The 62,222-nt window shown below is 42.4% G+C and overlaps 5 protein-coding genes across 7 annotated transcripts; all 5 read left to right on the top strand.

The window, feature by feature from the left end:
- Nucleotides 1–14,245: 14,245 nt before the first annotated feature.
- Nucleotides 14,246–18,574, top strand: LOC115177807 (gastrula zinc finger protein XlCGF17.1-like). The gene is made up of 2 exons (XM_029738780.1): nucleotides 14,246–14,821; nucleotides 17,734–18,574. Exons 1-2 carry the CDS (start codon nucleotides 14,518–14,520, stop codon nucleotides 18,306–18,308), a joined length of 879 nt encoding a protein of 292 aa, XP_029594640.1. The 5' UTR covers nucleotides 14,246–14,517; the 3' UTR covers nucleotides 18,309–18,574.
- An 8,582-nt stretch (nucleotides 18,575–27,156) lies between these two features.
- LOC115178601 (golgin subfamily A member 6-like protein 6) lies at nucleotides 27,157–29,937 on the top strand. The gene is made up of 2 exons (XM_029739855.1): nucleotides 27,157–27,962; nucleotides 29,928–29,937. The coding sequence occupies exons 1-2, from the start codon at nucleotides 27,496–27,498 to the stop codon at nucleotides 29,935–29,937; spliced, it is 477 nt and encodes a 158-aa protein (XP_029595715.1). The 5' UTR covers nucleotides 27,157–27,495.
- Nucleotides 29,938–30,114: 177 nt separating this feature from the next.
- LOC115178602 (zinc finger protein 239-like) lies at nucleotides 30,115–31,332 on the top strand (the record flags this gene model as incomplete). Its single annotated transcript, XM_029739856.1, has 1 exon — nucleotides 30,115–31,332. A coding segment is annotated over one exon (834 nt), but the record flags the coding sequence as incomplete, so codon positions are not given.
- A 2,144-nt stretch (nucleotides 31,333–33,476) lies between these two features.
- LOC115177805 (zinc finger protein 501) lies at nucleotides 33,477–42,666 on the top strand. 2 transcript variants are annotated; one of them, XM_029738776.1, is made up of 2 exons: nucleotides 33,477–34,160; nucleotides 41,558–42,666. In XM_029738776.1, exons 1-2 carry the CDS (start codon nucleotides 33,866–33,868, stop codon nucleotides 42,553–42,555), a joined length of 1,293 nt encoding a protein of 430 aa, XP_029594636.1. In that variant the 5' UTR covers nucleotides 33,477–33,865; the 3' UTR covers nucleotides 42,556–42,666. The 2 variants fall into 2 exon arrangements, with proteins under 2 accessions (XP_029594636.1, XP_029594638.1); XM_029738778.1 differs by lacking the exon at nucleotides 41,558–42,666 and adding an exon at nucleotides 39,310–41,165 and having other exon boundaries at nucleotides 33,486–34,160.
- Nucleotides 42,667–49,372: 6,706 nt separating this feature from the next.
- LOC115177808 (gastrula zinc finger protein XlCGF17.1-like) lies at nucleotides 49,373–55,475 on the top strand. Of its 2 annotated transcripts, XM_029738782.1 has the most exons (3): nucleotides 49,373–50,483; nucleotides 51,151–51,223; nucleotides 54,284–55,475. In XM_029738782.1, the coding sequence occupies exons 1-3, from the start codon at nucleotides 50,213–50,215 to the stop codon at nucleotides 54,306–54,308; spliced, it is 369 nt and encodes a 122-aa protein (XP_029594642.1). In that variant the 5' UTR covers nucleotides 49,373–50,212; the 3' UTR covers nucleotides 54,309–55,475. The 2 variants fall into 2 exon arrangements, with proteins under 2 accessions (XP_029594642.1, XP_029594641.1); XM_029738781.1 differs by lacking the exon at nucleotides 51,151–51,223 and having other exon boundaries at nucleotides 49,747–50,483.
- The last annotated feature ends 6,747 nt before the right edge of the window (nucleotides 55,476–62,222 follow it).

Consider the following 62,222-nt stretch of genomic DNA (forward strand, 5'->3'; position numbering starts at 1 on the left):
GCTCCCTACCCAACCGCGGACCCCTTGCACCACCCTAAAGGCATTTAAAAGCCTTCTAAAAAATTACTCCTGGTAACCCATTTCGGGTCACCATGTGCACTGATGCGCATTTGCAATATGATTCAATGGGCCTCAACATCACGAATTTGGCATGCTCAAAAACACTAAAGATATGCAAAATTAACTGTCCTGATGAACTGGTGATGGCCGGGCAGCGACTGTGGTTCCTCTCCATGGCTTGATGGTGACATGAGAGAAGTGGGATTGCCATTTTTTAGAGATTTTTTTAAAAAATGTCCAAAATGACTAGGGGCGCCCCATACTGGATAGGCACTGATGGAAGGTGCTCCCTACCCAACCGTGGACCCCTTGCACCACCCTAAAGGCATTTAAAAGCCTTCTAAAAAATTACTCCTGGTAACCCATTTCGGGTCACCATGTGCACTGATGCGCATTTGCAATATGATTCAATGGGCCTCAACATCACGAATTTGGCATGCTCAAAAACACTAAAGATATGCAAAATTGACTGTCCCGATGAACTGGGGATGGCCGGGCAGTGACTGTGGTTCCTCTCCATGGCTTGATGGTGACATGAGAGAAGTGGGATTGTTGTTTTTTAGCAATTTTTTTGAAAAATGTCCAAAATGACTAGGGGCGCCCCATACTGGATGGGCACTGATGGAAGGTGCTCCCTACCCAACCGTGCACCCCTTGCACCCTCTAAAGGCATTTAAAACCTTTTTAAAAAATTACTCCTGGTAACCCATTTCGGGTCACCATGTGCACTGATGCGCATTTGCAATATGATTCAATGGGCATCAACATCACGAATTTGGCATGCTCAAAAACACTAAAGATATGCAAAATTAACTGTCCCGATGAACTGGTGATGGCCGGGCAGTGACTGTGGTTCCTCTCCATGGCTTGATGGTGACATGAGAGAAGTGGGATTGTCGTTTTTTAGCAATTTTTTTGAAAAATTTCCAAAATGACTAGGGGCGCCCCATACTGGATGGGCACTGATGGAAGGTGCTCCCTACCCAACCGTGGACCCCTTGCACCACCCTAAAGGCATTTAAAAGCCTTCTAAAAAATTACTCCTGGTAACCCATTTCGGGTCACCATGTGCACTGATGCGCATTTGCAATATGATTCAATGGGCCTCAACATCACGAATTTGGCATGCTCAAAAACACTAAAGATAAGCAAAATTGACTGTCCCGATGAACTGGGGATGGCCGGGCAGTGACTGTGGTTCCTCTCAATGGCTTGATGGTGACATGAGAGAAGTGGGATTGTCGTTTTTTAGCAATTTTTTTGAAAAATGTCCAAAATGACTAGGGGCGCCCCATACTGGATGGGCACTGATGGAAGGTGCTCCCTACCCAACCGTGGACCCCTTGCACCACCCTAAAGGCATTTAAAAGCCTTCTAAAAAATTACTCCTGGTAACCCATTTCGGGTCACCATGTGCACTGATGCGCATTTGCAATATGATTCAATGGGCCTCAACATCACGAATTTGGCATGCTCAAAAACACTAAAGATATGCATAATCTACTGTCCCGATGAACTGGGGATGGCCGGGCAGTGACTGTGGTTCCTCTCTATCGCTCATTGTGTTGATTTCATCATGTCAACTTTGGTGATCTTTTTTGCTGTTGAGTCATATTGCAAACGCACGTTACGTTTGCAATATAGCGCGTTACGTTTGCAATATGATTTAATGGGCATTTAGCATCACAAATTTAGGCATGCTCAAAAATACTGCAGAAATGCATTATTGACTGGCCCGATGAACTCGGGATGGCCGGGCAGTGACTGTGGTTCCTCTCCATTGCTCGTCACACAGCAGTCAGCGTCCATCGGTCAATTAGATGTCATTCTGACACCAAACTGATAGCATCTGACACCAAATCCACTTTTTCCAACTCGTATAGAAGCCAACTATCACATATGTCAGAGAAGGCCCATAATTCACAGTGCTTTCAATTTTAACCATAAAAAAACATAAAACACATAGTTACGTTATAGCTGCGGGTCCAGTTCTGACATTATGTGTAGGCCTATGTGAGGCGACCCCGAATCCCAAGTTTCGGCTCGATAGGTCATTTGGTGCCCGAGCAATGGCCTTAATTGGTGCTGAAAATCCACTTTTTCAGGGCGTTACTACGGGGTCCCTGAATGAGCTATCGGACAGAGACATTGGGGTCCGTCTCTACGGGCCGAGGCGGTTTCAATGCACCTAGTCTTGCGACTCTGGGACATTTCTAAATGTCGCCATGTCCGTGATATTGAAAATGAATTGAAAATATTGCAAATGTACGAGGCGGTTTCTCGGTCAGAGAACCTTCTAGAGCCCCATAAATCACCATGCACTATCGACTTGAGCTCAAGAACAGGTTTCTAAAATTTCGGAGCTCTAGGTCTGACGGTTCTTGAATCGTTTGAACGAAAGTAACTATTGAAGGCGGTATAAGCCTCTAAGCCCCACACTATGTCCCTATGGCCAAACTGTGTTTGTGTGTTTTTGTTTTTTTTGCAAAAAGAATAGACACACGTTGTCTTTGGGGTAGGCATATACAGAATCCTCAATATGAAGTCTCTACCTAAAGAATTGGCTGGATGACATAGGGTTGAGTTGAGTGATTTTCACTATATGCAGGTTGACCATATGACAATAGCTCTTTGCTGTTTTTAACCACTTCCGGTTGTCACAGGAAGCTCTTACTCAACACACGTTGTCTTTGGGTTAGACATAAACAGAATCCTGAATATGAAGTCTCTACCTTAAGAATTGACTGAATAACAGATGGTTGAGTTGCGTGATTTTCACTATATGCAGGTTGACCATATGACAATAGCTCTTGGCTGTTTTTAACAACTTCCGGTTGTCACAGGAAGCTCTTACTTCACACACGTTGTCTTTGGGGTAGACATAAACAGAATCCTGAATATGAAGTCTCTACCTTAAGAATTGACTGAATGACAGATGGTTGAGTTGCGTGATTTTCACTATCTGCAGGTTGCTTATATGACAATAGCTCTAGGGTGATTTTAACATTTTCCGGTTGCTCCAGGAACCTTAGAATCGACACAGGTAGACCTCACAGTAGCCTGATGGATTGTTATAGAAGACAGGTTCATAAGGCATTCATAACCCACATAGACTTCAGGTTGAATTTAGGAGAATTGTCAATGTATTCCTATGGGGAGAGAAGTCATTGCACACAGTTTGATCTAAACACCTGCTTTTTACTGTGAAGGGTTAATGCCACAGGGTCAAGGTTAGGCTTGCACAGATCGGGAGGACCTCAGGAACGCTCCTGAGGTTGAATTGTGCTTCTAACCCTAATGGTTCTCTCACTGTCACCCATAAGCCCTTGACATATTGGTGCAGGCCTCATTTTGGGCCTAGTTTTCTCACGGTCACTGCGCTCATACCGAGCAAGCTACGGTCAAGCGGGGCGTCTCATTGAACTCGTCTCAGCCTAGAGATAATGGTAATGCCATTGCAGGCTCTTTGTGTCTTTAAGCACCGCACTGTGTCACTCCGTCCTTGCTGTGTGTGTGTTTGAGAGAGCTTTTCTTTGACATCTGATGGGATAAATGACTGATTTACAGTTCATGAGGGTTGCCTAGTCACACATATGAAGTTGTGGAAAGATCTGACCTTTTTAACCCTTCAAAGCAGCCCCTATGACACCATTATAAGGCATTTCTGGTTGACACAGGAATCTGAACGTTAGGCTCTTATAGAATATTGAGTTTTAAGTGTTTCTGTTAAGAACTGACTTATTTACAGAGGGTTGAACAAGTGTGTGTTGTTTCAGAAAATCACAGAAAATCACAGAAATCTCGCAGAGCTCCGAAACCTGCCTTAACGGACTCATCTGAACACGCTGCAACTGGATATGTAACTTTTTTGAAAAAAAAACTCTTGTTGTTGAATATCACCAATGTGTCATTGTACAATTTCTCTGAAATGAACATTGGTAAATGCATGGTTCCTTTTCTCCTGACACCGTAGGCTCATGTAGTTTGATGTGAAGTGGTCAAATCAGCACTCTATTTTCCTGTTTGACTTTCAATCCCAGAAAAATAGCCTTAACTCGAAAAGCGTCGAGGCCTCGACTCCATCCTGTTCGGGGCCAACTGCCCATTATGCCAAACCCACGCAGACCGAGTGTCGTCTTCGAATTATCTTCGGTTTAGGAGAAAAAGCCGTGTCGCATTTGGTGATATATGTTACATTTGCAATATGATTCCATACGCCCTCTCGTGGAATAATCCGGGACTGCAAGAAAATGACCAAAATTTGAAAATTTAATTAAACGGAAACCGAAGGTCCGAGAGACTTCGTTCGATGACTTCCTGGAAGATCCGGCCCCCGTGATCGGCCCGACGCCGTCCGCGGATTTATCGGACGTGGTCGGACGTCTAGTAAGGGAGGGTACATTTGCAACATGGACTTTCTCACTAACCATACGGATTGTGCACGCGATGTCCCTTCATGTATGGAATAACATTTCGAGGGTCTATTTGCTGGTAATTGGAAACAGGTCCCTTTGGAATTTCGTCCCCCATTCCTAAACACATCCATCCTATAGTGTAGGTTTTGAAGATTCATAATCTCTGATTGTAGTCATCAGAAGAAGATTGAGGAACGGTTGATAGGTCCAAGAAGTACAAGCCCCCACACCGTTCTCCAACCTCTGAAATGTTGTCTGTGATGCGTGCATTTTGATGGACCCCTTAACAATTTGACTCTGTCTGTACGGTAGAGTAGTGGTTATGGTGGATGCTCCCCATACTAGAGTTTGAGAGTTCAAATCCAAAAAGAGCATTTTTTAGAGAGCCATTTTTGTTGTTGCCTTTTGTTGGCATGAAAGAGCAAACTTCAGGTGTGTAGGGGCTCGTTCCCATGAAATAAAAGGAATGAAGTGACACTTTGTGTAGAATGTCCTTTTAATAGAGTTGTGATAACATATTATGTCGTGGAGTAACAATACAATCCTTGTCTGCAAAAGGCAACTTTTACCTGGGGGGCATGCTTTGTAGACCCTTCAAAGGCGTTCCGATACGTGGTCCCCAAGAAAAAACCCACATGGTATGATAGCTTATAGACAGTAGTAGGCAAATGAAGGGAAAAAGTGACAATATTAAGATCATGGAATAACATTTCGAGGGTCTATTTGCTGGTAATTGGAAACAGGTCCCTTTGGAATTTCGTCCCCCGTTCCTAAACACATCCATCCTATAGTGTAGGTTTTGAAGATTCATAATCTCTGATTGTAGTCATCAGAAGAAGATTGAGGAACGGTTGATAGGTCCAAGAAGTACAAGCCCCCACAGCGTTCTCCAACCTCTGAAATGTTGTCTTTGATGAGTGCATTTTGATGGAACCCTTAAATTTTTGATTCTGTCTGTACGGTAGGGTAGTGGTTATGATGGTTGCACCCCAAACCAGAGATTGAGAGTTCAAATCCAAGAAGAGTATTTTTTAGAGAGCCATTTTTGATGTTGCCTTTTGTTGGCATGAAAGAGCTAACTTGAGGTGTGGAGGGCGGTAGGGGCTAGTTCCCATCAAATAGAAGGAATGAGGTGACGCCTTGTGTGGAATGTCCTTTTAATAGAGTTGTGATAACATATTATGTCGTGGAGTAACAATACAATCCTTGTCTGCAAAAGGCAACTTTTACCTGGGGGGCATGCTTTGTAGACCCTTCAAAGGCGTTCCGATACGTGGTCCCCAAGAAAAAACCCACATGGTATGATAGCTTATAGACAGTAGTAGGCAAATGAAGGGAAAAAGTGACAATATTAAGATCATGGAATAACATTTCGAGGGTCTATTTGCTGGTAATTGGAAACAGGTCCCTTTGGAATTTCGTCCCCCGTTCCTAAACACATCCATCCTATAGTGTAGGTTTTGAAGATTCATAATCTCTGATTGTAGTCATCAGAAGAAGATTGAGGAACGGTTGATAGGTCCAAGAAGTACAAGCCCCCACAGCGTTCTCCAACCTCTGAAATGTTGTCTTTGATGAGTGCATTTTGATGGAACCCTTAAACTTTTTATTCTGTCTGTACGGTAGGGTAGTGGTTATGATGGTTGCACCCCAAACCAGAGATTGAGAGTTCAAATCCAAGAAGAGTATTTTTTAGAGAGCCATTTTTGATGTTGCCTTTTGTTGGCATGAAAGAGCTAACTTGAGGTGTGGAGGGCGGTAGGGGCTAGTTCCCATCAAATAGAAGGAATGAGGTGACGCCTTGTGTGGAATGTCCTTTTAATAGAGTTGTGATAACATATTATGTCGTGGAGTAACAATACAATCCTTGTCTGCAAAAGGCAACTTTTACCTGGGGGGCATGCTTTGTAGACCCTTCAAAGGCGTTCCGATACCTGGTCCCCAAGAAAAAACCCACATGGTATGATAGCTTATAGACAGTAGTAAGCAAATGAAGGGAAAAAGTGACAATATTAAGATCATGGAATTACATTTCGAGGGTCTATTTGCTGGTAATTGGAAACAGGTCCCTTTGGAAATTCGTCCCCCGTTCCTAAACACATCCATCCTATAGTGTAGGTTTTGAAGATTCATAATCTCTGATTGTAGTCATCAGAAGAAGATTGAGGAACGGTTGATAGGTCCAAGAAGTACAAGCCCCCCACACCGTTCTCCAACCTCTGAAATGTTGTCTTTGATGCGTGCATTTTGATGGACCACTTAACATTTGGACTCTGTCTGTACGGCAGAGTAGTGGTTATGGTGGATGCTCCCCAAACTAGAGTTTGAGAGTTCAAATCCAAAAAAGAGAATTTTTCAGAGAGCCATTTTTGATGTTGCCTTTTGTTGGCATGAAAGAGCAAACTTGAGGTGTGTAGGGGCTCGTTCCCATGAAATAAAAGGAATGAAGTGACACTTTGTGTAGAATGTCCTTTTAATAGAGTTGTGATAACATATTATGTCGTGGAGTAACAATACAATCCTTGTCTGCAAAAGGCAACTTTTACCTGGGGGGCATGCTTTGTAGACCCTTCAAAGGCGTTCCGATACCTGGTCCCCAAGAAAAAACCCACATGGTATGATAGCTTATAGACAGTAGTAGGCAAATGAAGGGAAAAAGTGACAATATTAAGATGATGACGTTAATATAAAATGACTCAAGTAAAAGTGAAAGTCACCCAGTAAAATGCTAATTAAACGTCATTGCTAAAATATACTTAAGTATCAGTGGTAAAAGTATAAATGATTTGACCTTCCATATATTAAGCAAACCAGACAGCACGATTCTCTTGTTATTTTATTTAAGAAATAACCAGGGGAACACTCCAACAATCAGACATCATTTACAAATGAAACATGTGTTTAGTGAGTCCGCTAGATCTGAGGCAGTAGGGATGACCAAGGATGTTCTCTTGATAAGTGTGTGAATTGAACCATTTTCATGTCCGGCTCAGCATTTGAAATGAAACAAGTACTTTTGTGAGCCAGGGAAACTGTATAGAGTAAAAAATACATTATTTTATTTAGAAATGTAGTGAAGTAAAATTTCAAGTTGTAAAGAAACAGAAAGAGTAAAAGTACAGATACAAAATAAACAGATATATAAACGAAATGTAGTGGAGTAGTTTAAATACATTTTTTGTTAAGTAATTTACACCACTGGAATTGAAAGGAACACCTCAATTACCTCGACAAACCGGTACCTATGTATATAGCCTCGCTATTTAGATTTTACTACTGCTCTTTAATTATTAGTTAATTTTATTTCTTATTTTTTACTTAACACATCTTTTTCTTAAAACGAAATTGTTGGTTAAGGGCTTGTCAGTCAGCATTTCACTGTAAGGTTGCACATGAATACATGTTGTGACCCTGGTGTGACATTATTGAAGCTGTGATGACACCTAGTGGACATCAAGAGGAACTACACCACACACATACACACTATAACCTTAAAACAGATGGGATGCTTTACATACGTTGCCCTTTTTTAAGACACTAATATATATGTCCAATAAACAGACGTTGAAAAATCGTAATGTAAAGCACAAACGATTGGAAAGTTCTTCAAAAGCAACTATAGTGAATCAAGCATCTTTAGGTTACCTGAAATAGGTCAAAGCATATTGTATACGTTTATTTTATTTAATATTTATTTAACTAGGCAAGTTGAACTAAACAACATCGACACAGACACAAGTTAGCTGATATTTGGGAAACAGGATTAACACAGAGAGAACTTGGCAAAATACAATGTATGTTTCTGTAATACGAGTAGGCTGGTATATACAGTATCATCGGTAACAATTGTGTACAATCCACCTAGCTAATAAAATACTGGGGCTGGCAGTCATTAGTTGCATTTCAACCATAGCGATTCCCTAATTGAGGCGCAACAGAGTTCACCGGCGAATGCAGGAACACCGGAAATAATAACTAAACCAACGAACGAGGAATGGTGGAGGCTACCAGAACGAAGAGACATTTTTCGGGATAAACGTGGTGAGTGAAAAACGTTATTACATTGCTCACTCCCTACCCGGTATCTCATTCTACCGTTATACGACTTTGTATGCGTTGTTGGTTGGCAACCTTGACATTTACGGAGCTTTTGGAACGGATTCCTGTTGGAACGTTCCACAAATTATACCCACCCCCAAATGCTGCCAGTGACGGACTTCTCCGTCACAGTAGCCTTGCACAAGCCTTTGTATTTATTATGGATCCCCACTACTCTTCCTGGGGTCCAGCAAAATTAAGGCAGTTATATATTTTTAAAACATTACAATACATTCATAACAGATTTCATAACATTAAGTGTGTGCCCTCAGGCCCCTACTCCACTACCACATATGTATAACACAAAATCCATGTGTACGTGTGTATAGTGTATGTTATTGTGTGTTTGTATGCATGTGTCTATGTTTGTGTTGCTTCACAGTCCCCGCTGTTTCATAAGGTGTTTTTTTATCTGTTTTTTAATCTAATTTTACTGACTGCATCAGTTACCTGATGTGGAATGGAGTTTCATGTAGTCATGGCTCTATGTAGTACTGTGTGCCTCCCATAGTCTGTTCTGGACTTGGGGACTGTGAAGAGACCTCTGGTGTCATGTCTTGTGCATTGGTGTTTAGTCACCTCAACCTGCTCACTTTCAACATTATTCATTACAAGGTTTAGTTGAGGTTTATGGATTAGTGAATGATTTGTCCCAAATAAAATGCTTTTAGTTTTTGACATATTTAGGACTGTCACGTCCTGACCAGCAGAGGGAGTAATTGTATTAGTTGGTCAGGACGTGGCAGAGGGTTTGTGTGTTGTATGTATTTCTACGTTCTGTCTAGTTTAATTTTTCTATGTTTAGGTTTGGGTGTTGGACTCTCAATTGGAGGCAGGTGTTTCTAGTTGCCTCTGATTGAGAGTCCTATATATAGGTGTGTTTGGTTTGGGTTTTTGTGGGTAGTTGTATTTGCACTGCTGTTTGTTTAGCCTGCAAATCTGTTAGCTGTCGTTCTGTTTCTTGTTTTTTCCCGTTACTCACTTTAAATAATAATATTAAAGTATGAGTATTCAGGTACCCGCTGCGCCTTGGTCTCATCTCTTCGACAGCCGTTACAAGGACTAACTTGTTCTTTGCCACCCATTCTGAAACTAACTGCAGCTCTTTAAGTGTTGCTGTAGTAGCTGACATGTATAGTGTTGAGTCATCCGCATACATAGACACTGACTTTACTCAAAGCCATAAAAATGTTTTTCCAGCAACAGACTATGATCGATAATGTCAAAATCCGTACTGAAGTCTAACAAAACAGCCCCCCTGTCACAGTATCCACAGAAGGTGGCGCCCCTCCCAGGTCGGGCGGCGCTCGGCGGTCGTCGTCGCCGGCCTACTAGCTGCCACCGATCCATGTTTCTGTGATGTTTGGTTTTGTCTGTCTAGGTCTGCACCTGTTCCTTGTTTGTAATTAGTGTGGGGGTATTTAGTTTGTCCTTTTTGTTCAGGGTTTCGTGCGGGATTGTTCTGTGTCTTTACGAAGGGCTGTTCGTATTTACGCTGCCTGTTAGTTCAGCGTTTTGGTGGAGCTGTCTATTTATTATTGCCGGGTTGCGCCCCCTTCACTTTATTGTTTTGGAGCTGTGCTCCTGACGGGTGTTTAGGCGCACCCGGTATTGCGGCGGCCTATTTTTCCATACGGTGTGAATAAACATCTGTGTTTTGGACCTCCGTCTCCTGCCCTTGACTCTGACCCTTCCTGCTACACTGATAGCCATGACACCACCCCAATCTTTTTATCATCAATTTCTCTCAGCCAATCATCAGTCATTTGTGTAAATGCTGTGCTTGTTGAATGTCCTTCCCTATAAACGTGCAGAAAGTCTGTTGTCTATTTGTTTACTGTAAAATAGCATTGTATCTGGTCAAACAACAATTTTTTCCAAAATTTTACTAAGGGTTGGTAACAGGCTGATTGGTTGGCTATTTCAGGGGGCTTTAATATTCTTAGGTAGGGTAATAACGTTTGCTTCCCTCCAGGCCTCAGAGAACACACTTTCTAGTAGGCTTAAATTGAAGACAAGACAAATAGGAGTGGCAATATCGTCCGCTATTATCCTCAGTAATGCCCTGGCTTGTCTGACCCAGAACGGCTCATAGGAGCAGAAGCCTATCTCCTGTTTCTGTAGTGTGAGGCAGCTGGATGTACAAGTACTTCCCCTGGACAGGATGCGAGTCTATAAACTTATTATATAGATTCATCAAATTTATCCTTTGAGTCTTACCTTAACCTCTTTCTAGGGAGTTTTTCCTAGCCACCGTGCTAGGAACATCTGCGTTGCTTGCTGTTTGGGGATTTAGGCTGGAATTCCGTATAACACTTTGTGACATCGGCTGACGTAAAAAGGGCTTTATAAATAAATGTGATTGATTGATTGAATTGTATTTTGTAAATGATTTGGATATTGGGAAATGAATTTGATTACATTTGATTGGATACCCTCATTTGCATATTGCTAATTTCATTTGATTACGTGATTTGAATATTGCTAATTGAATTTGACTACATAATTTGAATATTGCTAATTTGATTACATGATTTGAATATTGCTAATTTAATTTGATTACGTGATTTGAATATTGCTAATTTGATTACATTATTTGAATCTTGTTAATTGAATTTGACTACATGATTTGGATATTGCTAATTGAATTTGACTACCTAATTTGAATATTACTAAATGTGAATGATTAAATAGATGAATAGTAGCATTTCTTGATTCTAAGCTTAATGTCTCTATTTGTTCCCTCAACATGGTGGGATCGTCTGTTTCTGTCTCTCTAGTCTACCCTCTTCTGTTGCTGTCTCTGTGTTGTCTGTTTCTGTCTCTATCCATCTACCTTCTTCTGTTTCTGTCTCTCTAGTCTACCCTCTTCTGTTGCTGTCTCTGTGTTGTCTGTTTCTGTCTCTATCCATCTACCTTCTTCTGTTGCTGTCTCTGTGTTGTCTGTTTCTGTCTCTATCCATCTACCTTCTTCTGTTGCTGTCTCTGTCTTGTCTGTTTCTGTCTCTCTCCATCTACCCTTTTCTGTTGCTGTCGCTGATCAACCCACCTCTTTTCTCTCTCCATCTACCCTCTCTCTGCACTTTGCTCCGTTCATCTTTCCCTCGATCCTGACTAGTCTCCCAGTCCCTGCCGCTGAAAACATCCCCTCGGCATGATGCTGCCACCACCATGCTTCACTGTAGGGATCGTATTGGCCAGGTGATGAGCGGTGCCTGGTTTTCTCCAGACGTGACACTTGGCATTCAGGCCACAGAGTTCAATCTTGGTTTAATCAGAACCAGAGAATCTTGTTTCTCATGTTCTGAGAGTCCTTTTGGAGCCTTTTGGCAATCTGCAAGTGGGCTGTCATGTGCCTTTTACTGAGGATTGGCTTCCGTCTGGCCACTACCATAAAGGCCTGATTATTGGAGTGCTGCAGAGATGGTTGTCCTTCTGGAAGGTTCTCCCATCTCCACAGAGGAACTCTGGAGCTCTGTCAGAGTGACCATCAGGTTCTTGGCCACCTCCCTGACCAAGGCCCTTCTCCCCCATTGCTCAGTTTGGCCGGGCAGCCAGCTCTAGGAAGACTTGGTGGTTCCAAACTTCTTCCATTTAAGAGGGATGGAAGCCACTGTGTTCTTGGGGACTTTCAATGCTGCAGAAAGGTTTTTGTACCTTCCCCAGATCTGTGCCTCTACATAATCCTGTCTCTGGGCTCTATGGACAATTCCCTCGACCTCATGGCTTGGTTTTTGCTCTGACATGCACTGTCAACTGTGGGACCTTATATAGACAGGTGTGTGCTTTTCCAAATCATGTCCAATCAATTGAATTTACCACAGGTGGACTCCAACCAAGTTGTAGAAAAATCTCAAGGATGATCAGCAGTGTAACAGGGGTCATATAAAGGGGACCAAGGCACGGCGTGTAGAGTGCTCATACTTAACTTTAATGATAACACTTAAACAAAACAACAGCCAACAGTTCCGTCAGGTGATACTCACAAAACAGAAAACAACTACCCACAAAACCCCATAGATGAACCCCAACTTAAATATGATCTCCAATTAGAGACAACACGAACCAGCTGCCTCTAATTGGAGATCATCCAAAACTCAACCTAGAAATAGAAAAACAAGAACAAAACATAGAAACAAAAAACAGACTGCCCACCCATATCACACCCTGACCTAACTAACCAGAGAAAAAACAGCTCTCATAGGTCAGAGCGTGACAAGCAGCTTGTGCTGGGGACAATAAAAGGCCACTCTAAAATGTGCAGTTTTGTCACACAACACAATGCCACATGTCTCAAATTTTGAGGGAGTGTGCAATTGGCATGCTGACTGCAGGAATCTCCACTGGAGCTGCTGCCAGAGAATTTAATGTTAATTTCTCTACCATTTCTCGTTTTAAATAATTTGGCAGTACGTCCAAACGGACCTCCACATCCAGCTTCTTCACCTGCGGGATTGTCTGAGACCAGCCACCCGGACAGTTGATGAAACTGAGGAGTATTTCTGTCAGTAATGAAGCCCTTTTGTGGGGAAAAACTCATTCTGATTGGCTGGGCCTGGCTCCCAAGTGGGTGGGCCTATGCCCTCCCAGGCCCACCCATGGCTGTGCCCCTGCCCAGTTATGTGAAATCTATAGATTAGGTCCTAATTAATTTATTTGCATTGACTGATTTCCTTATTTGAACTTTAACTCAGTACAATTGTTGCATGTTGCGTTTATATTTTTGTTCAGTATAGAAGTGTTCAGAAACATAATCTATTCTCACAATAAAATTACAATAAAAGTGACTCCAATATGTTATTCACCATTTTTAAGGCCTATTGGGCAAAATATAATCCAAAACACAACCAAAACAAACTGCAAATACATCCAACACGTTTTTTTTAGACTCAAAAGCTTGATGTGGTCAGTGACTGAGAGGAGTATGGTACCAGACATGAATACATCATAAATTAATTTGTCCTCATGACTTCACATGGACTAGATCCATAGAATGCCCTCATTTTATTTTAAACGGTAAAACAGATGAAAACTTTCTTTAAATAAAAGGTGCCATTCTGTAATTTAGCTTCCCTGTCTAAATACACATTGAGGTGAATGTATCAAACTCTGGCAGTGTGTGTGTGTGTTTGTGCGTATGTGTTAATCATGTGCTATTTGCATATTTTATCTTACATAATGTGGCTTTTTCAGAGGAGTATCAATAAGACGGCTAACTTTGATAAAGAACCCCAAATAACTACTGATTTTCTGGTTCATTACAAAACGTTTTTGGTTGAGTCAATTTCAAGCTTGTATTTTAATTTTTTTCCCCTCAGAATATTTAGGCAAGTAAGCTGGCTAACTCATTGACCCTGCTTTCTTCTGTATGCCTCAGGTCTAAGTGTGTTAACTTTATTAGGATCCCCATTAGCTATTGCAGCAGCAACTCATCCTGAGATACACATAAAACAAATAAATACATGACAGTTTACACAACTGTTATAGACAACATAAGATAATATTACATTACAAATACAATTTAAAATGATGTCATTGCATATAGAAAAGTACTGGTAAGAAGTAAGAGAACATGAGATCTGGTTGTTTTGCAATGACACACGACAGAATAAACAACGTAGTGAATATTTGTCTAATCTTCGTTACTCACTCCAGTCAGCAGATGGCGACTTAAGTCTTTCAGTTGAGGCCTCTTGCGTGACGTATAATCTAGTGGACGGGACGCTTCTTCAACAGCAACAAGGCTATTGATTCAACCAACTCGCTAGCCAAAATAAAACCGAAATATTGACGTTTCTTTGGCAATTTTTTCGCATATTAATCTAGGTGTTTTAAACACAATTATGTTTACGTATCTACTGGTTTACTTAAAAGTAATTTGCTTGTTAACTTTGCAAAAAACGTGTTAAGTTTGATACTGAGCCAAGCACTAGGCTTGTCGCTAATGCTAACGTCCCTGACCATGAGCTCACTAAGCTACTCCCCTCCTGCTAAAGAAGAAGAGGGCTGCTGGTCGGAGAAAGAAGCTCTGGGTCTGAACATTGTCGTAAAAGAAGAAGAGGAGAATATTACAGTGAAAGAAGAGGAGGAAGCTTTCAGAATAAAACAGGAGGAAGAGGATGCTATCATATTGAAAGAGGAAGAACCTTTTGCAGTGAAAGAGGAAGAGGAGGCTATCTCAATAAAAGAGGAGGAGGAAGACGTATTGGGGGTGGAGGAAGAGGAGACAGAAGACCTGGTTAACATCAGTGAGTACTGGTTTAAAAACAGGGCAAAAACTCAACACTTGTTGAACTAATGTGTGTGTTTTATCAAATCCGCAGTTGGAACCATGGAATTCAGACATTAAAACCAGGGATGTAGCGGACTGTAAGCACTGTTTCAACACATTTTTATTTTGTTAACTGGCGTTTACCCACTTATTGCGTTCCCAGTGTTGATCAGAGCTCAGAACGTTTATATTCTTGATCTGAGTTCTTATCGCGTCTGCCTCTTGGCCAATGAGTGGAATCATGAACAGTTGTTTGTAAGTTATGTTTGACTGCGCCCCCCCGGATTTGCCTTGTTAGCAGCATGTTGCGTTTCTTTTACGCCTGCTACGTTAGTTTTTGCAGGGGTGGGTATAATTTGTGGTACATTCCAACAGGAATCTGTTCCAAAAACGTTGTAAATAACAAGGTTGCCAACAAACAGCTCATGCAAAGTTGTATAGTGGCAGAATAGGATACTGGTTAAGGAGTTTATTCCCGAAAAATGTCTGTCCTCACTCTGGTAGCCTGGGGACAAACATTAAGGATAAGCTACATGGTGAGTTGATACCTATTCGGCAGCTAGTCAGTTAGCTAGTTAGCTAGGTGAATTATTCATGCTAATTTGTATGCGTTGTTTGTTGGCAACCTTGTACTTTACGAAGATTTTGGAACAGATTCCTGTTGTGACGTTCCACAAATTATACCCACCCGTTTAGCAGTACATTCACCACTCCATGCTCTCGCCCTGTCCCGGGACAGTTCGAGGGCCACTGAGATGTACTGCAGACCAACAGCAGGTGGCTATACAAGTAGGCAACTAGACACCGCTGCTGACAGACTAGTGGGTTTGTGAGATTCTGGATATAAAGTATAATCTGAATTATTTTGGATACAAAATAATCTGAAACACAACCAAAACAAACAGCAAATGCATCCAACAAGTTTGTAGAGCCACAAGCTTAATGTAGTCATTGCGTGCTAGGAATATGGGAACAAATACTTTTTAAAATAAGTAGGTGCCAGGCACACCGGTTTGTGTCAAGAACTGCAACGCTGCTGGGTTTTTCACTCTCAGCAGTTTCCAGTGTGTATCAAGAATGGTCCATCACCCAAAGGACATCCAGCCAACTTGACACAACTGTGGGAAACATTGGCGTCAACATGGGCCAGCATCCCTGTGGAACACTTTTGACACCTTGTAGAGTCCCATGCCCCGACTAATTGAAGCTGTTCTGAGGGCAAAAGTGGGTGCAACTCAATATTAGGAAGGTGTTCTTAATGTTTTGTACACTCAGTGTATGTTGCCCTAAGAGTTGTGAGAAGTTGGTAGAATCTTATTCCAAATGATTCACAGCTGTAATGGCCGCCAAAGGTGCATCTACCAAGTATTAACTCAGGGGGGTGGAGAATAAAATCCTATTGTGATATTAGAATGTTTTTATTTATTTAATTTTCAATCAGCAACATCTTAAAAAGGTCAAAGAGGATGTAGCCCTGTAATACTGTTGAGATTGTCTAGCAGATTTAAGTCAAAACTGTAACTATGGAACATTCACTGTCTTCTTGGTTAGCAACTCCAGGGAAGATTTGGGCTTTAGTGTTGTAGGATATTGTCCTGCTGAAAGGTGAATTCCTCTCCCTGTCTCTGGTGTAAAGCAGACTGAAGCAGGTTTTCCTCTAGGATTTTGTCTGTGCTTAGCTCCATCCCCATTTATTTTCATCCTGAAAAATCCAGAAAAACTCCCTAGTCTTTGCCAGGTGTCAGACATACACATAGCATGATGCAGCCACCACCATGCTTGAAAAATAATGAGGCAGGTACTCAGTGATGTGCTGTTGGATTTTACCCAAACATAAGACTTTGTATTTAGGCCAAATAAACATGTTGCATACAAGATGGATGTTTTGGAATATTTGTATTCTTTATATTTGTGTTCTTATTTTCACTCTGTCATTTAAATCACTACAATTTTGTTGATCCATCCTCAGTCTTCTCCCATCACAGCCATTGAACTCCAGAGCTGTTTTAAAATCCCCAGTGGCCTCATGGTGACATCCCTATAGATGCAAATTTCCTTGTAAAGATATCTGCCCCGTGCTTCTACACCCATGCATATAGCCTACTCTATTTAATTGAGACCACCTGACTAATGGCCTCATGGTGACATCCCTAAGCAGTTTCCTTCCTGTCCTGCAGCTCAGTTCAGAAGGACGACTGCATCTTTGATATGTCTGGGGGGTTTAATACATCATCCACAGCATCATTATTAACTTGACCGTGCTTAAGTATATATTCAATGTCTGATTTGTTATTGTTGCCCATCGACTAATCACCGTGCTTCTTTGAGGCTTTTGAAAAGTTCCCTGGTCTTTGTAGTTGAATCTGTGCTTGAAATGTAATACTTGACTGAGGGACCATACAGAGGAAGGGTTAGTCATTCAACAATCATGTCAACCCCTATTATTTCACAAAGAGTCCATGTAACTTATTATGTGATTTGTTAAGCTACATTGTACTTCTAAACAAAGGGACTGAATACTTATGCAACAACTATTTCTAGATGTTCTTTTCACTTTGACATTATGTGTAGATATCTGTGTAGATCAATGACAAAACAAATTGCAATTACATCTGTTTCAATCCCACTTTCTTGCGCAAGACAATTTGGAAAAAGAAATTCGAAGGGGTGTAGATTTTCTATAGGCACTGTAAAATGGGCCACCAGCAAAACAATATCAAGGAAATAAAATGCAGCCTATAACATGACTGAATTTTATGAAATGTTGCAAAGACTGGCCTGAGGTTAGTAAGGGATCTAGTCCAGATTAAACCTAATAGGAAGACAGTTTTATTTAATGGAGGTTTCATTCAGGTCTCTCTGTTTAACCAAATACTCTGTCTTTGGCAGGAGAGAGACCAGACTCTGACAGCGAGAAGAGTCCTTTAGGGGAACCAGACCCAGAGACGCCCAAACCAGCAGGACCACACCACTGCTCTCAATGTGGAAACAGTTTTTCTACGTTAGGGAACCTAAAACGTCATGAGATGGCACACACAGGAGAGAAGCCTTTCCAATGTTCCCAGTGTGATAAGAGTTTTACCCAGATAGGGAGCCTGAAAAGGCATGAAGGAATACACAAAGAAGGGAGGAAGACCTACCACTGCTCTCAGTGTGGAAAGAGATTTACTCAGTTAGGGAGCCTGAAAACACACAAGACTATACACACAGGAGAGAAGCCTTTCCAATGTTCCCAGTGTGATCATAGTTTTACCCAGATAGGAAATCTGAATAGGCATGAAGGAATACACACAGGAGAAAAGCCCTACCAATGCTCTAAGTGTGACAAGAGATTTTTACGATCACAGTACCTAAAATCACATGAGATGACACACACAGAGGAAAAGTCTTTCCACTGCTCCCACTGTGGAAAGAGTTTTACTCAGTTACGGAGCCTGAAAAGACATAAGAGGACACACACATGAGAAAAGCCCTACCACTGATCCCACTGTGGAAATAGTTTTACTCAGTTAGGGAGCCTGAAAATGCATAAAAGAAGACACTCTGGAGGAAAGACATACCACTGCTCTCATTGTGGAAAGACATTTTCCCAGTCAGAGGACCAGAAGTCACATGAGAGAATAGAGAGGCTATGTTCTGACTTATGTTTTTGACTGAGAATTTGTGGTTTTGGTTATGCCACATTAAATCATATTGTTTGTAATAAATCAGAGTCTATTCCCTTATGCAATTTATGTTCCTCTAACTCCCCTGAGTGTCTCTGTCAATTCAACAGCTATTGTATGCAGCAATCATGTGCCTATAAACCAGAATTATACTATTAACACTGAGATGGTTTGCCCTCGTAAGAAGTCCACTGTGTGCATATCACCCTGCACTAACATTAATAACATGAGCATGTCTACTTCCCAAATCCAATTTTATTTGTCACATACACGTGTTTAGCAGATGTTATTGTGGGTGTAGTGAAATGCTTGTAACAATTCGAATCTGAGAAAAGTGCTACAAATAGTCCACGTTAACACGTGTAGCCTTAGAAACAAGGGTCATGAAATCAGTAAGTCACTAGTAACAGATAACATTCATATACTATCTCTGAAACTCACTTAGAGAATAGCTTTGATGAATCAATGGTAGCAATACATGGTTACGACCTCTATAGAAGAGACAGAAATTTCAATGTTTATACTCAGTCATATTACTGTTAAGCTCAGAGAGGATCGGATGTCAAATGCTGTGGAAGTACTATGGCTACAGGTTCACCTGCCTCACCTCAAGCCCATTCTTGTGGGAAGTTGCTATAGACCACCAAGTGCTAACAGTCAGTATCTGGATAACGTGTGAAATGCTTGGTAATGTATGCGATGTCAACAGAGGTATATTTTCTGGGTGACTAAATATTTACTAGTTTTCATCAAGCTGTTCACTCAAGAAAACGCTTCCAACTGTAACTAGTGCCTGCATCCTCGTTCAGGTTATCAGTCAACCTAACAGAGTATTTACAAACAGCACAGTAATGAAATCATCCACATGTATTGATCACATCTTTACTAATGCTGCAGAAATCTGCTTTAAAGCAGTATCCATATCCATCGGATGTAGTGATCACAATATAGGAGCCATATGTAGGAAAACTAGAGGCTGGGCCTAACATAGTGTATAAGAGGTAATACAAGAGGTTTTGTAGTGATTCCTATGTTGAAGATGTAAATAATATTTGTTGGTCTGTGGTGTGTAATGAGGAGCAACCAGACGCTGCCCTTGACACATTTATGACGTTTCATATCCCAGTTACTAATAAGCACGCACCCATTAAGAAAACGACTGTAAAATCTGTCCAAACCTTGTGGTTTGATGAGGAATTGAAAAATGGTATGGTTGAGAAGGATGATGCAAATCATTTTATAACATTTTTGACATGCATTTCTCTGGATATTTTTGTTGTTATTCTGACTCTCACTGTTCAAATAAACCTACCATTAAAATTATAGACTGATCATTTCTTTGTAAGTGTGCAAATGTACAAAATCAGCAGGGGATCAAATACTTTTTCCCCCCACTGTATTATATTACTTCCCCCATTATATTATATTACTGGGTGCATAAAGCTAATATTGGATCTGACCTCAACTTTACCCAAAATGCTGTGCTGCAGGATGACACAACCTCTTTCCCTCTTGGGTGCCAAGCTAATATTGGATCTGACCTCAACTTTACCCAAAATGCTGTGCTGCTGGATGACACACACGCTAAAGTGCAGACATGCACATAAAAAATATATGTTTTTATTTTTGGCCTAAGTTTTGACTTTTTTTTCTCCCAAATAATTTTTTTTCTGTTTTGTGTTTTCCGGGAATAGGTTATTAACGTTCTGCTGATTTGTGAAGGTTCTCTCGTGATCCACAGGTTACTGTAGGGCGTGAGAGGTATTTAAATTAGTTGATTGACCTGCAAAGCTTGCGTGTGCGTGTGTGTGTGTGTGTGCTTGTATCAGAGCCCAGATGATTTGCAGTAGTCCTACCTGAGATTACAGCACCATGCAAAGCTTGCGTGTGTGTGTGTGTGTGTGCTTGTATCAGAGCCCAGATGATTTGCAGTAGTCCTACCTGAGATTACAGCACCATGCAAAGCTTGCGTGTGTGTGTGTGTGTGTGTGTGTGCTTGTATCAGAGCCCAGATGATTTGCAGTAGTCCTACCTGAGATTACAGCACCATGCAAAGCTTGCGTGTGTGTGTGTGTGTGTGCTTGTATCAGAGCCCAGATGATTTGCAGTAGTCCTACCTGAGATTACAGCACCATGCAAAGCTTGCGTGTGTGTGTGTGTGTGTGTGTGTGTGTGTGTGTGTGTTTGTGTGTGTGTGTGTGTGTGCTTGTATCAGAGCCCAGATGATTTGCAGTAGTCCTACCTGAGATTACAGCACCATGCATTCCTCTTCTATTCCCATGCTGGAGACCAGGGCTCGATTACAAACTGTTACAATGGTGACAACATGTTGTGGCTGATCATTTCAGCAGCGGGGGGCGAATGTGTCTAAGACCTGACTGGGCCCAGTACCGAACGGTATGGCTTGTTATATTGTTGTGTTTGTGTACTTGAGGAACATGTAACCTGGTTTACTGTCAATTAATTATGTTGGGGGCTTTCATCAAGGACAGAGTTTCCTTCAGTTGGGGACTTTCATCAAGGTCAGAGTTTCCTTATGTTGGGGGCTTTCATCAAGGACAGAGTTTCCTTCAGTTGGGGACTTTCATCAAGGTCAGAGTTTCCTTATGTTGGGGGCTTTCATCAAGGTCAGTGTTTCCTTCAGTTGGGGACTTTCATCAAGGTAAGAGTTTCCTTCAGTTGGGGACTTTCATCAAGGTCAGAGTTTCCTTATGTTGGGGACTTTCATCAAGGTCAGAGTTTCCTTCAGTTGGGGACTTTCATCAAGGTAAGAGTTTCCTTCAGTTGGGGGCTTTCATCAAGGTCAGAGTTTCCTTATGTTGGGGGGCTTTCATCAAGGTAAGTGTTTCCTTAGGTTAGATGTTTTGTGACACATTTATGTAGTGCTTATGAAGGCTTTATGATGCCTTTATAAGCTGCATGAACCTGTTGGGGCTAGGGGGGCAGTATTTGCACGGCCGGATAAAAAAACGTACCCGATTTAAACTGGTTACTACTCTTGCCCAGAAACGAGAATATGCATATAATTAGTAGATTTGGATAGAAAACACTCTCTAAAGTTTCTAAAACTGTTTGAATGGTGTCTGTGAGTATAACATAACTCATATGGCAGGCCAAAACCTGAGAAGATTCCATACAGGAAGTGCCCTGTCTGACAATTTGTTGTCCTTCTGTTGCATCTCTATCGAAAATACAGCATCTGTGCTGTAACGTGACATTTTCTAAGGCTTCCATTGGCTCTCAGAAGGCGCCAGAAAGTGGAATGGGGTGTCTGCTGTCTCTGAGCGAAGAACAGCAGGAGAATTTGTGAGTGGTCAGCCTGGGGACAGTGAGACTGAGAGGCGCGTTCACGAGAATTCTCAATTTCTTTCTTTCAGCCTTTGAATGAATACAACGTCGCCCGGTTGGAATATTATCACTATTTTACGAAAAAAATAGCATATAAATTGATTTTAAACAGCGTTTGACATGCTTCGAAGTACGGTAATGGAATATTTTGAAATTAATTTTCACGAAATACGCTCGCGCGTCACCCTTCGGATAGTGACCTGAACGCACGAACAAATCGGAGCTATTTGAATATAACTATGGATTATTTGGAACCAAAACTGCATTTGTTGTTGAAATAGAAGTCCTGGGAGTGCATTCTGATGAAGAACAGCAAAGGTAATCCAATTTTTCTAATAGTAATTCTGAGTTTAGGTTGTCCCAAACTTGGTGGGTGTCAAAATAGCTAGCCGTGATGGCCGGGCTATATACTCCGAATATTGCAAAATGTGCTTTCGCCGAAAAGCTATTTTAAAATCTGACACCGTGATTGCATAAAGGAGTTCTGTATCTATAATTCTTAAAATAATTGTTATGTATTTTGTTAACGTTTATCATGAGTAATTTAGTAAACTCACTGGAAGTTTGCAGTGGGTATGCTAGTTCTGAACATCACATGCTAATGTAAAAAGCTGTTTTTTGATATAAATATGAACTTGATTGAACAAAACATGCATGTATTGTATAACATAATGTCCTAGGAGTGTCATCTGATGAAGATCATCAAAGGTTAGTGCTGCATTTAGCTGTGGTTTTGGTTTTTGTGACATATATGCTTGCTTTGGAAATGGCTATGTGATTATTTTTGGCAGGGTACTCTCCTGACGTAAGCTAATGTTTTGCTTTCGCTGTAAAGCCTTTTTGAAATCGGACAATGTGGTTAGATTAACGAGAGTCTTGTCTTTAAAATGGTGTAAAATAGTCATATGTTTGAGAAATTGAAGTTATAGCATTTTGGAGGTATTTTATTTCGCGCCACGCGATTCCACTTTAACCAGACAGGTTAAAGGTCAAAGGATATTAGTAAATTAAATTTGGGCAAAAAAGCAAACTCTGCTACATCCTTCATTTTACATTTTTTACATTTTAGTCATTTAGCAGACGCTCTTATCCAGAGCGACTTACAGTAGTGAATGCATATATTTCATTTCATAATTTTTTTTCTTTTTTGTTGTTGTGACATTGAATCAGATGGCTCATTAATCATAAAACCCACTGATATTGCCAACTACTTTAATCATTTTTCATTGGCAAGATTAGCAAATTTAGGCATGACATGCCAACAACTAATTTTAAACCTACACATTCATGTGTAACTGACCAAATTATGAAAGACAAGCATTGTAATGTACAATTCCGCAAAGTGAATGTGGAAGATGTGAAAAAAATAATTGTTGTCTATCAAGAATGACAAGCCGTGGCCTTCCACGGGTGGCACAGTGGTCTAAGGCTCTGCATCACAGTGCTAGCTGTGCCACCAGAGATTCTGGGTTCGAGCCCAGACTCTGTCGCAGCCGGCTGCGACCGGGAGGCCCATGGGGCGGCGCACAATAGTCTCAGCGTCGTCTGGGTTAGGGAGGGTTTGGCCAGCAGGGATATCCTTGTCTCATTGTGCACTAGCGACTCCTGTGGTGGGCCGGATGCAGTGCATGCTGACCAGGTCGCTAGGTGTACGGTGTTTCCTCTGACACATTGGTGCGACTGGCATCCGGGTTGGATGTGCGCTGTGTCAAGAAGCAGTGCGGCTTGGTTGGGTTGTGTTTCAGAGGACACGACTCTCGACCTTTGCCTCTCCCGAGTCCGTACGGGACTTGCAGCGATGAGACAAGACAGTAACTACTACCAATTGGATACCACGAAAAAGGGGGTAAAATATATATTTTTTAAAGAATGACAAGCCACCTGGGTCTGACAACTTGGATGGAATAGTACTGAGGATTATAATAGACTATATTGCCACTCCTATTTGCCATTTTTTCAATAATAGGAAAATGTTTTCCCCCGGGCCTGGAGAGAAGCAAAAGTAATTCTGCTACCCAAGATTAGCAAACGCCTGTTACAAACCCTTAGAAAACTTTAGGATTTTTTTGTTGTTGACCAGATACAATGATATTTCACAGTAAACAAATTTGCAATGGACTTTTAGCATGCTTATATGTGAAGGGCACTCAACAGCACTTACTCAAAGGACTGATGATAGTTTGAAATAAATTGATAATAAGAAGATTGTGGGAGCTTGTTTAGTTAGACTTCAGTGCAGCCTTTGATATTATCGATGATAATCTGCTGCTGGAAAAACGTATGTTATGACATCCCCTGCTATATTGTGGATAAAGAGCTACCTGTCTAACAGAACACAGAGGGTTTTCTTTAATGGAAGCCTCTCCAACAAAATCCAGGCAGAATCAGGAATTCACAAGGGCAGCTGTCAAGGCCCCTTACTTTTTAACATTTTTACTAACGACATGCCGCTGACTTTGAGTAAAGGCAGTGTGTCTATGTATGCGGATGACTCAACACTATACACGTCAGCTACCACAGCGACTGAAATGACTGCAACACTTAACAAGGAGCTGCAGTTAGTTTCGGAGTGGGTAGCAAGAAATGAAAGTTACCTGCCTAACAGAGAACAGAGGGTATTCTTTAATGGAAGCCTCTCCAACATAATCCAGGTAGAATTCGGAATTCCACAGGGCAGTTGTCTAGGCCCCTTACATTTTTCAATTTTTACTAATGACCTGCCACTGGCACTGAGTAAAGCCTGTGTGTCTGTCTGCCGATGACTCAACATTCTACACGACAGCTACTACAGCAATTGAAATCACTTGATAAATCATTCACTAAGCCCAAAAACCTCAACTATCTTGTAATGAATAATGTGGAAATTGACTGAGTTGAGGAGACTAAACTGCTTGGTGTAACCCTGGGTTGTAAACTGTCATGGTCAAAACATATTGTTGCAATAGTAGCTAAGATGGGAAGAGGTCTGTCCATAATAAAGCGCTGCTCTGTTTTCTTGGCATTGCTATCATGTCCTACAGGCCCTAGTCTTGTTGCACCTGGACATACTACTACTACTACTGCCCAGTCATATGGCCAAGTGCCACAAAAAGGTACATAGGCAAATTACAGTTGGCTCAGAACAGAGCAGCACAGCTGGCCCTTATGTATGTGGAGAGCTAACGTCAACAGCATGGATGTCAATCTCTCCTGGCTCAAAGTAGAGGAGAGATGTATCACTGCTTGTATTTGTGAGAGGTGTTGACAAGCTGAAAGCACAGAGCTGTATGTTTGAGCGACTAGCACACAGCTCGGACACCCATACTGTTCATACCCCACAAGACATGCTGTCAGAAGTCTCTTCACAGTGCCCAAGTCCAGAACAGACTATGGGAGGCGCACAGTACTACACGTCATGTAACTCAAAGTAAAGCAGTAAAATCGGATTTAAAAAACAGATAAAACTACACTTAATGGAACACACACACATGCTAATACCAGTTCTGTAAAGTACTTTAGAAAAAATACTTTAAGGTACTACTTAAGTATCTGTACTTTACTTTATTTTTCCTACTTTTACTTCATTTACTTCAACAGATCCACAGATGATGCAATCTCAATTCTTCTCCACACTGCCCTTCCCCACCCGGACAAAAGGAACACCTATGTGAGAATGCTGTTCATTGACTACAGCTGAGCTTTCAACACCATAGTGCCCTCAAAGCTCATCACTAAGCTAAGGACCCTGGGACTAAACACCTCCCTCTGCAACTGGATCCTGGACTTCCTGACGGGCCGCCCCCCAGGTGGTAAGGGTAGGTAACAACACATCCGCCACACTGATCCTCAACACGGGGGCCCCTCAGGGATGCGTGCTCAGTCCCCTCCTGTACTCCCTGTTCATTCATGACTGCATGGCCAGGCACGAATCCAAGACCATCATTAAGTGTGCTGACGACACAACAGTGGTAGGCCTGATCACCGACAACGATGAGACAGCCTATGGGGAGGAGGTCAGAGACCTGGCCATGTGGTGCCAGGATAACAACCTCTCTCTCAACGTGATCAAGACAAAGGAGATGATTGTGGACTACAGGAAAAAGAGGACCGATCACGCCCCCATTCTCATCGATGGGGCTGTAGTGGAGCAGGTAAGAGTTCCTTGGTGTCCACATAACCAGCAAACTATCATGGTCCAAACACACCAAGGCAGTCGTGAAGAGTGCACGACAAAACCTATTCCCCCTCAGGAGACTGAAAAGATTTGGCATGGGTCCCCAGATCCTTAAAAAGTTCTACAGCTGCACCATCGAGAGCATCCTGACTGGTTGCATCACTGCCCGGTATGGCAACTGCTCGGCCTCCGACCGCAAGGCACTACAGAGGGTAGTGCGTACAGCCCAGTACATCACTGGGGTCAAGCTTCCTGCCATTTAGGACCTCTATACCAGGCGGTGTCAGAGGAAGGCCCTAAAAATTGTCAAAGACTCCAGCCACCCTAGTCATGGACTGTTCTCTCTGTTACCGCACGGCAAGCAATACCGCAGCGCTAAGTCTTTGTCCAAAAGGCTTCTTAACAGATTCTACCCGCAAGCCGTAAGACTCCTGAACAGCTAATCAAATGGCTACCCAGACTATTTGCATTGTCGTCGTCCCCTTTACGCTGCTGCTACTCTCTGTTTATTGTCTATGCATAGTCACTTTAACTCTACCTACATGTACATATTACCTCAATTACCTTGACTAACATTGACTCTGTACCAGTACCCCCTGTATATAGCCTTGCTACTGTTATTTTACTGCTGCTCTGTAATTATTTGTTTTTTACATTTTTATTTGTCATTAAAATGCAAATCAATTTATAACATTTTAGACATGCGTTTTTCTGGATTTTTTTGTTCTTATTCTGTTTCTCACTGTTCAAATAAACCTACCATTAAAATTATAGACTGATAATTTCTTTGTCAGTGGGCAAACGTACAAAATCAGCAGGGGATCAAATACTTTTTTCCCTCACTGTATGTACATTATGAATTAATGCTAGAATAGTAATTGTTCAAAAAATATGTTTGTTCTTTTCCCCATCTAGATCAAATCACAATTTATTTAAAGTGCATTTAACAAAGTCACAGCACACTTTATAGAGACAAAATAAGACAGAAAGCAAAATCAAATACTGTGAAAACAGAGAAATCTGTCTCTCTGTACTTGATTTCTCTGTTTTCACTGTATTTGACCTGTCAGGTGGATGGATTATCTTGGCAAAGGAGAAAATGTTTTTTTATGACATTGTTGGCCAGAATAAACAATGCAGTGAATATTTTTCTAAACTGCGTTACCCACTCCAATCAGCAGATGACGTTGTGAGATTCAGGTGAATGCTACTTGTGTGACGCATAATCTAGTGGACGGGACTTCAACAACAAAGCTGCTTATTTAACCACTTCGGTATCTTGCTAGCCAACAGAAAAGCGAAACACTGAAGCGCTTTAGCCCATTTTGGATATATTACTCTGTGTTTTAAACACAATTCTGTTTACGTGTCTAGTAACGTTAGTTAACTTAAACGTATTTGACAATTTGTTGAAATTGATAGTCAAACTAGCACTAAGCTAGTCGCTAATGCTAATAGCTAGCTAGCTAGCTAACGTCCCCGAAAATGAGCTCAGTAAGCTACTCCTCTGCTAAAGAAGAGGAGGTCTGTTGGACGGAGAAAGAAGCTCTGGGGCTGAACATTGTCGTAAAAGAGGAAGAGGGGGATATTACAGTGATAGGAGAGGAAGGGGCTTTCAAAATGATAAAAGAGGAAGAAGACGAGGAGGATGTTACAGTGAAAGAGGAGAAAGAAACGTTTGGAGTGAAAGAGGAAGAGTGGATAGAGACTGTTATTGTGGAAGAGGAGGAGATGGATGCTTTCAGAATTAAAAAGGAGGAAGAGGAGGATATCACATTGAAAGAACCGTTTGGAGTGAAAGAAGAAGAAGAGGAGGTAGAAGCTTTCAGGATCAAAAAGGAAGAAGAGGAGGAGGATATTATATTGAAAAAAGAGGAAGAGCCTTCTAGAGTGAAAGAGGATGAGGAAAGAGAGGAGGAGGAGACTGAACAAGATCTGATGATCACCAGTGAGTATATCTACTTTTATCAAAATAAAAGTCCTGCACTTGTGCCATATGTGCACAAAAAAGTAATAACTTTTATTTTGAAAGCAGAGAGAAAGTGGGTCTGGAACGTTTGGAAAGTCTGTTTTAATAATACGTTTGTAGTTAGCTATTTTGTCTCAAATTCTTCCCGTTTGAAAGACCAATCGTCCAGCTCACCAACTCAGTTAAAATGCCATTTTATTTCACTTCTGGCTTCTGACTGTCCAGTTTTTTTGTGCAACGCAATTGCGAGCAACACTAGTGTAAATTCACCAGCATTGCTAAAAGCAGCTACAGTGAGAACCGTCTTTAAAACAGGGGCACAAACACTGCAGTTGTTCAACTAATGTGTCGTTTTGAAGAGTTATTCAACTGAAATCCTACACTTGAATATGTTGCTCAGTACTGTAAAAAAAATGTTAAAGGGGCAAAAAAAATGTTAAAGGGACTTTTACATGAACGAAGTGGCTACGTTTCCAGATTCTCTTGGAGCCTCTTACAGATAGCTAGAACAACCACATCTTTTGCTTCTACTCTTCAGTAGAGTTCAGTAGAGTAGAGTTCAGTAGAGTTCAGTAGAGTAGAGCTCAGTAGAGTAGAGCTCAGTATAGTTCAGTAGAGCTCAGTAGAGTAGAGCTCAGTAGAGTTCAGTAGAGCTCAGTAGAGTAGAGCTCAGTAGAGTTCAGTAGAGTAGAGTAGAGCTCAGTAGAGTTCAGTATAGTTCAGTACAGTAGAGCTCAGTAGAGTTCAGTAGAGTAGAGCTCAGTAGAGTAGAGCTCAGTAGAGTTCAGTAGAGTAGAGTTCAGTAAAGTACAGTGAAGTAAAATACAGTAAATTAAACAGGTACTCAAGTGTGCTCTGCTATACTGTATTTCAACGTCCATGGATGTCTGGTGTCCGTCGGTGCTCAGTGGGTGAGAGGGCTGGTTACAGTAAATGGAAATAAAAGGCTTGATTTTTTTGGGGGGTAACAGAATGATAACTTTTAATCACTAAATAATTCATAAACACAATTGAATATCAGTTAAAACACTATGTTATTGTTTGGTCTACTTTTACTTGTTACTTATGTGAACTTATATTATCCACCCTCCTCAAAATATTTTAATGATATGTTTGTTTTTAGTGACAAAATGACAAGGCACTGCCACTACTTTCTTAAAGACATGCTCCGGAACTTTGGTGACTACTAAGCGTTTTGTAAACCTTCCTCTTTGAGCCGGATGTGTCGATGTGTAGTTCATACATGCATAATCTATGAGAAGAATCAATATCTTACCTCAATTAGCCACGAAAATTCCTAGTTTAAAAGTGACAGTTGTGCTGTGCCATTCTCCCTACATTTCCCCCCACGTGGGCCAGCCCCCTAGCAATTCAAGTTCAACAAATGAGCTTCAGCCCCCCACCATATGAGTGATGGCTAGCAAGAGGCTCATCATGCACCCACAGCAGAGCAGAGGGAGAGTAATAACGTGGTGCACAAATCTACATGTGACATAGTGCGTGATTTTCATGGACCACTTTTGGCTTGTGAGCACTATTTTAAGAAAAAAGTATTCAAAAGTGAAGGAGAATCTCTTTAAACGTACAGAAGGAAAATAAAGCATCTGAAACTAAGTATAATAGTTGGCAGGGGAATTTACTTCAACATGATTGTTTTGATGCAGCCTGTTTCCAATCCCTTTTCAGCTTGTTTCCAATACCTTTTCAGACTGTTTCCAATCCCTTTTCAGGCTGTTTCCAATCCCTTTTCAGGCTGTTTCCAATCCCTTTTCAGGCTGTTTCCAATACCTTTTCAGGCTGTTTCCAATCCCTTTTCAGACTGTTTCCAATCCCTTTTCAGGCTGTTTCCAATCCCTTTTCAGGCTGTTTCCAATCCCTTTTCAGGCTGTTTCCAATCCCTTTTCAGGCTGTTTCTAAGATCCCTTCTACATCTGTTTATTTCTGGTAGATATTTTTGAAGACTGTTTTGATGCAGGCCTATTTCTAATACCGTTTCAAACTAATTCTGGTAGATGTTTTATAAGACTGTTTGACCAGAAATGTTTGCTTATGCCACAAATGATTTGCATAACAACAGTGAAGTTCAATAGTGTTTTCAATTAGTGTTTATTCAGGTCTCTCTGTTTAAATAAACCCTCTGTTTGTCTTTGGCAGGAGAAAGATCAGACTCAGAGGAACCAGAGCCAGAGACGTCCAAACCAGCAAAACGACACGACTGCTCCCACTGCAGGAAGAGTTTTACCAAGTTAGGGAACCTGAAAAGACATGAGAGAACGCACACTGGAGCAAAGCCTCATCACTGCTCCCAGTGTGGGAAGAGTTTTACCCAGTTAGGGAACCTAAAAATACATGAGAGAATACACACAGGAGAGAAGCCTTACGAATGCTCTCAGTGTGGAATGAGTTTTACCAAGTTAGGGTACCTGAAATCACATGAGAGAACACACACAGGAGAGAAGCCTTTCCACTGCTCACTGTGCGGAAAGAGTTTTACAGAGTTAGGCAACATGAAAAGGCATGAGCGGACACACACAGGCGAGAAGCCTCATCACTGCTCTCAGTGTGGAAAGACTTTTACCGAGTTAGGGAGCCTGAAAATACATAAGAGAATACACACAGGGGAGAAGCCTTTCCACTGCTCCCTTTGTGGAAAGAGTTTTACCGAGTTAAGCAACCTGAAAAAACATGAGCGGACACACACAGGAGATAAGCCTTTCCACTGCTCCCTGTGTGGAAAGAGTTTTACAGAGTTAGGGAGTCTAAAAATGCATAAGAGAATACACACAGGTGAGAAGCCTCATCACTGTTCTCAGTGTGGAAAGAGTTTTACCAAGTTAGGGAACCTGAAAATGCATGAGAGAATACACACAGGAGAGAAGCCTTACCAATGCTCCCTGTGCGTAAAGAGTTTTACCTCATTAAGGCAATTGAAAGAACATGAAAGAATCCACACCATAGAGAAACGTTAGCAATGCTCCTAGTGTGAAGTCATATTTATTTACTCAGTTTTATGTACTTTTTGTGCTCCCTGAAAATTGAGACCTGCCACTTTGCCACATTGTTAATTCCTTGCCTTTTCTCGGTGATATAATGACACTCTATTTTAAACCTACAATATGTAACTTTTTGGGCAAACCTGACACACATTCACATAGAAATATGAGTTATAGATCTGTTAGTCTCATTGAAAGAAAGTCCAAGAAGCTGTAGATCTGTTCCATGTGTGCAATTTCTATGCTTCCCTGTTCTGAAGTTTAGTTTTTGTTTCTTTTACTTTAGGTTTTGTACACCAGCTTCAAAACAGCTGAACAATATTGGGTTGTGTAAAATATATTTCAGTGGTTTAGATGGTACAATGATTCTCTACACAATGACTGCTTGTTTTGTCACAAACTGAAATTAGGTGAACTGCTAGAATTTAGGAGCCAGGAAATGGTGGAGCGATTTCTGCATAGTGCATCTTTAAGTTGATATGAGTGTGAATACATTGAAGCAGCATATCAACTTGACATCATGTTTTAGGTTACACTGGGGAGTAGAATAATATTTTACCGTGGCTAATTATGTATATAACTTATTATTTCACATGGGGGAGATTTTGGAAGCTAAAAGACTAGCTTGCTTGCTGTCAACTAGCTGCTGTCAGAATAACCCACAGCCTACTGGCACAAAACGAGGTAAGAACAAAACAAGCCATTCATTACAAATAACTATTATTTAAATATGCAGTTGGTTTTCTTTCAAATTAGCTTCCAGTGGGGAATGATGGGCTTCTGAGTGGCGCAGTAGAATAAGGCACTGCATCTCAGTGCTAGAGGCGTCACTACAGACATCCTGGTTCTATTCCAGGCTGTATCACAGTGGTCTAAGACACTACAGACCCTGGTTCGATTCCAGGCTGTATTACAGCGGTATAAGGCACTTCATCTCAGTGCTAGAGGTGTCAGTACAGACACCCTGGTTCGATTCCAGGCTGTATCACAGTGGTCTAAGGCACTGCATCAGTGCTAGAGGTGTCAGTACAGACACCCTGGTTCGATTCCAGGCTGTATCACAGCAGTCTAAGGCACTGCATCTCAGTGCTAGAGGCGTCACTACAGACACCCTGGTTCGATTCCAGGCTGTATCACAGCGGTCTAAGGCACTGCATCTCAGTGCTAGAGGCTTCACTACAGTCCCTGGTTCCATTCCAGGCTGTATCACAATGGTCTAAGTCACTGCATCTCAGTGCTAGAGGCGTCACTACAGACCATGGTTCGATTCCAGTCTGTATCACAACCGGCCGTGATTGGGAATCCCTTAGGGCTGCACACAAAGGGCCCAGCGTCGTCCGGGTTTGGTCGGTGTAGGCAGTTGTTGTAAATAAGAATTTGTTCTTCACTGACTTGCCTAGTTAAATAAAGGTTAAATATAAAAAATGATGGTTCAAGTGATTCTTCTTTTCCTCAAAAGGTGAAGACAACAACATGGAAATCTCTGCTGTCGCCCTCTAGTGAGTCTAGAAATGCGTTGACCGGTGTGTTACAGCGTCATTACCAAAAGGTTGTTGGTCTGTTGCTCCAAAAATTCAACTCCAACCAAGCACATGCACTTAGATCTTGGCACGTGAAGCTTGTAGCTTTAGTGACTACCCCGGCTCATACCTGGCTGGAAACATGGGACCCGCTTCGCAAAACACACGTGACCGTCCTCCCTCAAGCGTCTTTACCGGTCGCACCATTCAAAAAGCAATTGCGGCGCAAACATGGACACTTAAGGCTGTGATACATACTCTCTGTAAAGAAATTAGCATTTTCCAACTCTGGCTTTGTGTGTGTGTGTGTGTGTGTGTCATTCCTCGAGCACTACAGATAATCAAGTGCTATCTGTTATTTTCTGCATTGGTGGCTCACTGATTATTTGTATCTTACAGAGTGACTTTAAGGCAATAGTATGTTCACATCTAACAGTGTGACTTTAAAGGGGAAATTTGCTACATCCAACTTCAAACTTTTAAATGAATGATATATTACCCTTTGACTCGTTATGCCTAATGAGCTTAGTTCAGCTGTCGTACCCCATCAGAACCCAACATATAAGCCTGTTTAATGCCAGCTTTTTACCAAAACAGAGGTGGGGTACGCCTTGTTATTGTTTGAACTGCAGATTGCCCCTGTAAAGTAATAGTATGCTCTCATCTAGATAAAAACTCTGGAGGTGAAAAATAACAAAAAACAGAGGATGTTTTAACGCATTACCTTTTATAAAAGGGTTTATTAATAACAGGGTTTATTATAACAGGATTTATTTATAACAGGGTTTACTATAACAAGGTTTATTATAACATGGTTTATTATAACAGGGTTTACTATAACAGGGTTTACTATAACAGGGTTTATTATAACAGGGTTTATTATAACAGGGTTTACTATAACAGGGTTTATTATAACAGGGTTTACTATAACAGGGTTTATTATAACAGGGTTTATCATAATGTACATATTCATATTCAGCTTCTACATCTGCGTGGAGGAAATGATCTGTAAGAAGTAACAGAAAACTGGTTATTTACCAATTACTTGTTTACATTGTTTTGCCAGAATGTTTTGTTCAACTGCGTTACCCACTCCAGTCAGCAGATGGCGATGTGAGGGTTTCAGGTGATTCCTCGTGCGTGACGTATAATCTAGTGGACGGGACGTTTCTTCAGCAACAATTTAGTCACATCGGTAGCCAAAATTAAAAACGAAACATCGAAGCTCTTTATGCCATTTTTGTGTATATTAACCTGTGTTTTAAACACACTGTTTGTGTATTTACTAGTTACTCCATTTACGTTATTAGCTAGCTGGATAAATAACACTAAGCTAGTCGCTAATGCTAACTAGCTAGCTAAGGTCTTCGACCATGAGTTCACGAAGCTACTCTCCTCCTGCTACAAAAGAGGTCTGCTGGACGGAGAAAGAATCTCTCGTGAAAGAGGAGAATGAAGAAGAGGCTGTCACAGTTAAAAAAGAGGTAGAGGTTGAGGCTGTTACAGTGAAAGAGGAGGAAGACGTTACAGTGAAAGAGGAAGAAGCACTCAGAGTGAAACAGGAGGATGTTACTGTGAAAGAAGAGGAAGACGTTTTTGTAGTGAAGGAGGAGGCAGATAATACTGTCACATTAGAAGAAGAGAAGACAGGAGATCTGGTTAATACTAGTAAGTAGTATTTTAAAAACAGCACAAAGTCTGCAGTTGTTGAACTATGTGGTGTTAAAGGGTCATTCTCCTGAAGCTATGTATTTCAATATGTTGTTTTGTGCCATTTTGTCACCAACAAAACGTCACAATGGATCAAATGTATCCTATTATATTAGATTTACTTTTCAGACTTTTCTACACTAGACTTGGTTTCCAGCTGTTGTACAGCTTGTCTTGGTGTCAGGTTATTAAGAGAACTGATCTGGATTAAACCTCATAGGAAGACTATTTTATCATGTGGAGGTTTCGTTCAGGGTGATATTCATTAGTGCACACTGTAGCAAAAGGGTTTTGCATCGGAAATCAAAAGCAAGCTTTTCTTATGGGACAAGTTCCACTAAGGGAACGGGGGAGACCTAGTCAGTTGTACAACTGAATGCATTCAACTGCAATGTGTCTTCCGCGGTTTTTTGTTTTTTATTTCACCTTTATTTAACCAGGTAGGCAAGTAGAGAACATGTTTTCATTTACAATTGCGACCTGGCCAAGATAAAGCAAAGCAGTTCGACACATATAACAACACAGAGTTACACATGGAGTAAAACAAACATACAGTCAATAATACAGTAGAAAAATAAGTCTATATACAAAGTGAGCAAATGAGGTGAGATAAGGGAGGTAAAGGCAAAAAAAGGCCATGGTGGCGAAGTAAATACAATATAGCAAGTAAAACACTGGAATGGTAGATTTGCAGTGGAAGAAAGTGCAAGTAGAAATAGAAATAATGGGGTGCAAATAAATAAATAAATACAGTAGGGGAAGAGGTAGTTGTTTTGGCTAAATTATAGATGTGCTATGTACAGGTGCAGTAATCTGTGAGCTGCTCTGACAGCTGGTGCTTAAAGCTAGTGAGGGAGATAAGTGTTTCCACTTTCAGAGATTTTTGTAGTTCGTTCCAGTCATTGGCAGCAGAGAACTGGAAGGAGAGGCGGCCGAAGGAGGAATTGGCTTTGGGGGTGACCAGAGAGATATACCTGCTGGAGCGCGTGCTACAGGTGGGTGCTGCTATGGTGACCAGCGAGCTGAGATAAGGGGGGACTTTACCTAGCAGGGTCTTGTAGATGACCTGGAGCCAGTGGGTTTGGCGACGAGTATGAAGCGAGGGCCAGCCAACGAGAGCGTACAGGTTGCAGTGGTGGGTAGTATATGGGGCTTTGGTGACAAAACGGATGGCACTGTGATAGACTGCATCCAATTTATTGAGTAGGGTATTGGAGGCTATTTTGTAAATGACATCGCCGAAGTCGAGGATCGGTAGGATGGTCAGGTTTACAAGGGTATGTTTGGCCGCATGAGTGAAGGATGCTTTGTTGCGAAATAGGAAGCCAATTCTAGATTTAACTTTGGATTTTGATGTGAGTCTGGAAGGAGAGTTTACAGTCTAGCCAGACACCTATGTATTTATAGTTGTCCACATATTCTAAGTCAGAACTGTCCAGAGTAGTGATGCTGGGCGGGCGGGTGCGGGCAGCGATAGTTTGAAGAGCATACATTTCGTTTTACTAGCGTTTAAGAGCAGTTGGAGGCCACGGAAGGAGTGTTGTATGGCATTGAAGCTTGTTTGGAGGTTTGTTAACACAATGTCCAAAGAAGGGCCAGATGTATACAGAATGGTGTCGTCTGCGTAGAGGTGGATCAGAGACTCACCAGCAGCAAGAGCGACATCATTGATGTATACAGAGAAGAGAGTCGGCCCAAGAATTGAACCCTGTGCCACCCCCATAGAGACTGCCAGAGGTCCGGACAACAGGCCCTCCGATTTGGGGGGTGCCTTAATTGACATCGGTGCCTGGGGAACAGTGGGTTAACTAGGGCAGAATGACAGATTTTTACCTTGTCAGCTCGAGGATTTTCAATCCAGCAACTTTTCGGATACTGGCCCAACACTTCTACCCGCCAAGCTACCTGCTAGTCGTCTCTCTTCATGTTGGCCTGTTTTCTCGTGCTAGTGAAGGGAAGTTACATGCAGCTATGTAGGCAAGCCTGTACAGCGTATCAAACAAGCTATATGTAGCCTGTACAGCGTATCAAACAAGCGTGTTAATAGAGATTTAATGCATTTTCAAGTTCATAACTTTGCATTCTCCTCAAACAATAGCATGGTACTCTTTCACTGTAATAGTTACTGTAAATTGGACAGTGCAGTTAGATTAACAAGAATTTAAGCTTTCTGCCAATATCAGATATGTCTATGTCCTGGGAAATGTTCTTGTTACTTAGAACCTCATGCTAATCACATTAGCCTACGTTAGTTCAACCGTCCAGAGGGGGGGGATACTGATCCCATAGAGGTTAATGTTCTTTTTCATCATCATTGCAAACAGGAGGTAGACTCCTGGCTAAATGGCAGCTAGACTCCTGGCTAAATGCCAGCTAGACTCCTGGCTAAATGCCAGCTAGACTCCTGGCTAAATGCCAGCTAGACTCCTGGCTAAATGGCAGCTAGACTCCTGGCTAAATGGCAACTAGACTCCTGGCTAACTGCGAGCTAGACTCCTGGCTAACTGCGAGCTAGACTCCTGGCTAACTGCGAGCTAGACTCCTGGCTAACTGCTAGCTAGACTCCTGGCTAACTGCTAGCTAGACTCCTGGCTAACTGCTAGCTAGACTCCTGGCTAACTGCTAGCTAGACTCCTGGCTAACTGCTAGCTAGACTCCTGGCTAAATGGCAGCTAGACTCCTGGCTAAATGGCAGCTAGACTCCTGGCTAACTGCTAGCTAGACTCCTGGCTAACTGCTAGCTAGACTCCTGGCTAAATGGCAGCTAGACTCCTGGCTAAATGGCAGCTAGACTCCTGGCTAAATGGCAGCTAGACTCCTGGCTAAATGGCAGCATAACTATAAAGATTACATCATCACACAAAACGCAGATTATTTTTTGACCCAATGCATTATGTACACAGTGTCTTGCTTGTGCTACGTCAACATCAAATCAAATGTATTTATATAGCCCTTCTTACATCAGCTGATATCTCAAAGTGCTGTACAGAAACCCAGCCTAAAACCCCAAACAGCAAGCAATGCAGGTGTAGAAGCACGGTGGCTAGGAAAAACTCCCTAGAAAGGCCAAAACCTAGGAAGAAACCTAGAGAGGAACCAGGCTATGAGGGGTGGCCAGTCCTCTTCTGGCTGTGCCGGGTGGAGATTATAACAGAACATGGCCAAGATGTTCAAATGTTCATAAATGACCAGCATGGTCAAATAAAAATAATCACAGTAGTTGTCGAGGGTGCAACAAGTCAGCACCTCGAGTAAATGTCAGTTGGCTTTTCATAGCCGATCATTGAGAGTATCTCTACCGCTCCTGCTGTCTCTAGAGAGTTGAAAACAGCAGGTCTGGGACAGGTAGCACGTCCGGTGAACAGGTCAGGGTTCCATAGCCGCAGGCAGAAGAGTTGAAACTGGAGCAGCAGCACGGCCAGGTGGACTGGGGACAGCAAGGAGTCATCATGCCAGGTAGTCCTGAGGCATGGTCCTAGGGCACAGGTCCTCAGAGAGAGAGAAAGAAAGAGAGAAAGAGAGAATTAGAGAGAGCATACTTAAATTCACACAGGACACCGGATAAGACAGGAGAAATACTCCAGATATAACAGACTGACCCTAGCCCCCCGACACAAACTACTGCAGCATAAATACTTTGCCAAAGCACAGCCCCCACACCACTAGAGGGATATCTTCAACCACCAACTTACCATCCTGAGACAAGGCCAAGTATAGCCCACAAAGATCTCCGCCACGGCACAGCCCAAGAGAGAGAAAGACAGGCGCCAACCCAGACAGGAAGACCACGTCAGTGACTCAACCCACTCAAGTGACGCACCCCTCCTAGGGACGGCATGGAAGAACACCAATAAGCCAGTGACTCAGCCCCTGTAATAGGGTTAGAGGCAGAGAATCCCAGTAGAGAGAGGGGAACCGGCCAGGCACAGACAGCAAGGGCGGTTCGTTGCTCCAGAGCCTTTCCGTTCACCTTCACACTCCTGGGCCAGACTACACTCAATCATAGGACCTACTGAAGAGATGAGTCTTCAGTAAAGACTTAAAGGTTGAGACCGAGTCTGCATCTCTCACATGGGTAAGTAGACCATTCCATAAAAATGGAGCTCTGTAGGAGAAAGCCCTGCCTCCAGCTGTTTGCTTAGAAATTCTAGGGACAATTAGGAGGCCTGCGTCTTGTGACCGTAGCGTACGTGTAGGTATGTACGGCAGCACCAAATCGGAAAGATAGGCAGGAGCAAGCCCATGTAATGTTTTGTAGGTTAGCAGTAAAATCTTGAAATCAGCCCTTGCCTTAACAGGAAGCCAGTGTAGGGAGGCTAGCACTGGAGTAATATGATCACATTTTTTGGTTCTAGTCAGGATTCTAGCAGCCGTATTTAGCACTAACTGAAGTTTATTTAGTGCTTTATCCGGGTAGCCGGAAAGTAGAGCATTGCAGTAGTCCAACCTAGAAGTAACAAAAGCATGGATTCATTTTTCTGCATAATTTTTGGACAGAAAGTTTCTGATTTTTGCAATGTTACGTAGATGGAAAAAAGCTGTCCTTGAAACAGTCTTGATATGTTATTCAAAAGAAAATATCCGTTACAACAGACAGATTAGGTTGTAGCTTCCAAAATATATATATTTTTTTGGAATGTTTGTTAAAATCGCACGAGGGTTTTTATTTCAGCTGTTCAGAAAATACAGTATCAGGTAGAAACATAATTTAAAAAAAATATTTAACCTTTATTTAACTAGGCAAGTCAGTTAAGAACACATTTTTATTTACATTGACGGCCTAGGAACAGTTGGTTAACTGCCTTGTTCATGGGCAGAACGACAGATTTTTACCTTGTCAGCTCGGGGATTCGATCTAGCAACCTTTCGGTTACTGGCTCAATGCTCTAACCACCATGCTACCTGCCGATCATCATATTGATCAAATTGGTTGAGAGTTCAGAAGAGGGTAAAGAGAGAAACATTAATGTGTGTTATTTATAACATGGGCAGAACGTGATTTGGATCCTTAGTTTTAACAAGTACATTTTCAGCAGGGCGGAGCGGCGGTGAAAACTCTGTATTTGTAGCCTCTGCCTAAACTAAATACTCTGTTTGTCTTTGGCAGGAGAGAGACCAGACTCAGAGGAAACAGAGCCAGAGACGTCCAAACCAGCAAGACGAAACCCCTGTTCCCACCTCAGGAAGAGTTTTACCAAGTTAGGGAACCTAAAGATACATAAGAGAATACACTCTGGAGAGAAGCCTCACCACTGCTCCCACTGCGGGAAGAGTTTTACCCAGTTAGGGAGTCTGAAAAGACATAAGAAAACGTACACAGGGGAGAAGCCATATCACTGCTCTCAATGTGTCTTTGGAGTGAAAGAGGAGGGGGAGGTGACTGTCACAGTGAAAGAAGAGGAAGATGTTTTTGGTGTTGAGGAAGGAGAGATTACTGTCACATTAGAAGAAGAGGAAGAGACTGGAGATCTGATTAACACCAGTGAGTTCTATCTTAAACAGGGGCACAAACTCTGCTGTTGTTGAACCGATGACTCTGAATATCTCTGTCTGTAGTGCTTTAACCAGTCTAAATACTGGAGAGAGCAAAAAAATAATAATTACATGATATGAGCTCTACATGATGTGATAAAACATGATTCTTTTTTCAAATCTCAATGGTGTCTTTACGTCCTTAGTTTTTTTAGCTATAAGGTAAGACAGACTGATCTGATTGAAATCTCAATGGTGTTGTTAGCTCCTTCATATTTTAGCTATAAGGTAAGACAGACTGATCTGATTGAAATATCTATGATACCACATCATATAACCTGTTATACCACCAACTCATGTCTGATTTCAGGACATTTGGGTGAAATCTTGGCTTTCACTTTCTTTTCAAAATGATAAAGGGGAATCAAGACAACGAAGGATCATTTTTATTTAGGACCAGTGCAGTCAGAAACATGATTTGTCTGTGTTTTTATCTTTATTTCCACACGGAGGTGAAAATAATATTGCGAAATGGTGAAAAGGATGATAATGCCATGTGTGTAAGAGCTGTTTGAAAAGACTGCCTGAAATTTCAGCCTGTTTTAGTGGGCTTGAGTTTTAGCCTCCCTGGTGAAATCAGGGATGTAATATGTGAGTTTTGTTTGTTTTGATTCATCTTGTTGGTCTCCATTGGACAGTTTAGATTGAGTTGAAGGGAGGTGATATGTGAGAGTTGTTAGCTTTGATTCATCTTGTTGTGTTAGCTTTGATTCATTTTGTTGTGTTAGTTTTGATTCATCTTATTCTGTTAGCTTTGATTCATTTTGATGTGTTAGCTTTGATTCACCTTGTTCTGTTAGCTTTGATTCACCTTGTTCTGTTAGCTTTGATTCATCTTGTTGTGTTGGCTTTGATTCATCTTGTTGTGTTGGCTTTGATTCATCTTGTTGTGTTAGCTTTGATTCATCTTGTTGTGTTGGCTTTGATTCATCTTGTTGTGTTGGCTTTGACTCATCTTGTTGTGTTGGCTTTGATTCATCTTGTTGTGTTTGTTTTGATTCATCTTGTTGTGTTGGCTTTGATTCATCTTGTTGTGTTAGCTTGGATTCATCTTGTTGTGTTAGCTTTGATTCATCTTGTTGTGTTGGCTTTGATTCATCTTGTTGTGTTGGCTTTGATTCATCTTGTTGTGTTGGCTTTGATTCATCTTGTTGTGTTGGCTTTGATTCATCTTGTTGTGTTGGCTTTGATTCATCTTGTTGTGTTGGCTTTGATTCATCTTGTTGTGTTGGCTTTGATTCATCTTGTTGTGTTAGCTTTGACTCATCTTGTTGTGTGCATTGTATTAATATTATTATCTTACATTGTTGTATTAAATTGTGCTCATGTTCAACAGGGCTCCCTTGTAAATGAGATGACCCCTGGTCTTAATGGTGACCCACCCTTTTATGAATAAAAGTTCAATAAAAACAAATATGAGTTAATAGACCAATAAGAAAGAGTTCTAAACCTCTCTGCCAATAACAGCTAGTTTTCCGTTTTCCCCTCCCCGCTCAGACCACTCCCAAATTCTTGTTTGAGAAATTGCTCTTTTGCTAAGAAGCTAATTTTTGTTTCTTTTTTTTACATTTTAATTTAAAACAATCACAGTAAGGTACTTCACTGTTACCCAGAAATGATTTGATATTGAGATAAAACAGCTGCATTGGACCTTTAAACAATCTAAAAAACTAACATCAGGTTATTGAGTGATCTAGTCTGGATTAAACCAGAGAGATGGCCAGTTTTATCATGTGGAGGTTTCATTTAGGGTCGTATTTCTCAAAATATTTCGCAGCAATCCTGTTCTCTGTTTAACGAGAGACTCTGTTTGTCTTTGGCAGGAGAGAGACCAGACTCTCCCTCTGACAACGGGAAGAGTCCTTCAGGGAAACCAGACCAGGAGACCCCAAAACCAGTGAGACCACACCAGTGTTCCCACTGTGGAAAGAGTTTTAAGCGGGTATATTACCTGAAAGAACATGAAAGAATACACACAGGAGAAAAGCCGTTCCAATATTCCCAGTGTGGAAAGAAATCTACCCAGTTAAGGAGACAGAAAATACATGAGAGAATACACTCTGGAGAGGAGCCTCACAAATGCACTCAATGTGGAAAGACATTTAACCGGTTAGGTAACCTGAAGTCACATGAGCGAACACACACTAGAGAGAAGCCTTACAACTGTTCCCAGTGTGAAAATGTATTTTTCTCATCAGGAGACCTGATAAAGCATGAAAGAACACACTCAAAAAAGAGGCCCAACCAATGTTCCCAGTGTGGAAAAAGATTTACTCAGCTAGGGAACCTGAAATCACACGAGAGAGCACATTCTTTAGAGAGGGCTTACCAATGCTCTCAGTGTGGAAAGAGGTTTATCAAATCATCACATCTGAAAGATCATAAGAGAATACACACAGGAGAGAAACCATTCCAATGCTTCCAGTGTGTAAAGAGTTTTAGCCAGGTAGGGAACCTGAACATTCATGAGAGGACACACACTGGAGAAAAACCTTTCCAATGCTGTCAGTGTGGGAAAAGCTTTACCCACTTAGGTCACCTGAAAACACATGAGAGGACACACACAGGAAAGAAGCCTTTCCAATGCTCGCAGTGTGAAAAGAGTTTTAGCCAGTTAGGGAACCTGAAAAGGCATGAGATGTCGCACACTGGAGAAAAACCATTCCAATGCTTCCAGTGTTGCAAGAGTTTTACTCGTTTAGGGACCCTGAAAATTCATAAGAGAATACACTCTGGAGAGAAGCTTTACCATTGCTCCCACTGCGGATTTAAATTTACCTGGTTAAGGCAACTAAAAGTGCATGAAAGAATCCACACCTGAGAGAAATGTTATAAAATCACATTTTATTTGTCACGTTCTACAGGTGTAGTATATCTTCCCATGAAATACTGACTTACCAGCCCTTAACCAACAATGCACAGTTTTTAAAAAGTAAGAAAATGTTGCTAAATAAACTTAAGGAAAAATAATAACACAAAATAACAAGGCTATATACAAGAGTACCAGTACTGAGTCAATATGCAGGGGTACAAGGAAGTTGAGGTAATTGTGGTAATATGTACATATAGGTAGAGGTAAAGTTACTATGGATAGATAGATAAACAGAGTAGCAGCAGCATATGTGAAGAGTGTGAAGGAATGTGTGTGTGTGGCATCAATATACACGTGTTTTGTTTGTGTCCATGTGTGTTGGAGCGTCAGTGCAGTACAGTGGGGGAAAAAAGTATTTGATCCCCTGCAGATTTTGTACGTTTGCCCACTGACAAAGAAAGGATCAGTCTATAATTTTAATGGTAGGTTTATTTGAACAGTGAGAGACAGAATAACAACAAAAATATCCAGAAAAATGCATGTCAGAAATGTTATAAATTGATTTGCATTTTAATGAGGGAAATAAGTATTTGACCCCCTCTCAATCAGAAAGATTTCTGGCTCCCAGGTGTCTTTTATACAGGTAACGAGCTGAGATTAGGAGCACACTCTTAAAGGGAGTGCTCCTAACCGCAGCTTGTTACCTGTAAAAAAAGACACCTGTCCACAGAAGCAATCAATCAATCAGATTCCAAACTCTCCACCATGGCCAAGACCAAGGAGCTCTCCAAGGATGTCAGGGACAAGATTGTAGACCTACACAAGGCTGGAATGGGCTACAAGACCATCGCCAAGCAGCTTGGTGAGAAGGTGACAACAGTTGGTGCGATTATTCGCAAATGGAAGAAACACAAAAGAACTGTCAATATCCCTCGGCCTGGGGCTCCATGCAAGATCTCACCTCGTGGAGTTGCAATGATCATGAGAATGGTGAGGAATCAGCCCAGAACTACACGGGAGGATCTTGTCAATGATCTCAAGGCAGCTGGGACCATAGTCACCAAGAAAACAATTGGTAACACACTACGCCGTGAAGGACTGAAATTCTGCAGCGCCTGCAAGGTCCCCCTGCTCAAGAAAGCACATATACATGCCCGTCTGAAGTTTGCCAATGAACATCTGAATGACTCAGAGGACAACTGGTGAAAGTGTTGTGGTCAGATGAGACCAAAATGGAGCTCTTTGACATCAACTCAACTCGCCGTGTTTGGAGGAGGAGGAATGCTGCCTATGACTCCAAGAACACCATCCCCACCGTCAAACATGGAGGTGGAAACATTATGCTTTGGGGGTGTTTTTCTGCTAAGGGGACAGGACAACTTCACCGCATCAAAGGGACGATGGACGGGGCCATGTAGCGTCAAATCTTGGGTGAGAACCTCCTTCCCTCAGCCAGGGCATTGAAAATGGGTCGTGGATGGGTATTCCAGCATGACAATGACCCAAAACACACGGCCAAGGCAACAAAGACGTGGCTCAAGAAGAAGCACATTAAGGTCCTGGAGTGGCCTAGCCAGTCTCCAGACCTTAATCCCATGGAAAATCTGTGGAGGGAGCTGAAGGTTCGAGTTGCCAAACATCAGCCTCGAAAACCTTAATGACTTGGAGAGGATCTGCAAAGAGGAGTGGGACAAAATCCCTCCTGAGATGTGTGGAAACCTGATAGCCAACTACAAGAAACGTCTGATTTCTGTGATTGCCAACAAGGGTTTTGCCACCAAGTAATAAGTCATGTTTTGCAGAGGGGTCAAATACTTATTTCCCTCATTAAAATGCAAATCATTTTATAACATTTTTGACATGCGTTTTTCTGGATTTTTTTGTTGTTATTCTGTCTCTCACTGTTCAAATAAACCTGCTATTAAAATTATAGACTGATAATTTCTTTGTAAGTGGGCATACGTACAAAATCAGCAGGTGATCATATACTTTTTTTCCTCACTGTATGTGTGAGTGTGTGGTTATAGTCCAGTGTGTGGTTAGATTCCAGTGTGTGGTTAGAGTCCAGTGTGTGGGTAGAGTCCAGTGTGTGGGTAGAGTCCAGTGTGTGGTTAGAGTCCAGTGTGTGGTTTAGAGTCCAGTGTGTGGTTTAGAGTCCAGTGTGTGGTTTAGAGTCCAGTGTGTGGTTTAGAGTCCAGTGTGTGGTTAGAGTCCAGTGTGTGGTTTAGAGTCCAGTGTGTGGTTTAGAGTCCAGTGTGTGGTTTAGAGTCCAGTGTGTGGTTTAGAGTCCAGTGTGTGGTTTAGAGTCCAGTGTGTGGTTAGAGTCCAGTGTGTGGTTAGAGTCCAGTGTGTGGTTTAGAGTCCAGTGTGTGGTTTAGAGTCCAGTGTGTGGTTATAGTCCAGTGTGTGGTTATAGTCCAGTGTGTGGTTATAGTCCAGTGTGTGGTTTAGAGTCCAGTGTGTGGTTATAGTCCAGTGTGTGGTTTAGAGTCCAGTGTGTGGTTAGAGTCCAGTGTGTGGGTAGAGTCCAGTGTGTGGTTTAGAGTCCAGTGTATGGTTATAGTCCAGTGTGTGGTTTAGAGTCCAGTGTGTGGTTATAGTCCAGTGTGTGGTTTAGAGTCCAGTGTGTGGGTAGAGTACAGTGTGTGGGTAGAGCCCAGTGTGTGGGTAGAGTCCAGTGTGTGGTTAGAGTCCAGTGTATGGGTAGAGTCCAGTGTTTGGGTAGAGTCCAGTGTGTGGTTATAGTCCAGTGTGTGGGTAGAGTCCAGTGTGTGTGGGTAGAGTCCAGTGTGTGGGTAGAGTCCAGTGTGTGGGTAGAGTCCAGTGTGTGGGTAGAGTCCAGTGTGTGGGTAGAGTCCAGTGTATGGGTAGAGTCCAGTGTGTGGGTAGAGTCCAGTGTGTGGGTAGAGTCCAGTGTGTGGGTAGAGTCCAGTGTGTGGGTAGAGTCCAGTGTGTGGTTTAGAGTCCAGTGTATGGGTATAGTCCAGTGTGTGGTTTAGAGTCCAGTGTGTGGGTAGAGTCCAGTGTGTGGTTTAGAGTCCAGTGTGTGGTTTAGAGTCCAGTGTGTGGTTTAGAGTCCAGTGTGTGGTTATAGTCCAGTGTATGGGTATAGTCCAGTGTGTGGTTTAGAGTCCAGTGTGTGGGTAGAGTCCAGTGTGTTGGGTAGAGTCCAGTGTGTGGTTATAGTCCAGTGTATGGGTAGAGTCCAGTGTGTGGTTATAGTCCAGTGTGTGGTTTAGAGTCCAGTGTGTGGGTAGAGTCCAGTGTGTGGGTAGAGTCCAGTGTGTGGGTAGAGTCCAGTGTGTGGGTAGAGTCCAGTGTGGTGGTAGAGTCCAGTGTGGTGGTAGAGTCCAGTGTGTGGGTAGAGTCCAGTGTGTGGGTAGAGTCCAGTGTGTGGGTAGAGTCCAGTGTGTGGGTAGAGTCCAGTGTGTGGTTATAGTCCAGTGTATGGTTATAGTCCAGTGTGTGGTTATAGTCCAGTGTGTGGGTAGAGTCCAGTGTGTTGGGTAGAGTCCAGTGTGTGGTTATAGTCCAGTGTGTGGGTAGAGTCCAGTGTATGGTTTAGAGTCCAGTGTGTGGGTAGAGTCCAGTGTGTGGTTAGAGTCCAGTGTGTGGTTTAGAGTCCAGTGTGTGGGTAGAGTCCAGTGTGTGGGTAGAGTCCAGTGTATGGTTTAGAGTCCAGTGTATGGGTAGAGTCCAGTGTGTGGTTAGAGTCCAGTGTGTGGTTTAGAGTCCAGTGTGTGGGTAGAGTCCAGTGTGTGGGTATAGTCCAGTGTGTGGGTAGAGTCCAGTGTGTGGTTTAGAGTCCAGTGTGTGGGTAGAGTCCAGTGTGTGGGTAGAGTCCAGTGTGTGGTTATAGTCCAGTGTGTGGGTAGAGTCCAGTGTGTGGGTAGAGTCCAGTGTGTGGGTAGAGTCCAGTGTGTGGGTAGAGTCCAGTGTGTGGGTATAGTCCAGTGTGTGGGTAGAGTCCAGTGTGTGGTTTAGAGTCCAGTGTGTGGTTATAGTCCAGTGTGTGGGTAGAGTCCAGTGTGTGGTTATAGTCCAGTGTGTGGGTAGAGTCCAGTGTGTGGGTAGAGTCCAGTGTGTGGTTATAGTCCAGTGTGTGGGTAGAGTCCAGTGTGTGGGTAGAGTCCAGTGTGTGGGTAGAGTCCAGTGTGTGGTTATAGTCCAGTGTGTGGGTAGAGTCCAGTGTGTGGGTAGAGTCCAGTGTGTGGTTATAGTCCAGTGTGTGGGTAGAGTCCAGTGTGTGGGTAGAGTCCAGTGTGTGGGTAGAGTCCAGTGTGTGGGTAGAGTCCAGTGTGTGGGTAGAGTCCAGTGTGTGGGTAGAGTCCAGTGTGTGGGTAGAGTCCAGTGTGTGGTTTATAGTCCAGTGTGTGGGTAGAGTCCAGTGTGTGGGTAGAGTCCAGTGTATGGGTAGAGTCCAGTGTGTGGGTAGAGTCCAGTGTATGGGTAGAGTCCAGTGTGTGGGTAGAGTCCAGTGTGTGGGTAGAGTCCAGTGTGTGGTTATAGTCCAGTGTATGGGTAGAGTCCAGTGTGTGGGTAGAGTACATCCAGCCTGTGGAAGAGAGTCAGTGTAGAGTAATATGACTAAAATAGGAGGGTCAATGCCAATAGTAATTTGATTAAACTCCAAGACTCAAAATTCAATGTGCATGTTTTTATTTTATTTCAACACATGGACTGAATATAGAGTGTGACAGGTTTAATGTATACGCTCTGTGATTAAATGGTCCTTTTTTAAACTCTGGCTGTGTCTGTACATGTGTATCAGTGTGTATGTCATAGGAGGCTGGTGGCACCTTAATTGAGGAGGAGGGGCTTATAGTAATGACTGGAGTGGAATCGGTGGAATGGCATCAAATACATCCAACACATGGTTTCCATGGTTTCCAGGTGTTTGATGCCATTCCATTTGCTCCGTTCCAGACATTATTATGAGCCGTCCTCCCATCAGCAGCCTCCTGTGCTTTGTGTGTCATTCCTGGAGCACTACAGAGGGGTGATGGAACACATAGAGGAGTGATGGAGCACATAGAGGAGTTTGGAACCTCCTGGAACACTACAGAGGGGTTCAGAAGTTCAGAAGTTCAGAGAACACAGAGGAATTTAGAAGTTCCTGGAGCACTACAGAGGGGTGATGGAGCACTACAGAGGGGTGATGGAACACAGAGGAGTTTGGAATATCCTGGAACACTACAGAGGGGTGATGGAGCACATAGAGGTGTTTAGAATCTCCTGGAACACTACAGAGGGGTGATGGAGCACATAGGGGAGTTTAGAATCTCCTGGAACACTACAGAGGGGTTTGGAACCTCCTGGAACACTACAGAGGGGTGATGGAACACTACAGAGGGGTTTGAAACCTCCTGGAACACTACAGAGGGGTGATGGAACACTACAGAGGGGTTTGGAAGCTCACTCTGGTCAACTCTGAGTTGAAGTCGCAGTAACCATTAACACAAAGGTGGCTCAACTTTAAACTATTGCGTGCACTGGTCAGTTAAGCAAGAGGTGGGGAGTATGGGATATAGGAGAGAGGAAGTTGTTTAGAGTAGATACGGTTTGGTCATACGGGTCTGAACGCAGTAGATATGGTTTTGTTATTCAGGTCTGAACACAGTAGATATGGTTTGGTTATACGGGTCTGAACGCAGTAGATATGGTTTGGTTATACGGGTCTGAACGCAGTAGATATGGTTTGGTTATACAGGTCTGAACGCAGTAGATATGGTTTGGTTATACGGGTCTGAACGCAGTAGATATGGTTTTGTTATACAGGTCTGAACGCAGTAGATCTGGTTTGGTTATACGGGTCTGAACGCAGTAGATATGGTTTGGTTATACGGGTCTGAACGCAGTAGATATGGTTTGGTTATACGGGTCTGAATGCAGTAGATATGGTTTGGTTATACGGGTCTGAACGCAGTAGATATGGTTTGGTTATACGGGTCTGAACGCAGTAGATATGGTTTGGTTATACGGGTCTGAACGCAGTAGATATGGTTTGGTTATACGGGTCTGAACGCAGTAGATATGGTTTTGTTATACAGGTCTGAACGCAGTAGATATGGTTTGGTTATACGGGTCTGAACGCAGTAGATATGGTTTTGTTATACAGGTCTGAACGCAGTAGATATGGTTTGGTTATACGGGTCTGAACGCAGTAGATATGGTTTGGTTATACGGGTCTGAATGCAGTAGATATGGTTTTGTTATACGGGTCTGAACGCAGTAGATATGGTTTGGTTATACGGGTCTGAACGCAGTAGATATGGTTTGGTTATACGGGTCTGAACGCAGTAGATATGGTTTGGTTATACGGGTCTGAACGCAGTAGATATGGTTTGGTTATACAGGTCTGAACGCAGTAGATATGGTTTGGTTATACGGGTCTGAACGCAGTAGATATGGTTTGGTTATACAGGTCTGAACGCAGTAGATATGGTTTGGTTATACAGGTCTGAACGCAGTAGATATGGTTTGGTTATACGGGTCTGAACGCAGTAGATATGGTTTGGTTATACGGGTCTGAACGCCACGTTGTGGATGATAGGGAGACAGGAAACAGGTCTGTGGGGATGAGAGTTTAGTGGAGGAAAACGGTGGCGTGTGTGTTGTGGTGTGGTGTGGTGTGGCGTGTGTGTTGTGGTGTGGTGTGGCGTGTGTGTTGTGGTGTGGTGTGGCGTGTGTGTTGTGGTGTGGCGTGTGTGGTGATATTTTGTGAACTGTGATGTAGATAGGAAGAGACTGGACGGGGTTGGGGTTTGGGTGGTGTAGTGGAGGGAGGGAAGTGGTGTCTAGGGCTTTAGAGGGTTAGAGAGGCTAGTTGGGGTTTGGGTGGTGTAGTGGAGGGAGGGAAGTGGTGTCTAGGGCTTTAGAGGGTTAGAGAGACTAGTTGGGGTTTGGGCGGTGTAGTGGAGGGAGGGAAGTGGTGTCTAGGGCTTTAGAGGGTTAGAGAGACTAGTTGGGGTTTGGGTGGTGTAGTGGAGGGAGGGAAGTGGTGTCTAGGGCTTTAGAAGGTTAGAGAGGCTAGTTGGGGTTAGGGTGGTGTAGTGGAGGGAGGGAAGTGGTGTCTATCCCTCATTAACATTGAGGAATATACAGTATATATATTCTACAAACCCTACTGAGTATTCTCTACAATACTTTTGCTGCGGCACCCGCAATATGTTTTGCTTTATAAAGACAGTACGAAATATGGCCATTTATGTGTGGCCATTTATTTGACCTTGGAACATGGTTTAAAACCCATATTTAATGCAAATGTTACAAATGTTGCAAATATAAATAATTGTTAATGTTAAGACAATTACGTATCATATATAATTAATAAATACAGGTCATTGACACCTTTCCACTATTACGTGAAGGACATTTATTTAGAAAATCTTCCAAAATTCCGTGACCCGGAAGTACTTTTTTGTGTTGCTGACGGGACGCTGATCTTGTTATCAACCACGGTAGCTTGCTAGCCAATATAACTAAAACGTTCAAGCACAGACACTTTCGGTGTGTATTAGCCACTGTTTTAAACACACTTGTGTCGTATAGCTAGCTAATTGTCGCATTTAATTTTACGTTGCTAGTAGTCGCTAGCTGGCTGGTTAAATTAGCAGTAGCACTTGACTTGTCATTAATGCTAACTAGCTAGCTAACATCCCCGACCATGAGCTCACTAAGCTACTCTCCCCCTGCTGAAGAAGAGGTCTGCTGGACGGTGAAAGAGGAGATGGAAGAGGAGGCTGTCACCGTCAAAAAAGAAGTAGCGGGTGAGGCTGTTACAGTGAAAGAAGAGGAAGAAGCTTTCAGAGTGAAACAGGAGGAAGCGAAAGAGCAGGATGCAGATGTTGGAGTGGAGGGGGAGATCACTGTCACATTGGATGAGGAAGACGTTTTTGGAGTGAAGGAAGAGAAGACTGGAAATCTGATTAACACCAGTGAGTACCATCTTAAAAACAATTCTGCAGTTGTTGAACTAATGTCTGGTTTTTAAAAGAGCGTTCTACACTTGAATGTGTTGCTCTGTACTTTAGGAATTGTTAAAGCTACAAAAAGAATGGGGTCAACCAACAAAACGTTACTGGATTAAATTACATTACTTGTTCCAAATCTCTTTCTGTAGTGCTTTGCTCTGTCTTTACTCTATACTCGACAACCCATGAGTAAATTATATATTTTTTAAAACTTGTTTTGAAGCGCTACAATCATTAGTGTTTTTATAATCTCAATGGGGTCATTAGGTTCTTCATTGTTTTAATATAAGGTAAGATTTAAAATATCTATGATACCACATCATATAACCTGTTATTACCACCAACTCATGTCTGATTTGCAAATGATGAAGACAACCGAATCAAGACGAGGATTATTTTGATCTGGATGAAATGTTGTAAAAGGAACTGGCCACCAGTTATTTAATTGAAGCAACAAGGCACGACAACCTGTGGATTATCGTGAGTAACACTAAGGGCTGTTCTTAGGCATGTTGCGAAGCGGAGTGCTGGGAAACAGCCCTAAACACTGTGTTATTCATGATCATTTACAGGTTTGAGTAAAATGGTTATTATCTTGCATGGGATAAGAATGTCTATTTTTTTCTTCCAGTGGAGATACAGTTGATGCATCACCTGGCTGGGCTGTGGGACAGTGGAGATACAGTTGATGCATTACCTGGCTGGTAGGGTTGCACATTTTGGGGAAAATTCAGAGGGGAAAACTTTCCGTGGGAATACATGGGAATTAATATTAATACCATTTAAATGTAATGTCTTTTTGCATTTGATATAGTTACCATATCATATGGAGACAGAAACATAAACCTTATCATAAGTAGACATAATTGCAAATGATTAAATCCTTCCAAAAGAAATTTTAAAAACAACTTAGTTACGAATTGAACTTTAATTAAATGAGTTGACTCTTCACATGGGATGATTTCACTGAACAACAAAAGAAAGGGAATATTGAACGATCCCCAATGATCCATCGCATCTCCCAAAAACGTTTTCAACAATCATCTGTAAAATGATAGTCTACAAACTAAAGCTTTGGTTGTCTTCCTCTCAGGCTTCCGTGTCTTCTCCCTGTCACTTTCCAACCTTGTTGAGGATGAGTCGTTGTCAGGCTCAAAAAGCCTCAAATTTGCCCGGATGGCCACCAATTTTTCAGCCCTTGTATTGGTCGGCCTGTTGCGTGCTTTGGTGTGTGTTCCCAAACAAGGACCAGTTGCGCTCTGAGGCGGCTGATGTTGGTGGGATTTGGAGGATGATGGAGGCAACAGGGGAAAGAGTCTCAGATCCACAAAGTCCCTTCTACCAGGTGGCTGATGAGATATGTTGGCACGACTGCCATATTGCATCTCCATCCCAAAGCCCTTGCTTGGAAGTGTACTTCGCCAGACTGCCCAGAACCTTGCCCTCTCCCAGGTCAAGGTGGCGAGACACGGTAGTGATGACACCATAGGCCTTGTTGATCTCTGCACCAGACAGGATGCTCTTGCCAGCATACTTGGGGTCCAACATGTACGCTGCGGCGTGTATGGGCTTCAGGCAGAAGTCTTCACGTTTTTTAATGTATTTCAGAACTGCAGTTTCCTCTGCTTGGAGCAACAGTGAAGTGGGCAGGGCAGTACGGATTTCTTGTCTTACATCTGCAAGCAGTCTGAACATCAGACAGGATGGCATTGTCTCCCTCAATCTGTGCAATGGCTACTGCTATAGGTTTCAGGAGTTTCAGGCTGCTTACCACTCTCCCAAAATACATAATCCAGGAGGATCCTCTTGATGGGGCTGTCCATATCGGCAGACTGTGATATGGCCATTTCTTGGAGAGACTCCTTCCCCTCCAGGAGACTGTCAAACATGATGACAACACCAACCCAATGGGTGTTGCTGGACAGCTTCAATGTGGTGCTCTTATTCTTCCCACTTTGCTTGTTGAGGTAGATTGCTGCTATAACTTGATGACCCTTCACATACCTAACCATTTCCTTGGCTCTCTTGTAGAGTGTATCCATTGTTTTCAGTGCCATGATGTCTTTGAGGAGCAGATTCAATGCATGAGTAGCACAGTCAATGGGTGTGATGTGAGGGTAGGACTCCTCCACTTTAGACCAAGCAGCCTTTGTGTTCACAGCATTGTCTGTCACCAGTGCAAACACCTTCTGTGGTCAATGACTGCCTTCAGCTCATCTGCAATGTAGAGACCGGTGTGTCTGTTGTCCCTTGTGTCTGTGCTCTTGTAGAATACTGGTTGCGTGGTGGAGATGATGTAGTTAATTATTCCTTGCCCACAAACATTCAACCACCCATCAGAGATGATTGCAATACAGTCTGCTTTCTCTATGATTTGCTTGACCTTCACTTGAACTCTGCATCCAGTAAATGAGTAGAAAAAGCATGGCTGGTTGGAGGGGTGTATGCTGGGTGAAGAACATTCAGAAATCTCTTCCAATACACATTGCCTGTGTGCATCAGAGAACCAGTTGCATACACAGCTTGAGCAAGACATTCATCAGCATTTCTCTGACTACGTTCCTACATTGAGTCAAAAAACTTCTGATTCCAGGAGGATCATGAGCTGTTGCTACCGATAAGGTGTCTGATTAATCATTTTCACCTCGAATAGAAGTAGAGGGACTTTTGTCAGAGGTTGCTTGTTGTGAGCGCTGAGGGAACTTTATGCACTTGGCCAGATGATTTTGCATCGTTGTTGCATTCTTCACATATGATTTGGCGCAGTATTTGCAAATGTACACGGCTTTTCCTTCTACATTAGCTGCAGTGAATTGTCTGCACACATCAGATGGTGCCCGTGACATTTTCCTGTATAGATTAGAAAAAAGAGTAAAAAAATAATATATATATATATATATACACAATTCCATGTACAGATAAACAGTTAAGCAGTTAGATTAAACAACTCCTTTGTAAGATAAGTTTTAAAATGAAACATGTATGGAAACAGGTGAGTTAACACTCCTCAGTTAGCTCAAGCAAGCTAAAACCCACATGGTAGCAAAAACTAACTAGCAGAAATTAACAAGTTATAAATTATTTAAACACACTTTGCTGTAGGCTACTATTTACTAATTAACAAAAAATAATGTATGTCATATACAATATATTCACCCCACCCAGTATTGTAATCAATACTTACCAGAAAGCATGTAGTCCTGGGCTCAGACAGTGTAGTAGTGTTGGTTCAATAGCATCTCATTAGTGTACCAGATCTTGAGAATCAGCTGTACATGTGATGGAAGAATGCTGTGCATGCAGAGGGTTGCAATTCCATTGAATTGGGGATAGTTTAACCAAAATATGCCACAAGACCTAGAATTGCCTTATGTGTATCCCACAAAAAAGGTTCACTGTTATAAACTAACGTTTTTGATGAATTTAAGCAAATCTCCCAGGCTTAACTACCCATGGAAAATTTCCGGAAAGTTTCCGACCCTTTGCAACCCTACTGGCTGGGCTGTGGGACAGTGGAGATACAGTTGATGAATTACCTTGCTGGGCTGTGGGACAGTAGATGTACATGGATAATTCAAATGGAACTGTTATTTATTATCGTAAATAACTAACACCTGTCAACCAATCAGCCCCCAGGATCCAAACTATTGATTTTGTTGAAGGATCTAGTCTGGATTAAACCTCATAGGAAGACAGTTTAATCATGAGGAGATTTTATTCAGGTCTCGCTGTTTAACCAAATACTCCGTTTTTTTCTTTGACAGGAGCGATATCAGACTGTCACTCTGACAGAGGAAAGAGTCCTTCAGGAGAACCAGATCCAGAGACGTCCAAACCAGTGAGGCGACACCACTGCTCACAGTGTGGAAAGATATTTTTCAGGTTAAAGCACCTGAAAGAACATAAGAGAACGCACACAGGGGAGAAGCCTTATCATTGCTCCCAGTGTGGAATGGGTTTTGGACACTTAGGGTATCTAAAAGTGCATGAAAGAACACACTCTGTAGAGAGGCCTTTTCAATGCTCTCAGTGTGGCCAGAGATTTGTCCAGTCATCACATCTGAAAGAGCATGAGAGAACACACACCGGAGATAAGCCTTTCCAATGTTCTCAGTGTAAAAAGAGTTATAACAAGTTAGGCAACCTGAAAATGCATGCGAGGATACACACAGGAGAGAAGCCTTTCCACTGCTCCCTGTGTGAAAAGAGTTTTACCTATTTAGGGATACTGAAAAAGCATGAAATGACACACACACGAGAGAAGCCTTTCCAATGCTCCCAATGTGGAAAGAGTTTGACAGAACACACACAGGAGGGGAGAAGACCTAACGTTGTTAAGACCAGTTAAGTCCCCGGAATAACCACCTCCAAAATTATTAACACCCTTGATAAAGATGTGTTTAAGATCAACAATACAAGTACTGAGCTGAATATTGTATGCTGACATTTTTGGGGGGAAATTGTGTTTTATACATATATAATTGCTCAGAGAAAAATATTTTGTTTAAAAAAAAAAAAACTTTAGCTTTCATTTATTGGCACCCGTAAAGATTCTTGTTTATTAAATAAAATAAAAAATGAAATCTACATTAACATTGTGATGGGACATTTTTCTCTCTGTGTATCAGATTGTTTAGATTAATGCTGCTCTGTAATTACGTCTTGGTTTGGTTCATGCGAGTGACTGACTGTTGATGGGAGTAAACCATAAGAAATTTAGCAGTACGGCCCAGAACATTGTTCTGTGGGACAAAAGGAGTATATCAGCCTCATGAGGTATCAGTAAGTCACATGCAGGAACCAACGTTAATAATGAATAATGTAAATCATGCTGATATGACTTGATTGTGTAGCAGTATATAAGGACTGAAAGGGAACGCCCTTTTCATCAAGCTTGGATTGAGTTTGTGAACCTCTCCGGGCCGTGATAATAAAGAGTGATTCGTTTAAAATTGACTTCAGGCGTCCCTGGTGTTGAATTTCCACCACAACATGAAACTTTTTTTTTTTATAGTTCATGTCTTCCTGTGTCACTGGGGTATAAAAGTTATGTAACACATGTAAAAATTCATCTGCCATCACATTGACGTGAGTAGTTTAGCAGACTCTTATCCAGAGCCTCTACAGTAGTGAGTCATTTAGCAGATGCTTTTATCCAGAGCCACTTACAGTAGTGAGTGCATGGGGAAGGGCAAATAGCTCAAACGAAAAGAGACAAACGTTTGTTGACCTTCATAAATCAGGCAATGTGCAAAAAACAATAGCTAGGGCAATAATGAAGAAGTTTAAAACCACTGGAACAGTGGTAAACTTGCCTGGTAGAGGACACAAGTGTATCTTATCTCCACACACACTGAGGAGTATGGTTCAGGAAGGGCCACAGTTGAAGAATTCCAGAACTTGGTCATCTCGGGGTCACCAAGTCTCAATCTCCAATTAGAATTAGAATACCAGAACTTGGTCATCTTGTGGTCACCAAGTCTCAATCTCCAATTAGAATTAGAATTCCAGAACTTGGTCATCTTGTGGTCACCAAGTCTCAATCTCCAATTACAATTAGAATTCCAGAACTTGGTCATCTTGGGGTCACCAAGTCTCAATCTCCGATTAGAATTACAGAACTTGGTCATCTTGGTGTCACCAAGTCTCTGAATCTCCAATTAGAATTACAGAACTTGGTCATCTTGGGGTCACCAAGTCTCAATCTCCAATTAGAATTAGAATTCCAGAATTTGGTCATCTTGGGGTCACCAAGTCTCTGAATCTCCCATTAGAATTAGAATTCCAGAACTTGGTCATCTTGGGGTCTCTGAATCTCCAATTAGATGCCACCTACATGCCAGTAGGCTCTTGAGGAGTTGCCAGAAAAAAACAGCCTTTAGTGAGAGTAACCAACACATGTAAACACCTGGAGCTAAACAGCGTTGGGTTTGGCCCTTGGATTGTGTTACGAACCGGCTCAAAGTTCGTAACAAAAGGGAGACAACGTGGAGACAAAGGGTAACAAAAATATATATTTATTAAATAAAACAACTAAGAAGGTAACAATGGCATGTGTAATCAGTAATCAGTAGTGTAAGTGAGTGTGTTGCATACTTGAATGTAATAATGCAGAGTGTTGAAAGGTGCCAAAGCAAATAACCAAGAAAACCACAAAACTCCCCAACCAATATCAATAAGGTGTCTGCGTGGAGAGAGTCTCTTCAATGAATGGGGAAGAGGTCCATTTATCCTGGGAAACACCTGAGCCCAGGTGTTTCCCATTTATCTGACGACCCTTCCAACTCCGCCCACCGGCCTCCTAATAAAGAAACAAGAACAAGAGAGAGAATACGGCAGACAGAGTGGGAGGGTCGTCACACCCCCCCCCATAAAACCGGGGACCAACAAGGACCCCGGAACAACACACCAGCCTCTGCCTCCCAAATTTACAAGAGGTTACCTGTGCACCTTCCACTTGCCCCAGCCAACCTCCTTCTCCCCAGACCTCAGCAACCTTTGTGTACAGGAAGCAACTTTTAAGAGGAAAAAAGAAAACGAGACCAGGAGGGAACAGACAGGAACGACAGAACACGACAACCCCAAATTGACACAAGCCTCTGCGTCCCAAATTGACACAAGCCTCTGCGTCCCAAATTGACACAAGCCTCTGCGTCCCAAATTGACACAAGCCTCTGCGTCCCAAATTGACACAAGCCTCTGCGTCCCAAATTGACACAAGCCTCTGCGTCCCAAATTGACACAAGCCTCTGCGTCCCAAATTTACGAGGTTACATGTTCACCTTCCACTTGCCCCAGCCAACCTCCTTCTCCCCAGACCTCAGCAACCTTTGTGCACAGGAAGCAACATTTAAGAGGAAAGGAGAACACAAGACCAGGAGGGAACAGACAGGAAAGTTAGAACACGACAAAACCAAACAATGGTCAGTCACATTACACTCAGGAACAGGTCACACAAGAGACCGTATCTCCCAACGGTTCATAGTCACTCCTCAACGGTTCATAGTCACTCCTCAACGGTTCATAGTCACTCCTCAACGGTTCATAGTCACTCCAACAATTCTGCTGAGCACACCAGACCACAACAAGAGAATATACAATCACACCGGGCACCACAGAAAAGAGATGAGAGATGGAGCTTCCCCAAAACTTACAATAACTCAACCCTAGTCTTCATGCAGATTTGCGGTGGGTAATTATGCACTGTAGCCCGCTGGCGAGGAAGTAACCCCCCAGCACGCTGGTAGATTCCACCAAGCCACGGATGTGCTCCCGAGACAACTGCTCAGTCCACAGACACCACACAAAAATAACAAACTTTAACAATGCCCAACATATTCCAAAATGAAACACGTCGCTAAGCCTATCAGGGGAAAAAGACTATAGCTCCAGGTAGTAAGTTTCACTACCCTATCCAAATCTCCCACCGAGGTACACAGCTGATTCTACTCACCTCAGACCAATGTTCCAACAGCGAGTACAACAAGTGTTTCCAGGCTGGGCAGAGTCCTGGAAACTAACCAACGTACTCTCTCCAACGCAGCACACAAACAAAACAACCAAAGACAACCAGTACTGAGCACCAAACTCAAACTAACAAACAAAACACCTCAAGTTAACATACCTCCACGTTTTCTCCCAAACACAAGTTCAAGATCCCGGACGAGCTCCCACTTGTTACGAACCGGCTCAAAGTTCGTAACAAAAGGGAGACAACGTGGAGACAAAGGGTAACAAAAATATATATTTATTAAATAAAACAACTAAGAAGGTAACAATGGCATGTGTAATCAGTAATCAGTAGTGTAAGTGAGTGTGTTGCATACTTGAATGTAATAATGCAGAGTGTTGAAAGGTGCCAAAGCAAATAACCAAGAAAACCACAAAACTCCCCAACCAATATCAATAAGGTGTCTGCGTGGAGAGAGTCTCTTCAATGAATGGGGAAGAGGTCCATTTATCCTGGGAAACACCTGAGCCCAGGTGTTTCCCATTTATCTGACGACCCTTCCAACTCCGCCCACCGGCCTCCTAATAAAGAAACAAGAACAAGAGAGAGAATACGGCAGACAGAGTGGGAGGGTCGTCACAATTGGAAAAAGGTAATATGGTGATATGAAACAAAGATGGAGGTCTTTGGCTAGACACACTAGCGGTAGGTTTGCATCGAAAGATAGATGAACGAGCAGTAAAGAACCTCATATCTACTGTAAAATATGGTAGGGGATATTTGATGTTACGGGGCTGTTCCGCTTCCACTGGTCCTAAGGCCTTTGTTACGGTCAACAGCATCATGAATTCTACCAGGTACCATGAAATGTTTGGCCAAAATCTGGTTTCCTCTGACAGGAGGCTGAAACTTGGCTTCATATGGATCATCCAGATAGACCATTTTTATTTTATTTAACTAGGCAAGTCAGTTAAGAACAAATTCTTATTTATAATGACGGCTTAGGAACAGTGGGTTAACTGCCTTGTTCAGGGGCAGAACGACCGATTTTTATCTTGTCAGCTCGGGGATTCGATCTAGCAACGCTCTAACCGCTAGGCTGCCTGCCGCTCCAAGCACACATCAAAATCCATATAGATAGAAATGGTTAATTGACTACAAACCAACATTTTGCAATGGCCATCTCAGTCTCCGGAACGAACCCCATTGAGAACCTGTGGTTTGAATTGAAGAGGGCAGTCCATAGGCGCAGACCGACGGATATCAAGGATCTGGGTGACGTCTGTATGGAGGCATGGTCTAAGATCCATCTACAATCTCATGAAACATTTATTATAATTCAAAGAAAATGGCTTAGTGCCGTTATTCTCGCAAGGGGAGGTGCCCATAATATTGATGATGATGGTTGTCATTAGCATCATCGCTAACAGCTACACATAGTGGTAGACAAGCGCACTCATCATGTTTGTCATTAGCATCATCGCTAACAGCTACACATAGTGGTAGACAAGCGCACTCATCATGGTTGTCAACAGCATCATCGCTAACAGCTACACATAGTGGTAGAAAAACGCACACACTCATGATGGGCATTTCCGTGGCATTTCCTCTTCAGAAAGTTGAAGGAAAATACAAAATAATTTAGGTAAATTTAACAACGACTTGCGGGAAGTGGGTTCAGCACAAATGTTGAACAAAACATTTATAGAAATTATACCACCACCCAAAAGGGCACTTTAGAGACTAGAAGGGTAAAGGGGCATGTGCTCTACACAGGGAGAGCCGTATCTGTCCATGTTGCCTTATGCAAAGTGGGCACTGCTTCATGTGGCAACAACAACACTCACCTAAATAGTCCATATGCCACTGGGTGAGAGAAGTTTTGTTTTTGGGCAGCATTATGTGAGGGTTTATTATTATAAGGCAAATACTTTTTCACGCCACTGTCCAAATAGTTTAATATCATTGCAGTGTTAGGAGAGCAGGGCACTGTCCATATAAACTCAGCAAAAAAATAAATAAATGTCCTCTCACTGTCAACTGCATTTATTTTCAGCAAACTTAACATGTGTAAATATTTGTATAAACATAACAAGATTCAACAACTGAGACATAAACTGAACAGAAATGGAATAATGTGTCCCTGAACAAAGGGGGGGTCAAAATCAAAAGTAGCAGTCAGTATCTGGTGTGGCCACCAGCTGCATTAAGTACTGCAGTGCATCTCCTCCTCATGGACTGCACCAGATTTGCCAGTTCTTGCTGTGAGATGCTACCCCACATTTGCACCAAGGCACCTGCAAGTTCCTGGACATTTCTGGTGGGAATGGCCCTAGCCCTCACCCTCCGATGCAACAGGTCCCAGACCTGCTCAATGGGATTGAGATCCGGGCTCTTCGTTGGCCATGGCAGAACACTGACATTCCTGTCTTGCAGGATATCACGCACAGAATGAGTAGTATGGCTGGTGGCATTGTCATGCTGGAGGGTCATGTCAGGATGAGCCTGCAGGAAGGGTACCACATGAGGAAGGAGGATGTCTTCCCTGTAACGCACAGCGTTGCGATTGCCTGCAATGACAACAAGCTCAGTCCGATGATGCTGTGACACACCGCCCCAGACCATGACGGACCCTCCACCTCCAAATTGATCCCGCTCCAGAGTACAGGCCTCGGTGTAACACTCATTCCTTCGACGATAAACGCGAATCCGACCATCACCCCTGGTGAGACAAAACCGCGACTTGTCAGTGAAGAGCACTTTTTGCCAGTCCTGTCTGGTCCAGCGACGGTGGGTTTGTGCTCATAGGCGACGTTGTTGCCGGTGATATCTGGTGAGGAGCTGTCTTACAACAGGCCTACAAGCCCTCAGTCCAACCTCTCTCAGCCTATTGCGGACAGTCTGAGCACTGATGGAGGGATTGTAAGTTCCTGGTGTAACTCGGGCAGTTGTTGTTGCCATCCTGTACCTGTCCCGCACGTGTAATGTTTGGATGTACCGATCCTGTGCAGGTGTTGTTACACGTGGTTTGCCATTGCGAGGACGATCAGCTGTCCATCCTGTCTCCCTGTAGCGCTGTCTTAGGCGTCTCACAGTACGGACATTGCAATTTATTGCCCTGGCCACATCTGCAGTCCTCATGCCTCCTTGCAGCATGCCTAACTAAGGCATGTTCACGCAGATGAGCAGGGACCCTGGGCATCTTTCTTTTGGTGTTTTTCAGAGTCAGAAGAAAGGCCTATTTAGTGTCCTAAGTTTTCATAACTGTGACCTTAATTGCCTACCGTCTGTAAGCTGTTAGTGTCTTAACGACCGTTCCACAGGTGCATGTTCATTAATTGTTTGTTTATGGTTTATTGAACAAGCATGGGAAACAGTGTTTAAACCCTTTACAATGAAGATCTGTGAAGTTATTTGGATTTTTACGAATTATCTTTTAAAGACTCGGTCCTGAAAAAGGGACGTTTCTTTTTTTGCTGAGTTTAGATATATATAATGAACAGACTAGGTCCAAACTGCTCCTACATGGTGTAACAATACATCATGTACACTACCAGTCAAAAGTTTGGACACACCTACTCATTCCAAGGTTTTTCTTTACAGGATTTCTCAAATCTATGAAATCACACATATGGAATCATGTATTAACCAAAAATGTGCTAAACAAATCCAAATATATTTTAGATTTGAGATTCTTCAAAGTAGCCACCCTTCACCTTGATGACAGCTTTGCACACTCTTATATAGAGCAAATGTGTAAAAACTCACTCCTCAGCCTGAACTGGTCCCCTCTTGAGCCAAGGAATTGCTATCTTTGCGGTGGCGTCGACTGGTAAGATGATTCAGGAGGGTGATCACGTGTGCTATCAAAGCAGAGAAGTCCTGGGTTTGATCCTCGGTGTGAGCCAAATCGGGACGAAGTGGTGCGCTACTCGCTAAGCAAGCAGCGTGGCGACCATTACATTTACACATTTCACATCCACAAATTTACTCAATGAAAGAAAACAACTAAATTCAACTATAGAATCAAGAAATGCAAGTTATACTAATCTATTGAATACTTTACATTACATATCCAAATCATATAACGAGCAGGTTTATACCTGTATCAGATCAAAGGTAATAATTAAAACAAAAAATGTTCTGATTTGAGGTAAAATAAAAATAGGCCAATTTTTTGGGCAAGCATATATACACTGAGAATACCTGCTCTTTCCATGACATAGACTGACCAGGTGAATCCAGGTGAAAGC

Source organism: Salmo trutta, chromosome 38, assembly GCF_901001165.1.
Source record: "Salmo trutta chromosome 38, fSalTru1.1, whole genome shotgun sequence".
In the NCBI taxonomy this organism is placed as follows: Eukaryota; Metazoa; Chordata; class Actinopteri; order Salmoniformes; family Salmonidae; genus Salmo; species Salmo trutta.

Coding starts and splice junctions, on each gene's coding strand:
- LOC115177807 (XM_029738780.1), top strand. CDS start 14,518: ATGCTAACGTCCCTGACCATGAGCTCACTAAGCTACTCCCCTCCTGCT. Junction 14,822..17,733: donor AGAAGACCTGGTTAACATCA/GTGAGTACTGGT, acceptor TGTCTTTGGCAG/GAGAGAGACCAGACTCTGAC.
- LOC115178601 (XM_029739855.1), top strand. CDS start 27,496: ATGAGCTCAGTAAGCTACTCCTCTGCTAAAGAAGAGGAGGTCTGTTGG.
- LOC115177805 (XM_029738776.1), top strand. CDS start 33,866: ATGAGTTCACGAAGCTACTCTCCTCCTGCTACAAAAGAGGTCTGCTGG. Junction 34,161..41,557: donor AGGAGATCTGGTTAATACTA/GTAAGTAGTATT, acceptor TGTCTTTGGCAG/GAGAGAGACCAGACTCTCCC.
- LOC115177808 (XM_029738781.1), top strand. CDS start 50,213: ATGAGCTCACTAAGCTACTCTCCCCCTGCTGAAGAAGAGGTCTGCTGG. Junction 50,484..54,283: donor TGGAAATCTGATTAACACCA/GTGAGTACCATC, acceptor TTTCTTTGACAG/GAGCGATATCAGACTGTCAC.